Raw genomic sequence first — 72089 nt, 5'->3', positions numbered from 1 at the left:
GGGGGGGGGTGTCCATTCTGCCTTCTGCCCGGCGTTATGTGCGGTACCTCTGTGCGGTACTTACGTGCTGCCCGGTGGGGGGGGGGGTGTCCATTCTGCCTTCTTCCCGGCATTCTATTCTGTTCTATACGCGGCACCTATAGAAGAGCCACGGTGACAGTCAGGAACGTGCTTTTTGCCTATATGAAAGCACGCCCCTGTCACTGAGGCAGCGCCACTGGGACCAATCACATCTGCCTCAGTGACAGGGGTGTGCTTTCATATAGGCAGAATGCACGTCCCTGTCACCGAGGCACCGCTATAGGTGCCGCCTATACACCTTTTTTTAGTGGGCTTTTACAGCCCAGTGCTCAGCCCTGCCCCCTGCCCGCCCCCTGTTTCTGTTACTGCACTGTAGACAGTAAGAGGCACCGCACTTAATGCCTCCTAAATTAATAAAAAAAAGGTAAAATGATTATAATAATACAAAACATATACTTATGACACATAATATGTGTCATAAGTATTTTCTTTGTATTTTTTAATGATATTAATCATTAATGACAGGGGAGGCTCTGCCTCCCCTGCCTCCCCTGACTGCACGTCCCTGCTGTATTGCATTGAGTTAGTGTACAGAGTCCAGAGTGAGCAGTGAATTGGTTTGGCTCCAGCTATGCTGAATGACAACAGCTGCGGGGTCTGGGGTCAGACTCACAAGATTTGGCAGCATGCAGAATCAGCAATCATCATTGGGTCCCATCTCACAGTCCAGCAGCAGTGGTGGGTGCACCATCGCTGCTGCAGTGGAGACAGGAGCTGTCCTATCCTCTATTGCAGGGATCATCAAATTATTTAGCTTTTTCAGACAATAAAAATAATTACAGGACCCCAGCAAGTTGATGCCGAAGGTTATCACATCACATGTGTAGTCAACAGATAGCACATATATGGCACAAAATGATGGGAGGAGTCTAAAATAATAGACCAGTCAACAGATATTTCAGACAGTACTTGTATATTATCACGGCGCCCACTAAGCAAATTGCTTAGCGGGCGATTCTGCTTTAGAAAATCGCATCGCATGTGGTTTTTGCGTTACATGTATTCTGCGTACGCTCGCCGTGCTTCGGGCTTGGTGGCTCGCTATACTATAGATAATCAACTCCACGTCGACATGGATAGTGGGGGTATGAAAAAGGCGGGAGGACGTGTTCAGCTGACCCTCGCAGGGCTCGCTACGCTCGTCATGCTTCGGGCTCGGTGGCTCACTGCGCTCGCCACACTATGGAAAAACAACTCCACGCCGACGTGGATAGTGGGGGTATGAAAAAGGTTGGGAGGTCGCGTTCAGCCGCCCCTCGTAGGGCTCGCTACACTTGCCATGCTTCGGGGTGGTGTGGATAGTGGGGGGGTGCCTAAATCTCTTTGCAATGTCATATAAGTGTATAGTAAAGTAAATTGCATCGCATCCTATAAAATCGCATGCGATTTTGTGGTGCGATACGATCGTACCGCCCGGGGTTAAAAAAAAGCAGTGAATACATTACATAGGAAAGTCGGATCGCATTGCATCGCACGCAAAAACGGCATGCGATGCGATTTGCCTACGGTGCCGTACGTGTGCTAATTGAGCGCTGTGATAATACACAAGTACCTTTCAGACTCTTTGAATCACTGACTGAGATTAGAAAAGTCCTCAGCGTGATGGTCTGCAACATGGAGTCGCGACCCCATGCGGAGAAGGTCAGGGCCCACTTTGGGGTCATGACCCACATTTTGATAACCAGTGCCCTATTGCAAGTGTTAGCAGGGTTCCTGGGTAGTGCCAATTAACTGTCCCAGGAACACACGCCATTGGAAGAGCAGAGGTCACAATTGGGATCCACTGTGAACCACAAAGGAGCTGTTGCTGCAGGTGCCCCCTCAGGGCTTGCAGCCAGGAGGAAGGTGTATCCATTGCTTCTGGAAGCTATGCCCCTGACTACCACTGTGCCCTTCCAGCAGAACAATGGCAAACTGTTTATCATTCGTTCTGTTACTATCCAGTTCCCACCTGATTAAAGAATCTACAAAATGTGCCAGCTTCTCATATCATGGATGAATGAGTATCTTACAATGATTCAGACAACAGAGCTCATCATCAGCAAAGCAATTTTATGTTCTTTGGTTCATGAATGGCTCTTTTCATTGTCTGCCAGAGTTCAGGATGAATGGAAAAGGCACCGATGTTCACATCGGTCAGTGATCAGTATGAGGACAACCTGTTCCTCATTATTCCTTTTCATTGTATCATAGGAGTTGACAATATTTAAGTAATTAAAAACCAGCTTTATCCTACATGTACTACAAGTCATGATCACGCTCTCTGAGGGTAGAGCACATGCCGGAAAGAGAACATGGCCATAATGTATAACATTGTACGTATACTGGATATTTATCAAATAAAAAAAAAAATGAATTCACAATGAGAGATGTGTGTGTGTGTGTGTGTGTAAAGTGATTTGTTGGGCTAGATTCTAAAGGATAGTGCAGACCATAAATATACGAAAAAAAAGAGGGGTATGCAGCGCTCATTTAATGATGACACAAATATATTGTGTAATACAAATTTATTAATGATAAAATATATATAAAAAGGGGGAAAATGGACGTTTAAAAAACACTTAGGGTGACATTCTATGGTTTGAGATAAATGCGCATTTTTTTTATTGCACCACTTCGCCCTTTTTAAAAACGCAAGATTGGCCCGTTTTTCGCATATTTAATGAGATGCGAAAAACGTGCAAAAATATTGCGAATTCATGTGAAAGCGCAAATTAAAATAAAAAAAAAACCAGCGCGGGTTCCCCCCGCCAGAGCATAACCAGCCCCGGGCTCATTGAGCCGGTGCTGGTGACATAAAATCAGGGTCCCCGACAAATAGGGGTCCCCTTGATTTAATGAAACCAGCACCAGGCTCAAGGTCCGGCGCTGGTTCCCAAAATACGGGGGACAAAATGACTAGGGGTCCCCCGTATTTTAAGAACCAGCACCAGACCCAACCAGCCAGCAGGGTAATGCCACAGCCGGGGGACACTTATTATATAAGGTCCCGCGGCCAAAGCATTAACCTCCTGGCTGGTCAGCATGGGCAGGGGTCCTGGGGAAGTGGGGACCCCCCAAAGAAGGGGTCCCCCCGAAAGAAGGGGTCCCCCCCTCCAGGACTTACCAGCCCATGCTGAAAGTCCGGGGCTGTCCCCGATGCCCCTGGGCGGTGGGCATCGGGCTGATGTAAAGTGTAAAAAAAAGAATATAAACTATTGTTTTCTACTGTAGAACTATGAGTCCCAGCAAGCCTACCCTGCATGCTGGGACTTGGAGAACCACAAGTCCCAGCATGCGGGGCATTAAAGGGCCCGCTGGCACTCGTAGTTCTTCAGTACAAAAAATAGTTAAATAAAACACACTGACACCCTGAAAAATAAAAGTTTAATACACACATAACACACACACTGATACTTACCTACCTTGAGCCCGTAGGTCGGTCCCTGGATCCTGGGTCCGGGCTCCAGGGCAGAAGAGTCCGGTTCCGGGGCCTTGGTCCTGGTTCCGGGGCTGGTCCGGGGTTCCGGGGCTCCTGGGCTGAAGAATCCGGACCCAGGATCCAAAGTAGTCCACAGGGGTACCTGAGGAAGGAAATCCTACTCACCTGGTCCCCGGCGACGACATCGGCATCCTCTCCGGCAGATTTTCATCTTCCGCGCCTTTCCTCCGGACGATTCTTTTGGCCGGCTAGCGGCCAATCAGGAGCCGACTTTCTCGGCTCCTGATTGGCCGCTAGGCGGCCAATGGAATCATTCTGAGAAGAGGCGCGGAAGGTGAAACATCTCTGCGCCTCTTCAGTCCGAGAGCGGGTACCAGCCGGGAGCAGCGCGTCTGCCGGGGAGGATGCCGATGTCGTCGCCGGGGACCAGGTGAGTAGGATTTCCTTCCTCAGGTACCCCTGTGGACTACTTCGGATCCTGGACCCCGGATTCTTCAGCCCAGGAGTCCCGGAACCCCAGACCAGCCCCGGAACCAGGACCAAGGCCCCGGAACCGGACTCTTCTGCCCTGGAGCCCCGGAGCCCGGATCCAGGATCCAGGGACCGACCTACGGGCTCAAGGTAGGTAAGTATCAGTGTGTGTGTTATGTGTGTATTAAACTTTTATTTTTCAGGGTGTCAGTGTGTTTTATTTAACTATTTTTTGTACTGTAGAACTACAAGTGCCAGCGGGCCCTTTAATGACCCGCATGCTGGGACTTGTGGTTCTCCAAGTCCCAGCATGCAGGGTAGGCTTGCTGGGACTCATAGTTCTACAGTAGAAAACAATAGTTTATATTCTTTTTTTTACACTTTACATCAGCCCAATGCCCACCGCCCACCGCCCAGGGGCATCGGGGACAGCCCCGGACTTTCAGTATGGGCTGGTAAGTCCTGGAGGGGGGGGACCCCTTCTTTGGGGGGGTCCCCACTTCCCCAGGACCCCTGCCCATGCTGACCAGCCAGGGGGTTAATGCTTTGGCCGCGGGACCATATATAATAAGTGTCCCCCGGCTGTGGCATTACCCTGCTGGCTGGTTGGGTCTGGTGCTGGTTCTTAAAATACGGGGGACCCCTAGTCATTTTGTCCCCCGTATTTTGGGAACCAGCGCCGGACCTTGAGCCTGGTGCTGGTTTCATTAAATCAAGGGGACCCCTATTTGTCGGGGACCCTGATTTTATGTCACCAGCACCGGCTCAATGAGCCTGAGGCTGGTTATGCTCTGGCGGGGGACCCTGCGCTGGTTTTTTATTTTATTTTAACTGTTTAATTTTTTTTTTACACCAGTTCCCTGCACAGCACATTCCGATCTGTGCAGGGTTCTGGCTAATTCGCCCATCAGAACCTGGTCTGATTTTTGGGCGAATTATAGACACACTTTATACAAATCGCATACCATTAAATATGCGATTTGTATACTTTTTCATGTGAAAACATCTGGATGCGATGTGCTGCGAAAAGCAGCCATCGCATTTCCAGTGTGTCCAACTTGTTGGCAAAAATCGCACTTTTTTCACATTTTCGCAGCTCATTAAATATGCGAAAATGGAAAAAATGCGATTTCTGCCGTTTTTGCGAAAAAAATCGCAAAAGTCTATTTATCTCATCCCATAGAATGTCACCCTCTATGTTAATTGTGAGAAATAAAACCAATGATTGGATCTGCCAAGAAAGGGGTAATTGATATAACCTGCTCTGGTCTCTCAGATTAGTCCCAGCATGATTGGAGAGAGATAAGATGTAGGAGTCCAATGGTATTGATCCTTAAGCGCTGCTGGAGGTGTCCCTATCATTTTACTACAGGCTAATGCAGGGTTCTTAAACTATTTTGATCTGGGACCCCATCAGGCACTAAAAATGCTAAAAGGACCATAGGAAGTTCAAGCTGAATGGCTGTCACATGTGTAGTCAGCAGGAGGATTGCAGAGTTACAAAACAAGTGAAGTGACTGCTAATGCGACATGGATATTGGGGAATGGAAGAGCAAGGGAGTTAGGGGTGATTCCCCCGAAAATTTGCTACTTAGCGAGCCTTTAAATGCCGCCCTATTCGCACAACCCCCTTCAGACATCCCTGTCACTTTGTAAATGGATGTTTTGCATATACATCCATTCACAGGGTAGCGTACTGGCCGGAAATCATTTGATGGCAGCTGCCCGGGAGAGCTCACTACACTTTGGCACTTGATGTGCCATATTTACATGGGATAAAGCTCATGCGGTCAGCGTTGAGGCAGCAAGCAAGGCAGAGAGAGAGAGCGCACTCTCAGCCAATCAGTGGCAGGCCTTTTTTTTCTTTTCTTTTTTAAATTCTGCACAGGACCGCGCTTCAGGTCGGATGGCATGTCAAATACATCTGATTTGGGTAGATTTCTCAGTCTGATCTGTCGGAATCGGCCCAAATCTGATAAGTGTATGGGCACCTTAACTGCCACATTTTCAAACCTGCTGCATTCATTCGTACAATAGATCCACTGGTTGCCTGAGAAACATGAACTGTTGGTCGATCTTGAGGACAGGTTTGGTCACCCCTGCCATACACATAAGTCCCAATACCTCCCTAAATACACTGTTCAAAAAATAAAGGGAACACTAACATACCACATCCTAGATTTATTTATTTATTAACAGTTTCTTATATTACGCAGCGCTTTACAGAGAATATTTGAACATTCACATCAGTCCCTGCCCCAGTGGAGCTTACAATCTATATTCCCTACCACATGTACACACAGACATTCTAGGGTTAATTTCTGTTGGAAGCCAATTAACCTATCTGTATATTTTTGGATTGTGGGAGGAAACCAGAGTACCCGGAGGAAACCCACACAAGCACAGGGAGAATATACAAACTCGGCACAGTTAGAGCCATGGTGGGGTTCGAACCCATGACCTCAGTGCTGTGAGGCAGTAATGCTAACAATTACACCATCCGTGCTGCCCCCATCTGAATGAATGAAATATTCTTATTAAATACTTTGTTCTTTACAAAGTTGAATGTGCTGGCAACAAAATCACACAAAAATTCTGAATGGAATTAAAATTTATTAACCCATGGAGGTCTGGATTTGGAGTCACTCAAAATTAAAGTGGAAAAACACACTACATCCAACTTTGATGTAATGTCCTTAAAACAAGTCAAAATGAAGCTCTGTAGTGTGTGTGGCCTCCACATGCCTGTATGACCTCCCTACAATGCTCAATTGGATTCAGGTCTAGGGATCGGACGGGCCAGTCCATAGCATCAATGCATTCGTCTTGCAGGAACTGCTGACACACTCCAGCCACATGAGGTCTAGCATTGTCTTGCATTAGGAAGAACCCAGGGCCAACCACACCAGCATATGATCTCACAAGGGGTCTGAGGATCTCATCTCGGTACCTAATGGCAGTCAGGCTACCTCTGGTGAGCACATGGAGGGCTATGCGGCCCCCCAAAGAAATGCCCCCCCCCCCCCCCACACCCCCACACCATTACTGACCCACTGCCAAACCGGTCATGCTGGAGGATGTTGCAGGCAGCAAAACATTCTCCTTGGTGTCTCCAGACTCCATGTCACGTGCTCAGTGTGAACCTATTTTCATCTGTGAAAAGCACAGGGCACCAGTGGCGAATTTGCCAATCTTGGTGTTCTCTGGCAAATGCCAAACGTCCTGCAAGGTGTTGGGCTATTTGCACAACCCCCACCTGTGGACGTTGGGCCCTCATACCACCCTCATGGAGTCTGTTTCTGACCGTTTGAGTAGACACATGCACATTCATGGCCTGCTAGAGGTCATTTTGCAGGGCTCTGGCAGTGCTCCTCCTGTTCCTCCTTGCACAAAGGCGGAGGTAGCGGTCCTGCTGCTGGGTTGTTGCGAGTGCTTAAAGTGGTCCAGGAGAGGTGGTGGAACTCCCCCCCCCCCCCCACACATGTCATAGCCAGTGTGGGTATTCCGCGCACCCTTGCAAGCTTTAAATTTATGGCGGATCCCACATAACCTACCACAGTGCGAAGCAATCTAACATCTTTAAAAAAACAGAACACCCGCAAAAATTTTAGGGCATGGCTTTGTGGGAGAGGGGATTATGCACATCGTAATGCCCATTGCACATTATGCCACACATCGTAATGCCCATTACACAATATGCCACATAAGTGCCACTTACCTACATGCTAATTGCTAGGTTTTTTTTTGCTCGATGCCAGTGGCATGTAACATGCTCTTTGCCAGGGGTTTCATGCTCGATGCCAGGGGTTTCATGCTCTTTGCCAGGGGTTTTAGGACCGCCAACGACAATGCGAATGCGTTGGACTTGGTAACCTGATTAGGCCTCCGGGGGCTGCTGCAAAGGCAGCCTATGGAGGCTTGGGCAAGCACATGCGCAGTATGAATGAAGATACTGCGCATGCACTGACCCCCATGCAGGGGACTGGCGGCTGGGACCGGCAGCAGTGGAGAGCACAGCGGCGGCAGCTGCGGCGGCAGTGGAGGGGGGGCCGCATCGCAGCAGCGCCCTCCTCTGCAAGGGTAAGAGCTGCCACTGTGTGCGAGGATAATAGTGAGCTAGAAATGGCAGCCACAAGGGGCCCTATAACACACATCACTATCAGTACAGAGAAATAGCTCAGATCTCCTCATTTCATTTTTTATCCTAATGCTAGGGACAAACAGTGGGCATGAGGGAGAGCAGGGTGATGTGGAAGGTTAAGATGATGCTAGGGCACACAGGGCATAAATGGGAGCAGGGTGATGGGAAAGGTTAGGGAGATGTTGGGGCACACAGAGGGCAGGAGGGGGAGCAGGATGATGGGGAATGTTAGGGAGATACAAAAAGTGGTGTTTGTGGATGGCGCTGCAGTCCCCTCTTAGCGGGGTGATGAAGTCCTATCACCAATGGGAAATAAGTCCACAATTCTTCCGTCCAGTCGTTTAAGAGGAATATTAGACTGACCTGGGAGAATTTCCCTATGTGCGTGTAACGGTTTCTTTAAACTTCTCTTGACCTCTGCATACACAATCAATAGCCAGACAGAATCCCACCAATCTGGCTATTGATTGTGTATGCAGAGGTCAAGAGAAGTTTAAAGAAACCGTTACACGCACATAGGGAAATTCTCCCAGGTCAGTCTAATATTCCTCTTTAACGACTGGACGGAAAAATTGTGGACTTAATTCCCATTGGTGATAGGACTTCATCACCCCGCTAAGAGGGGACTGCAGCGCCATCCACAAACACCACTTTTTGTATTTGTTGTATGGGTAAAGATTCAGGAATCTTTAGGTGTTTTGTCAGGCTGCAGCAGTTCAGGCGCTGTCATTATTTTCTTTTTGTGTTCAAATGTTAGGAAGATGTTGGGGCACACAGAGGGCAGGAGGGGGGAGCAGGATGATGGGGAATGTTAGGGAGATGTTGGGGCACACAGAGGGCAGTAGGGGGGAGCAGGATGATGGGGAATGTTAGGGAGATGTTGGGGCACACAGAGGGCAGGAGGGGGTAGCAGGATGATTGGGAATGTTAGGGAGATGTTGGGGCACACAGAGGGCAGGAGGGGGGAGCAGGATGATGGGGAATGTTAGGGAGATGTTGGGGCACACAGAGGGCAGGAGGGGGAGCAGGATGATGGGGAATGTTAGGGAGATATTGGGGCACACAGAGGGCAGGAAGGGGTAGCAGGATGATGGGGAATGTTAGGGAGATGTTGGGGCACACAGAGGGCAGGAGGGGGGAGCAGGATGATGGGGAATGTTAGGGAGATGTTGGGGCACACAGAGGGCAGGAGGGGGTAGCAGGATGATGGGGAATGTTAGGGAGATGCTGGGGCACACAGAGGGCAGGAGGGGGGAGCAGGATGATGGGGAATGTTAGGGAGATGCTGGGGCACACAGGGTCTATAGGGAAAGCAGAGTGATGTGGATTGTCAGGGAGATTTTAGGTGCACACAGGGGGAGAATGAAAGGTGCTGGGAGAGAGAGATAAATGGGCTGACAGGAGCACTGGGTGAAATTTGTAGTGACAGGCTCAGGGCTTATATACTAGCAGGGAGAGGGAGATGCACACAGAAGACACCATGGGAGCTGTTATCACCTTGTACGAGCTCCAGTAAAGGGGAGGGGGGCCTGCCTATTTTGTGTGTCCCAGCAGCCGGGCCATACAGCAGACGGGAGCCGCAGTTTTATCTCAGCAGCAAGGGCTGACACGCAGCCGCCCGCCTCCTCCTTCCGCACATTGCACACCTTCTCTTACCTCCCCCGGACTCCAGGGAGCTCAACTACCGCAATCCCATGTGCAGCGCATCAGCCTCCTGAAGCTCAGCCGGGACTCACCCATTGCAGTGCTTCACCCTGCATCTGCCGCCAACACAAGCACAGTGCAGGCTGCTCCCAGCGCCTTACTTGGCCGCGTAAGGTACACGGCATAATGGTCGGGCCAGCCCTGAGGCAGGGACAGGCAGGGTTCCAAAATGGAACTGACGGAACACAGTTCCGCCCCGTTCCGTCTCACTTTAACCCCTGGTTGTTGCCCTCCTCCGACCTCCTCCATGTCTCCTGATGTACTGGCCTGTCTTCAGGTAGTGCCTCCATGCTCTGGACACTATGCGGACGGACACAGCAAACCTTCTCAGCTCGCATTGATGTGCCATCCTGGATGAGCTGCACTATCTGAGCCCACTTGTGTCGGTTGTAGACTCCGTCTCATGCTACCACTAGAGTGAAAGCACCGCCAGCTTTCAAAAGTGACCAAAACCATCAGCCAGAAAGCATAGGAGCTGAGAAGTGGTCTGTGGTCACCACCTGCAGAACAACTCCTTTATTGGGGGTGTCTATTCCATTTGCACAACAGCATGTGAAATTGATTGTCAATCAGCGTTGCTTCCTAAGTGGACAGTTTGATTTCACAGAAGTGTGATTGACTTGGAGTTACATTGTGTTGTTTAAGTGTTTTTTAGCAGTGTATATAAAAGTACAAAAGCTGTATAAATGTATAAAATGGGAATGCAATTTTAATACTTTTGATTTACGGCCAATCGTGTGGCTAGCTGGTGTCTGTCTGGTAATCATCATATTGTCATGATGGGCCTATTTTTATGTTGGGGCCTGGAGCTGCAGCTTCATCAGCCCAATTGTTAATCTGCCCCTGCCCCCTGTGGAGTGCAGGCTGCTTGGGGCAGCATGATAGGAGAGGCAGAGCACTGTAGTGGGAGCTGAGATTCCTGATGACTCATCTCTAAACCAGCCATCCAAGGAGTCTGGAGTAACAGACAATTCCACTTTTTTTTCTAACTCCTTGGATCAATAACTGACAGATCACACGAGTCATTAGACTGATGGTGAGCAACATGGAATCAGAGCTTGCCTAAAGAGGTGCAGCCGAATACAGACTAAGGAGGCACATGACACAGGTTACTGGTTCAGGTCATTGCCCTATATCTGTTGGAAATTTTTAAATCTTTCCTGCGCTATATTAGAACTGTGTGTTTCCTGCTGGAAAATGTTTTATTTAGTATGCATTAAAGATCATCACTAAATAGAGATACCATTTAAAGTTCAACCTTAAACCTGTATTTTGTGGTTTGGAATGTTTTCCCCTGATGAAGTCGTTTATGACGAAACGCGTTGGTCCCATTCCATCTTGAAAGAACTAAAGAATCCTATGTTGGGGGGGCGTGACCTAGACTGTAAGGAAGCAGGACGCTTCTTTGAAGGGCTCCTGCTTCTGCACTCCAAAAGTGCTAATATACAGAAAATCCCTACACCTGCTGCTTCTCATAGTGTCCCCCTGTCCGGCGGGGACCCTCCGGTACCAGCGGGAGCGAGCTGCGGAGCCGGGGGACTGAGAAATCAGTCCCTGCAGGTTGCGGCCTAGCTCCGGCCTCAAGCCGCGGCCTCAATTAATAGCCGCACCCGGCGGCGGAGCTCCAGGGCGGACTCGCGGCCGCGAAACTACCGCAAATCCGCGGTTTTCACCCACAAATCGACCCAGCCCTGCCGCTCTGCCCACCCAGCCTGCCCCCATTACCCTCTGCTGCCTTGGAGCTGTATTAACAGCGTTGGAGCCCAGCAATCGCCCTCTCACTGCACAGACGGCGGCCATCTTGGAGGTGGCATCTGACGCTGGGGCTGCTCTGCCTCTGAACAGCATTGAAAGCATCAGTGAGAAAGGTCAGTCTCCTGCAGCTGGGCACTAGGGAATTGGGGGACCCCCACCTGGTCTGCTGATCAGCCCTTTGCCCCCCTAGATTCTCATGGGGAGAGGAGAGACTAGCTCCCCTGCTGCACATGGCCAGGCCTCCAACCCAAAGCTTCATTCCGGAGGGTCTCTCCTGTTTCAGGACAAAATACACGGTTGCCATATGCAGTAATTACCTTCTCTACACCCCTCGGCCCAAGTGATTACTCGGATGGACTGATTCCAATATATATGGATCCATACTGACAGTACTGTTGATGTAATATCTTTATTGACTCCTCACGCTTCTATTGCTTTATTTCCTGGAGGGCGATCTAAAATCTCGCCGCTATGCGACCTCGAAAGAGCAAAGTCTCTAAATCGGTGTCACAAGTAACCTTCTTCAAGCCTTCACCTAGATCCTCTACCTCCGGAGGCAATCCACCCTCTACTTCAGCTTCGACCCCTCCCCCGCGGATGTCTGCTCCTGATCCTGTCTCTGCCCCCACTTCGGGGACCCCAGCCCGGAGGGAGATTCCTGACGATGAGGCTCTAACAGTGGGCACTCTGAAAATCCTGCTGACGCAGATGAAAGACGAGGTTTCTGCAGAGATTCGTGCCTCCCTCCAATCGTGCCAGCGATCCATAGATGATTTGGGAGAACGTACAGACGCGCTGGAGACGAAGATGGGGGAGGTGGTTGCCTCCCACAATGACCTGATAGATTCGCATGCTACCTTGGAAGGAGAGGTCGCATTGATGCGGGATAAACTGGCAGATTTGGAGGATCGGTCCCGCAGGAACAACCTCAAGCTAAGGGGTATCCCCTACAATGTCTCTAACAGCAGCCTTCATGACGTTGCAATGGACATCTTCAAAAAACTCCTACCTTCGGCCTCGTCCTCAGACTTACTCCTGGACCGGATCCACAGACTGCCGAAGGCTAGGAACGCTCCTGAAGGTGTACCTCGAGATGTCCTTATGAGGGTACACTTTTACCACATTAAAGAAGCGCTATTGAAGGCTGCTAGACCTTCTTCTGAGACTGCCGATGCTCTGGGATCATATCAGTTGTTTGGTGACCTGTCACAAGCGACTCTTGCCAAACGGCGTTCCCTACAACCTATCACCGCAGCTCTAGGGAAAGCTAATATCCTTTATCGCTGGGGTTTCCCGACCCGCTTGCTGATCGTGCGTGAGGGGTCCTCCATCGCTATCTCCTCAGTTGATGAGGGCTTGAGAATCCTCCAAAAAAGGAACATTTCGAACACTCTCCCGGAGGCATCTCTGACCCGCCGGCTCCAGCAGGACTGGTCGACGGCGGAGTAGTGCCCCGACGGCGAGGGCCCATATACATGTTATTGTCTATCTAACCCTGTTGGGATTATATCTCCTTCTTATTTTTTACTGCTCTGAGATATTACACATACCAGTAAGGTTTCTTTATATTTTGGTATACAGGTTTCTTAGAAATTAGGATAGTTTATCTCTCGATTGTTTGACACATTTTTGCTCCCACTGCATCATATATGTGTGCTGTGTGTTCCCCCTGGGTGCACCCTGGGGCACCTATCGGTGCTGCGGGATGATTGGTTTCTGGGTGCCGGTGGTGCGCCGGGGTGCATGCGGCGGGTTCGCTGTTAATGGTGGGATTTGGAGAATAGATGCATGTTTTTGTAGACGCTCACGATATAAGTTACAGAGTTGTTAATGTCTTCATACAGTGTCTTCTCCCTATTTTATGGGTTTTTTTTTGTATTCCTCTTTTCTCTTCTATGCTTCTATCATTGGTCCTGTGTAATTGCATGTTCTAGACTACAGTCCACCTGATGCTCAATACTGTCACTGCTCTTGGGCGGCTGGGGGGTGGACGGTCGCTACCCCCTCCTAGAACCCTGGGTGAGGTGCTCCGTCTATGGCGCCTCTCTACGACTCTCTTCAGAGTCGCTTTCTTTCTGCTTCTTTTTTCCTTGCTTCCCCCTACTATATCCTGTCTGTCTCTCCCGCCCAACCCCTGGATCCCAGTGTGTGAGCGTGTCTCCAGTGCGGAGCACCATTCAAGTAGAGTAGCACCCCTCCTTGACCTAGATTATGGTTAATATTATCTCACTGAATGTGAAAGGGCTGAATTCCCCCCAGAAACGTAAAGTAGCTTTAGCCTCTTTCCACAAATTGAAAGCACACATAGTTGCGATCCAGGAAACACACTTTAAGAAAACGTCCCCTCCCAAATGAAAACGTCCCCTCCCAAATTTTTTGATAACAGATTCCCCCAGTGTTACACCGCTAATGGGCCCCTTAAAAAAGCAGGTGTGGCAATATTATTCTCGGCTAACTGCTCTTTTACAGTTACCTCCCAGCACGCGGACCCAGAAGGAAGATTTATTATTTTAGTGGGCCTACTGGATAGTGTTGAGGTCACCCTGGTCTCATGCTATGCTCCAAATACAAGACAGGTAGCGTTTTTTAGCAAACTTTGCGCATCAGTACAGAGACATGCTAGGGGAGCTCTCTTGATCATGGGGGATTTCAACATGGTTTTGGATCCTGCCGTAGACAGGTCTCGACTTGGTTCAAGTAGAGGCCCTCAAGCAATAGATCACTCCCATAGATTTAGACGGATTATTAGTGAATACGACCTTCACGATGCATGGCGCGTTAGACACCCAGGGGTCCGCGATTATACATTCTTTTCACATCCACATCAGACGTACTCTAGGATAGACATGGTGCTAACCGACAAATGGACATTAGCCTCTCTACATAAAATTGCCATTTTGTCCATTACATGGTCAGACCACTCCCCTATACTGTTCTCTTGGGATCAGAGTTCCTATAGGATGCCTCCGGGTCCATGGAAATTGGGCAAACTGGCTTTATCTCACCCCGAATCCCGTAAATTCATTAAAGATTCCCTTTCTTTATATGTCTCCACCAACCTACCAGAGGACACTAATGTGTTCAACCACTGGTGCTCGCTTAAGGCGGTTGTACGTGGCTCCGCAATACAAGCAGCATCCAGGTTGAAAAAGGCCCAGGCAAGAGATCTCCTATTGGCCGAAGAGGAATTAGCTAGATTGGAGTCTGCCCACAAGGCAGACCCCCTAGACAGAGCTTTGTTTAAATTACTTGTTCAAGCTAGGGACAAGGTTAACATGTTCTCCCTTCAGGAAGTGCAAAGGAATATAGCTAAAATGAATCAGCGCTTCTATACTTTTGGGAATAAGCAGGCCGCCTTTTGGCTAGAAAACTGAGGGGACAAAGAGCTAGGGCAAGAGTCAGTCTTTTATATAATTCTCATGGGGCTAGGGTAGTTGATCCTTTCAGTATTGCGGACACCTTTGCGGAGTACTACTCGCAGCTATATAATCTTAACTCTGACACGCTCACTCCTCAACCATCGACAGCAGACATAGACGCTTTTCTGAATAGCATTAACCTCCCGAAGCTGGATTCCGAGACCTGTCTGTCCTTGTGCTCTCCCTGGTCCATCTCTGAAATAGAGGCTGCCATTGATACATTGCCAAGCGATAAAGCCCCTGGCCCTGACGGCTATCCTTCTAATTTTTATAAATGCTTCAAGTTGGATCTGGCCCCCCTATTAGTTAACGTCTTCAATGAAGCCTCAGAATCCACAGGATTCCCGAAGGAAATGCTTGAAGCATGAATTGTGGCGATCCCTAAGCCCGGTAAACCCTCTACATCGGTTCAGAATTTCCGCCCTATTGCCTTATTAAACACCGACCTTAAATTGTACGCAAAGCTAGTGGCTAATCGTTTAGCACCTTTACTCCCCTCCCTTGTTGCGGCAGACCAGATGGGATTCGTTCCGGGCAGACAGGCTCCGGATAACACGAGAAGGGTTTTCAACATTTTGGAGTACTGTGACTTTAAACAGGACTCCCTATTACTGCTTTCTCTTGACGCTGAGAAAGCGTTTGATAGGCTCCACTGGGGTTACCTTAGGGCCGTTCTGTTACGTTTTGGTATTAGTAGTAGATTCCTGGATGCTATATTTGCTTTATACTTATGCCCTTCCGCGAGCGTGTTTGTACACGGTTGCCTTTCCTCTACTTTCCAAATTTCCAATGGTACCAGGCAGGGCTGCCCCCTGTCCCCGCTCATCCTTGTACTGGCCATAGAACCCCTTGCTGAAAAACTTAGGTCAAATAATCAGATTAAAGAACCGATTATTAGTGGGATTCCCCATAAAATTTGTATGTTCGCAGACGACATACTCCTATGTTTATTGGATCCTGAAAATTCCCTCCCCGCACTCCATAGGATCCTCAAGGAATATTCCAGGGTTTCCTTTTATAAATTGAACACTTCTAAGACGGAAGCCCTCCCATTAAATATCCCCCCAGCAGCAGTTGCACTATTAAAAGATAAATACCGCTATGCCTGGCAAACAAAGTCTATCAAATATTTGGGGGTACATGTGACTAGAGACATCAATATAGCCGACTGTAATTTTATACCATTACTGAACTGAAAATTAATTCTAGAATGGTCCATCCATGAGATCTCTTGGCTGGGCAGGATTGCAGCCTCTAAGATGATCTTATTGCCTAAACTTATGTATCTTTACAGGGCTATCCCTAGACTTCCTTCCAAGTCTCTGATATGTAAATTCAACACCTTGTTTTCTAGGTATATCTGGAAGGGTTCTAGGCCCCGAATATCCAGGGGGGTTCTCTCGCTGCCTAAAGACTTGGGCGGTACCGCCTACCCAGATATTGAGAGATATCAAATGGCGTGTATACTTAGCCAGGCCAGAGATTGGTTTGAGCTCCACTCCCCTAAGCCTTGGGTGGTGATGGAACGCTCCTTCTCCCCAAAAATTCCTCTACCTGATTTACTTTGGGTCCCTCCACATGCATCCCCATCATGGTCTGGTCCAGGCGTGGCTATCAGAGCCACTCTATCGGTCTGGTATAGAACTATATCGGATGATACTAATGTCTCCCTGCCGGGCCCCGACCTATCAAAAAAATCTATAGCCAGGCTCATTCCCAACTTACAGTTGGACTCTTGGATTGAGGCAGGAATTTTATACCTGAGACAGTTGTACCTCGATAGCACCCTTTTACAATTCTCCGCTCTGCAGGCGCAGTTTGGGCTGCCCAAACAGGATTTCTACAAATACCTCCAAGTCTGCCATTGGTTATCCGCTACCTTTAAAAATGCTACAATGGGCCCATCCTTCCCTAAATACTTATTATCTTATCTGTCTTCTCAGACGCATAGAGGGGGGATATCAAAATGGTACTATTATTTACTTACAAAATTGAAAAAAGGAAAACTGCCGGCGCAGCTAAAATGGGAGGCGGATCTCTCCGTCACTTTCACTGAGGAGGACTGGGACTCCATTGTCTACTCTGGCTTTAAAATGTCCAAATGTCTACACCATTCTGAGATGTTTTATAAATTATGCCAGAGGGCATACTTCACCCCTCAGCGGCTACATGGGATCTGGCCCGCCGTCTCCAGGCTCTGTTGGAGAGGTTGTGGTGATGTTGGTTCAATCTACCACATTTTCTGGGATTGTGTAATGATACGTCCGCTGTGGTCTGAAGTATTCTCTCTCATCAGTGACGTCCTGAGACTACGCGTCCCTCCGGATCCGATAGTGGCGTTACTGCACATGTTACTTTCTGGGGGGGATCTATATATACTTAGGCATATCTTGATTTCAACTAAGGCAGCCATAGGCCAACATTGGAAATCTCCAGTTGTACCTTCAATCTTGCAGATTGCTAATACTACTCATAAACATTTCTTATTTGAGACAGCTAACGTTAAATACTCATCCTCAGCCTCGTCGATCCATATCAAATGGCTCAAATGGAGCGAACACAGAGAAACACGAGGCCTATCACTCTCCTATACTGAACCCCTAGATTTATCAGCCCTCTCCTCACCTCCACATTCCTCGGCTGAGTAGTTCCATAATGGGTGCATGACCCCTCCTGGGGGTCAACGCAGTGTCCTTATTCACACTACAGCACACATTGGGATCCACCCCCTACCTTCCCCCATCCCTTTTGGGCCTTTCCTATTCCTTCTCTCCTTCTTCTCACCTCTTCTTTTATAAATATTAGTCTTGCTTATTTAACTGAAATTTAGCCAATTTTTCCATAGTGTATACTTTGATGTTAAGAGTTCTCCTTTTATCTGATTACTCGTATTTGTACATTAAGTTTCTACGCAAAATGTTTTCCTTTATTTTGTACTTGTGCAGGACTTAATAAAAATCTATTATTGAAAAAAAAAAAAGAATCCTATGTCGGATGAATACAATTTTTTAAATTGTATTCAGTCTACCGTTGAATTGTGTAAAAGGTGGTGGACACTATCGAGTGCACTCCATATCTATCCTTTATCTATCTTTCTTTATTTAGCGCAAACAAAAGTCTATTTTTTATGTTCTCTCTCTCTCTCTGTATATATATATATATGACCCCTCTTGATGAAGGCGCTGTGTGCGCCGAAACGGCCGTCGAGGAGACGTGTAAAGTATTGCCTTGTTGTATCTGCCTGATGGGTGTCCATGATTATCTCACTGTACTGAGCCTGGATATTTTTCATTAAATGAATTTACATTGAATTTCATTCCTATGACTGGTGCCGGTTTTTCTGTGTGCTCTGCAGCATCTTAACAGGACTTTTCTCTATATATATATATATATATATATATATATGTACTTTAAAGAAAGTTGGCACTCATGAGTCTTCATAAATGATGCAAAAAGGTTTCTTTTGCATCATTTATGAAGACTCGTGAGTGCCAACTTTCTTTAAAGTACATATCTGGGGCTTCAGGGTCTAAAGCTAGCACCGGAGCAGTTCACGACCATTAAACTACAGAGGAGTGCCGGGTCTTTCCCTAATATATATATATATATGTGTGTGTGTGTGTAAAACAGCAACTTGATGGTGGCACTCCAGTTGAATAAAACATAAGGAAGCATTGTGAAGTCAACGTTTCAGCACCTTTGATGCACTTTTGTCATAATCCGCAACAATTTAATGACAAAAGCGCATGAAGGACACCTGAACATTGAATACACAGTGCTGCCTCTTACTGGTTTATTCGTCCGCTCTGATGTTGTTGTAGTTTGCCACTATATGCAGGATTTGATTGCAGAGGGCATCTGGCCAGTATCCATTTGATTTCCTAAATGCCGGGCTTACTTATATAATAGTCAGCCCGCTCTAAGCAAAAGCTTTGAAAGCTAGTCTACTACCGTCTGTGTTTGTGCATGTGTGAAAAAGAGATGTAGTTTCACTCTCTTCCACCAGAAGGCACTGTTTCAGAGACTCATGAACACTAGATATATATATGTATCCAATTAGCCCGAGGGCCCTGGCCAGCACTTATGGAGACTTGACCGAAAATATTAGAAACGACACTATATGTGTCGCTTCTAATATTTTCGGTTAAATCTCCACGAGTGCCGGCCAGGACCCTCGGGCTAATTGGATACTACTTATGAAGGCAGGGTCACCGAGAGCAGTTGTCATTGATTATCATTGGATCCAAGATAATATTTCTGGTGTATTTGTTGTTCAGTCTGGTTTTATAATTAAGATCATTTTGGTACTTCCTGTACATGATGGAATGTAACAAGACATATGCAAAAAACCGAATGGATCAAAAAAGACTCCAGAGTTTGGCATTGCCATTTCTATAATGGCATGAACTTATTTCCTTTTGTACATGGGCCAATAAACATCTGACTTAACTCCTTGTTCTTTAGATCCAAGATCTGCCATTTCATCATGCTCTAGGACACTATGTTATAGTTATATTTAGAGTGACATTCCCAGAATAATATAGCGAGAGAAACAAATATGATTGGAAGGGTGTGGTTAGAACAAGTGTGGGCTTCCACTACACCTTACAATATTTCATGCATAGGAAGAAGGGGGTGGGGGTTAATAGGCTGAGACAAAGGTATATATTAAGATTAACACAAAAAAACAAAGAGAGATTAAATCTGTGTTTCAAGAAGCTGTATGTCTCAGTGGCTACACAACTATCTACAGGACTTTTTCCCCAAGAGCTTTCTCTCTAGTTGGGTAACATTCGGACAGAAGAGACCATCACTTATCATAGCATAACTGTGAAAGGGCTTTTTTGCTATATAAAAACATGGCATTCAATGATGTTCTAGAATCTCTAGGTGGAGTCGGCTATTTTCAGTTACTGCATAGCATCCTCCTCTTAATACCTGTATCTTTGTTGTCATGCCACAATCTTCTACAGAACTTTACTGGAGCAGAACCTGAACACCACTGCAAGCTCCCAGCATCCCCTTCCTTGGATAATCAAGATCAAACACAGCTCATTAAGCTTTTCATACCTCTGGACCAGGATCAAAAACCTCAGAGGTGCGTCCAGTACCAAAAGGTCATAGAGTTTTTCTCGATAAAAAAACCACAGGAAACAAGCAATACAGAGGATTGCAAAGGATGGACCTATGATCAAAGTGTCTTCTCCTCAACCATTGTTACTGAGGTAGGAGTCTTAGAATGTCATTGATAACGCAATTCTAAATCAGATATTATGGGGGAAAATTACTAAGATGGGTTTTCTATTTCACATGGGATGTTGCTATGGGCAACCAATCAGAATCTACTTCCTATTTATTTAGCACCTTCTAGAAGATGAAAGATAGTATCTAAAAGGTTTCCCATAGCAACATCCCATGTAAAATAGAACTCCCATCTTAGTAAATTTCCCGGTACTTGTTTCCTAGCACGGCCACAATTGCGGGCATCGGGTGTCATTTTTAGTGGTATACGACGCGACCGACGCGATGCCCCCGATTTTCCCATTGAAATGCATTGAAAACAGTCAAAATCGGGTCGGTCGCGTCGTATGCGGCTAAAAAAGGCTTAAATGGTCCAGACGCGATGCCCCCGATTTCCCATAGGGAACAATGTTAAATGCCTCAATTTCACCAAATCATCATAGGGAACAATGGTAAATGGGCCAGAAAGCCCCCAAAACACCCCAGAACAGTGAAATGTCCCCCCAAAAGTAGTTTATGCCACCCCACGATCAACGCGAACCCGAAGCGTGGAGAGCGCAGCGCGCCCGCGAGGGGCGGCGGTACGCGTCCTCCGACCTTTTCATACCCCCACTATCCACGTCGGCGTGGAGTTGAGAATAGAATAGTGTGGCGAGCGCAGCGAGCCACCGAGCCCGAAGCGTGGCGAGCGGCCGCGGATACCTTCACAGGTAAACGCGTCCCTTCGCAGGCTTCACAGGTACCCGCGTCCCCTCGCCACGCTTCGGGCTCGGTGGCTCGCTGCGCTCGCCACACTATTCTATTCTCAACTCCAAGCCGACGTGGATAGTGGGGGTATGAAAAGGTCGCAAGCGCTCGCCGCGCTTCGGGTTCGCGTTGATCGTGGGGTGGCGTAAAATACTTTTGGGGGGACATTTCACTGTTCAGGGGTGTTTTGGGGGGTTTCTGGCCCATTTACCATTGTTCCCTATGATGATTTGGTTAAATTGACCCATTTAACATTGTTTCCTATGGGAAATCGGGGGCATCGCAGCTAAATTGAGGCATTTAACATTGTACCCTATGGGGAAATCGCGGGCATCGCGTCGCGACCATCACACCCGATTTTTTAGTGCATGCGATGGCCGCGATGCCCCCGATTTTTCCTCACAATGCCCACGATCATGATCATTGTGGCCGTGCTAGGAAACAAGTACCAATTTCCCCCTATGTGTCTAGTTAATATGGGGATCTAATTAACAGCTGGTTATATGGTCCCTGCTAAACTTTAATACTATGTTGGCTTATCTATGGCAAGCCAATGGGTCACCTCATTATAGACCAGCACAGGAGTTCTTAACATTTACTCTCATTACCAGTGGTGGCTTCAGAGGAGGAGCTGCAGCACAGTTCAAAAATCAAATAGGGGATCCACACCAAATACCAGTGAGTCAGTTTGGAATGGCAGTTGGTGGCAGTTGGTGTAGCTCCCCTATTTGAAATTTGAACCATGCTGCAGAACTTCCTCTGGAGCCGCCACTGTTCACTACCTATGCCTTGTTTGTGATTCAGTTTTGCCACGCTATCTGATTTGTCACAGTCAACCTAAATGTACTTTTGATAATACGTTTACGGGGTTATTCTGGTTGGTTCGCTCTGATGCGAATATGCATCCTTGTGAGTCAACCAGATCCTGCCTTGCAAATGGTGGTACGCAGTCCCACCAATCGCACGGTGCGTACGTTCACACGGCATGCAAATGGACCATCGAATGATGTGGAACATAGACGCATATCTAAGGTTACTCAGAGCAACCTTAGATGTGCGTGCACATTCTGAATGAAGATGGCGGGCAGCTGACATCCGGTGATGTCAGACGCCCGCCTCCCGCGTCATCGGCTATTAGCATGAGAACTCCCAGCGTTCTCATGGGAACACCAATGAAACATTAGGCTTTTCATATGCTAATGAGCCGGCCCACCACCCCTGCCTCCGTCCGCAAGGATAGGTTACGTGCACCCAGCGAACAATTTGTTTGCCATGGGCGTACGCACCCAGTGCATGGACACGCGCAGAAATAACAAACATTGGCCCTGTGAGAACGAATGCTGCCCTGCGAATGGACCTGAATAAAGTCCTTAGTGAATAGGAACTGGGAATGGTTACAAATAATAAAATAATGGAATTTCATAACATCGTATAAATTTGCTTGTGGAATGGAATATTATGATCATACATCATAGATACAGGTACATTTGGAACATTTTCTTAATAAATTAGGTGTCCAACAAGGTCAACTTTCGAGAGAGCATAAAATGGATCAAAGTCATCAAAGTTTCAGTAATACGATTACATTTTTTTTTAAATAAATGATAAATGCTCTTAGCCTACAGATGCTGCACAAGGCTGCGCAGTGCGCATATCAACATCTGTATATGAGTAATCCATATACAGAATTTCTCAGTGGTGCATCTCTATATGAATAAGCCATACAAAACACAGAATGTATCCCTTGATTATTATTAAAGCCACACTGCATATTTTTCACTTAGAAGAACAACTGTCATGTGATTTGGGATATCCAATAAGATCCTGCTTTGAAATCAGAGTAAATCAGAACCTGCACATCTCTAATTTAGATACAATCTCAACTGACTGTATGTACTGTAAATTTGGCATTTTTGGGCCATTTCCAGGCTGATTCCGATCCGATGTGCGGCCTGGCGGGTCGTTTGGTCATTTTTCAGTTCCTACCGGCAGCAGGATTTGAAAACGACCCCTTCAACTGGGTACCAATCGGGATCGGATCAGGAGCAGATTGTATTCAGATTGTGTGCTTCAACAGATCGCAAGACAATCGTACGATCTGCTTCCGATCTCAATCATTCTGGTGTGTACCAAGCATAAGATTTAAATATTGTATTTACTTGTTATTTGTAAACACTAAGTAATTGAGTCAGCCAATGGGGTCTCCTGCTGAATATGCCTGCATAATGAATAAACCATATTCCCATCTGTCTTGCAGTGGAATCTGGTCTGTAACCAAAGCTCTTGGAAGCAGGTAGCACGTTCCATTTACATGACTGGTGTGCTAGTGGGGGCACTGGTGTTCGGCAGCCTATCTGACAAGTGAGTACTGTGAGCCTCTAATACTAAATCTGTATGTGGAGGTTATAGCGTTATATTTTTAGGGGTACATTTACTGGAAGTTCTATTGAAGATGGGATGTTCCCTATAGCAACCAATCAGATTCTGGGCCAGATGCACTAAGCTTCAAAAGTGATAAAATGGAGAGTGATAAACAGCCAGCCAATCAGCTCCTGCCTGCCATGTCACAGGCTGTGTTTGAAAATTTCAGGCTGGAGCTAATTGGCTGGCTGTTTATCACTCTTCGTTTTATAACTTTTGAAGCTTAGTGCATCTGGCCCTCTATTATCTTCTAGAACAGGCATGTCCAAGCTGCGGCCCTCCAACTGTTATGAAACTACAAGTCCCATCATGACTTGCCACCGTTTTGCTATAAGGGAATTTTAAAACTATGGCAAGGCATGCTGAGATGTGTGGTTTCACAACAGCTGGAGGGCCGCAGGTTGGACATGCCTGTTGTAGAAGGAGATAAAATAAATAAGGCTAATCTGATTGGTTGCTATGGGCAACTTCTCATCTTCAATAGAACTCCCCCTTAGTGTTTAATTTCTTTCACTAAAACTTTCTTATGGGGCCTACACACAAGGCGATTTCAGGGCATTTTCTAAGCGATTTCACTAAATCGCTTACAAAATGCCCCAACATCGCTCCGTGTAGGGGCCATAGCGATGCACTGTCGCCTGGTGATTAATATCCAGCATGCTGGATAAATCTAGTTAATCGCTGGTCAGGGCCAGTGTTCTCAGCACACAACACTGGCCCTGACAGATCGCTCAGCACACAGAATAGACAAAGAGTATACCAATATATCCCTTGGCGCGTGATTTTCCTTACTCTCATATGGTTACCCAAAAAGGAAAAGAGAGAAAGCACAATAGTGTAGAACAATTTTCCATATGTCACATACAATAACCATTTGTATAAGGTATTTATGTAGGTGAGACTCTTACCCAATCGATTGGTCCACTTATATGGTAGACAATATGCGCCTTTGGGGGAGCGGTAATAAAAGAGAAACTGAATATGGTGCAATACAGTTTTTAATAGGAAAAGATATATACAATAGTAAAAGACATGTGACAAGGTGGACTCTCACCAGGCATCAAGGTCCACAAAAAATTGCAGACAAATGAGCAGTTGTTTATGAGATCACAGGCGTCCCTGGTAGCTCCTTAGATCCAGTCACACAAAATCCCTGATGTCACCTCCAGACGCTGACACATCACTGTTCAGTGCTGTGCGCTAAGGTGATCTTGCTGAGAGTTCTAAACGATCTAGCATCACTCAAAACGCTCAGCAAGATCTTCAAAAGTGTAGGCCCCTTTTTGTCAGGTTGTATAGTTTTGCTGCTTCTATAGCCACTTGAACCTGATACAAGTCTGTCTTAAAGAGACAGTAAACACGTTAGATAAAATAAAATTGATAATACATATCAATAAATACTGTAGTTTTCTGAAGTGATAAAAATGATAAATACACTATTCATTGGGGGGGATGGTCTCAAACAGGCCATTAGTGTGGGTTCCCATTAATGGGGTCACCTTGTAGTGGAAGATGGGTATTCACAGAACAATCCTCATGAAAGAAGAATCTCATCTTCGGCCAGCATACTCTATGTTGTACGGTTGTTATGCATTTATTTGTAATGTTCTTAGGTCTGCTATTGTATTTTTTGGTTGCTAAAATATTCATTATTATAGCAAAGTTACAGGAGGAAGTCTAAACCATTATAGCCCGCTACCTCAGCGCTCCCTCAGATTATTACCTTATACTGTAAACATGCAGGTGGTGCTGCAGTGCCATGGCCGGCTTCTGTTATCCCTCCCATGTATGTAATGCCGGCTGTTAGGACTACCCATTTGGAATCGAAATACTGAATGTAATTACATACTGAGAGTTGGCTGGTATTATCCATATACACATTGGTGAACCATCTTTCTGTTTCCTAGGTTGGGTCGAATGGAGATCCTTACCTGGTCTTACCTTCAGATGGGTATCGCTGGCAGCTGTGCCGCATTTCTGCCCACCTTTGATGCCTATTGTGCTTTCCGCTTCCTCTGTGGTGTGGCATCCTCTGCCATTTCTGTCAACAGCATCTCCCTAAGTGAGTAACTCAGAGGTTATGGCGTACAATACATCTCATTATATATAAATGACTGTATATAGATTCTTATTAAATTGTGGATTTATCATCTGTGGGACTAAAGCTAGGTACACACTATGTAATAATCGGTCCTATATGCTGATAGCTCAGATCTACAGAGTGTAAGCTCGTGAGCAGAGGCCTCTGATAAAGTGACAGGTAAGCAGCAAAACCAAGTTGGTGCTGCAGGCTCCCACTTTCCAGGACTCCCTCATCTATCCAATGGACTTTTATTGCCTCAAGTGACCTCAGCCATTGTGGACATTCTTCATTGGTACCATTATCCAACACCGCAAAGACTAGAGAAGATTCCATCATTCCGGATCCACTGGTTCGTTGTTCCAGTTACCTTCCTCCAGCAGCCCCAATCCATCAGCCGTCTTCATTAAAGAGGATTCACTGGATCCATTAGGTACAGCTCCAGACTTCTCTTCCAGCAGTGGTACCTTTTGGTAAGGTGCACTTACCCATATGAACCCATTTTCAAACCCATTCCCCATTGCTGAGAGTCCTATTTCATCCCTGGATTGTGGAACCTGGATACTTTATTTTATGTCTGTTTATGTTTTTTTATATAATTTGTTGATGTCAGTAAAATATTGCCTTTTAACAGTCACGTGATTTTTATTGTTGTTTATTATTATCAAGCGCTTCTATTGTTTTTTCTTCCTTGGCTATTGTTGTGGGGGCTGACTACCCTCTTGTTTCTAGCACTTGATAAACAGCTCTGTTACAACTGCCAACTAGATTGGTATTTATATTTTGTGTTTCTGATCAAAACTATGAAGTATACATTTAATTATGGTCAACACCACTCTATATATTGGTTGCATAGCGTGCAATTGTACTTACAGTATCTCCTGTGTTCCTCAGTCTTGGAGTGGATGCCCAAGCGTGGCCGGACACTGGCTGGGAATTTTTTTGGATTCTCCTACTCATTGGGGCAGCTACTTTTGGCTGCAGTTGCGTACAAGATCCGAGATTGGCGGTGGCTTCAGTTTGCTGTCTCAGCTCCATTCTGCATCTTCTTCATCTACTCTTGGTGAGGCCTAACTCCATCAATAGCTTGTATCAGGATGAAAAAGACTCATTGCAAGGGCAAGGGGATGAGAAATGATGAAGCAATTTTTCAAACATTATTCTTTTTCTTGTTCCCATTATTGATAAAGGTGGCTGCCAGAATCTGCACGCTGGCTTATTCTTCGGGGTGACCCTCATAAGGCTCTGAAAAACCTGCGGAAAGCTGCCCGTGTCAATGGGAAGCACAAGGAAGGAGAGAAGCTGACTGCAGAGGTAAAGCTGTGGATTGTTCAATTCATTGGGGGCATAAATACCAGACATAAACTGCATCCTGAAGACCAAGAAGACTATTGGAACATTAAGCTGGCATCCTTACTAGGGTTTTATTCTAATCTCTAAGTCATGAGGGAAATGTGTATACTACACAGGGTAATTGAAAAGCCCAGCAATGAGAGGTTGCTTTTGTCTCTTAGATGAACTTCCACAATCATCGTCTCTAGACGAGGAGCACGGGCTGGCCAGTGACTTTATCCATAGTATGCAATTCATTCAATTACTACATTTGTTTATTTATTCCCTTGTTTAATCCTTCATCTATTATTACCACCTATCATGCTCTACCCACAGGTGCTGTGTTTGGAGATGCAGAAAGACATCCTACTAATCAGATGTTCACACTCATTCTTTGACCTTGTCCGCACCCCGGCCATGAGGCGCATGTCCATATGTCTCGTCTTGGTTTGGTAGGTTCTTACTCAGGTTCATTCCTCTTTCTAACACTTAATAATATATTATTAGAACTGAGACATTGGATGCTGTGTCGGACTGGGGCATGGAAGGTCCATCGGGGAATGCATAAATGCATACATAGGGGGCCTTTTTTAGGGGTGTGGTCAGCTTCAGAGGAGGTGTGGCTAGCTGCCACAGAGGCTTGGCTAACCCTTAGAGATTGCATGGTCTGGGCCCCTTGATAAATATATAAATATATAGTAAATACTGGAAGTGCATAAATGGTAATGTACTACATTAACAATGACAATGCACTGTAGAAAATACACCCTAGTCCCAAAAGGAGATGGGCCCCTAGGGGCCCACCAGGGGTTTCCCTTGTACCACTGTGGGCCAGACCTACCCAAAAGACCAAAAAGCAAAACAAATGAAAGACATTAAAAGGAAAAACATATATAAATAGAACATTAGACAGGATCAGTGTTGAGCCTACAACAAGTGCTACATTAGGCATAGATGCAATAAGTAGTACAAAGGGTACTTGTTTCCTAGCACGGCGCACCAGCGATAAAAGTTGTATCGATCGGGTGTTAAAAAATTGCATTGATCGCATCGCATGCAACCAAATCGCATGCGATGCGATCAACGCGATTTTGACATTGGAACCAATGTAAAATGGTCCCTGAGACCCGATTTTACATTGGCCCCAATGTTAAATGCCCCCCAGACCCCAATTTTAATTGTATCCCCACCCTGATGGGTCAAATGCCCCCCATTGTTAACGCCACCCCACGATCAACGCCAACCCGAAGCGTGGCGAGTGTGGAGTTGATTTTATATAGTGGAAGCGTGGCGAGCGCAGTGAGCCCCACGAGGGGACACGCATTACTTCACAGGTATTACGCGGCCCCTCGCGGGGCTCGCTGCACTCGCCACGCTTCGGGCGCGGTGGCTCGCTGCGCTCGCCACACTATATAAAGTCAACTCCACGCCGACGTGGATAGTGGGGGTATGAAAAGGTCGGAGGACGCGTACCGCCGCCGCTCGCCACGCTTCGGGTTGGCATTCATCGTGGGGTGGCGTTAACAATGGGGGGGCATTTGACATACAAATTACCCATCAGGGTGGGTATACAATGAAAAATCGGGTCCATTGGCCCATTTAACATTGTTCCCTATGTAAAATCGGGTCCATCGCATCGGTCGCATTGTATGCCATTATAATAGCATAAAATGGACCTGATTTTACATAGCCATTTAACATTGAATACAATGCATTCAATGTTAAATCGCGTCTGTTGCGTGGGTTGCATCGCATACCTTAAGTTAAGGCATGCGATAGATGCGATGGATGCGATTTCTTAATTGTCGGGGAAAAGGCTAAAAATAGCCCTAAAATCGCGTCGGTCGCGTCCATCGCATACCTTAAGTTAAGGTATGCGATCACCCACGACGGGCGCCGTGCTAAGTACCGTACAAACACCCAATTTAAAAGTGATCACAGCAAGGCATGGCTTACTTTACTCCTTGGACATGGTGGCATGCTTTCTGTTTCTCTTCTGGGTTCATTTGTTATGTACCGTTTCATATGCGTCCTGTTTCTGAAGCCATCAATTTATAATAAAAAGTAAAGATATCATTTTCTGGGAAAATAATATTTTTATTATAAAAATGATTGTAGACCTATTTTTATTCATGTATTTATTTACTTACCTGGTTCTGCTTAAAAGGTTCTCTAGTAACTTTGCCTACTATGGTGTGAGCATGGATCTTCAGATCTTCGGGATCAGCATTTTCCTGGCTCAGGCGCTGTTTGGAGGGGTAGAAATGATAGCTAAACTGCTGATGATGTCACTGATGACCTTTATGGGAAGAAGAGTCATTCAGTTTGTGTCCCTGGTCCTGGCTGGGATAATGGTCATGGCTTATGGCTTCACACCTCAAGGTGAGAAACCTAGATTATTTGTTTTCCAATTGTTGTGTTTCCTCAATGGCAGTAGAGTAACTATAAAAGTCCCAGCCACAATAACTATCCAGTACCTCCAAGCCCTTGCAGGATCTCTGGAGGCTACTGTTATGCCACTGAACAATGGCTATTATATAGATTTCTCTTACATTTCATAGAAATTATATACTACATAGACACCCATACTGATGGTAGGGAAATATGAGAAAGGTTGGGTGTGTGATGATTTAAAGAAAGACTCCACTAAAATTTGGCTCATACAGACTATTGTTGTTTAGTAGAGCTGCCTGACTACTTCTACAGCTCCATCATGTGGAACAAAGTACAGTCAGGGATTGCCAGCTATGACTGCTGGGCATGCTGTTTCTTAGCTATGTAAAATAATGAAATACCAGTTTCATTGCAGTGGAGCGTGCGCCTCCACCTTATGTTGCTTACTGATAATTTTTTTGCTCTCAGATTCATTATGAAGTCACATCTACCGAATTCCTCATACTCAGTACTGTTGGCTACTGACAGACCTTCTAAACTCCCAGATAAATCCTCATTAGCCTCAGAAATGCACTCTCTGTTCTCCCAATAAAATCTTATTTCTAAACTCAATATTTATCTGGCCCACTCCAAAGAGCCACCAACTCTTCCCTCCTATTGTCAAAGCCCTCTTCTCTTCACATATCAATCACAGCTCTCCCATACTCAAACACTCAGCGACCATTTTCGTCCACATTCTCATCTCCATCTTTGGCCACCAGACTCTAGTAGTTGATCAAGTCCTCACTACTTACAGTTAAGCTGTAATGTGTATTGAACTGTGGTGCTCTTTACCTGTACTCTATTTTTGTTAATTATTTTCTGTAAAGTTTTGTCTCCCTGTACTGTTCCTTTGTACGGCGCTGCGAAACACGTGTAGCGCCTTATAAATAAAATAATAATAACTAAATTATTTCAATTGTTTCTTATAGCTTACAGTATATTATCATATTTTTACTTGCAGATATGCCAATGTTATGTACAGTCTTAGCTGTGACCGGGAAGGCGTTTCTGGCATGTTCTATTACATGCATGTACCTCTATACCGGAGAGCTGTACCCCACAGAAGTAAGGTGAGTTCTCTCTGAGATGCATAATGAGTTTTATCTCTACGTACTAACTTTAAAACTGACAATGTTCTTTGTACACATCGTAGGAAAGATAAATGTAGGTGCCATAATGATGTTAGTGAACAAGGATATTGTAACAATACTGGTCAATGTCAATGTACACTGTAAACACTGTAAACTGTACACTATTTATACAAATATATTTATTAATAATAATAATAATAATAATAATAATAAAAATTACAAAGATAATGGGGGAAATTTACTAATATGAATTTGTAAACAATAGTTGTATTCGTAGGCAGAAATACACCTATTTTTTACACATTTGTATTTTCGGGATTTACTATCCCAAAAATACAGCAATTCGTATTCTTTTTTTTTTCCATCAATAAATTTTTATTGGTGCAGAAAATTTATATGGGGTACAAAAAGAAAAAGGGGGACATTCAAGGGGAGGAGGGGGGGGAGGGGGGAGGGGGGGACATGGATAGCAAACATAGTGGGGGTTACAAATTAGAAATAAGTTATAACTTATCACTTCGCAGAGTGATCCATGATAATGGCATAAATACAAACAATACAACACCTGCAATAGTTTTTATTATACAATACTGCCCTAAAGCCTAGAGATGGTGGACTAACAGTCATACGAGGTGGAGGGGGCAGAGCTGTGTGGTTGGACTTGAGCTGGGGAGGCATCAGGAGGTTCAATCATACTGAATTGCGGCGAGCTCGGGATAGTATCAGGGGGGAGGTGGCCAGCACCCTCTCCTTCCGAGATGTATATGGACCAAGGCTGCCAGCGGGGGTGTGGGGGGGAGGGTCTGGCTGAGAGGGGTAGGGCATTGGTTTCCATAAGGTAATGGTGGTTAGTCTTCAGAATAACTTTAAGGAGGGATGGGGGGGAGGGTTGTTTCCATTGCTGTGCCAGATTAGCTCGAGCAGCGATGAGGATGTGCCCTAGGACATATGTTTTCTGTGTCGGGACATCCTGGGGATAGATGTGGAAAAGGGCGATATGTGGAGAGGGAGTGATAGACATCTGGAGGACTGTGGAAGCTAAATCAAAAACCTCCTCCCAGTACTCCCGGAGTTTTGGGCAGGACCAAAAGATGTGGTATATGTTCCCTACACAGCCACACCGCCTCCAACACTTATTAGAACAGGAAGGCCAAAAGGTATGGATGCGGTCAGGAGTTAGGTAGAGTCTATTGACAAGTTTGATATGCATCTCGGTGTGGTTTAGGCAGCGGGACATTGTGTAGGAAGATAAAAATATATGTCGCCACTGGGCTGGCGACAGTGGTCCGCCAAGGTCTACCTCCCACTTCCTGTGGGCTGAGGTTTTGGAGAATTCAGGAGGGGTCACCAAAACCTTGTACCAAAACGATATATCCCCCTTAGAGTGCACCATGTTGGGCCTATCAAGAGCTACTTGCGAGAGTGCATTTGGGGGGGAATAATTATGGAAGTTGGTTTTCCACCAGTGAGCAAGTTGCAGATAGTGGTAGTATTCCGACTTGGGGAGAGAGAATTGGCGTTCGAGGGAGGTGAAGGGGGTTATAGAGTGGGCCTCCAGGATGTCGCTAAGGGATTTAATCCCACAGGCTCTCCAGATCGTCAGTCGGAGATTGGGTATCAATTTCGCTACCGTGGTGATAGGTAAAGTGGCAATGAGAGAGTTCGGATGGGGGAGCGAAGCCGTGAGTTGGTCCCACATGTGGAGGGAAGCTTTTGTGGATGGGAGCAGGTTCAGAAGGGAGGGTCTAACATGTTTCGGAATCTTGAGGAGGTCTGATAGAGGAATCAGGGGGGAGCGAGTTTGTTCGATAGTCACCCATGCCCTGGGGTGGGTTGGGTCGGTGTAGTGTTTAATTGGGGCTAATAGGCATGCTGCTTGATATTGGAACAGGTCGGGGAGGTCAAGTCCCCCGAAGGCTCTTGGAATTGACATCTTGGTGCGAGCCATAGCCGGAGGTTTCGCTGCCCAGACATATTTTGTCAGGATGGAGGTGGCAAGTTGTAAAAACTTTTTAGGGAATACATAGGGGATGGTACGGAACAGATACATTAATTTGGGGAGTAACGACATCTTAAAAGCTGCCATGCGTCCCAACCAGGAGATCTCAAATGAGAGCCAGGATTTGGATAGGGCGGTAAGGGAGGTGAGGAGGGGGGATAGGTTGGCGTCGAAGACGTTTGCCATAAGGGGTGTGATGTGAATGCCAAGGTATTTTATTGATTTGGTTTGCCAATTGTATTTGTATGTGGCTTTCAGTTCAGGTAGCGAGTTGATGATGTTTATCGGGAGGGCATCAGTTTTAGTAGTGTTGAGCTTATAGTATGAAGCTTCGCTATATGAGGCTAGTGTTGAGTGAAGAAACGAAAGAGAGGAAGTAGGATTGGTCACAAAAAGGAGTACGTCGTCTGCGAATAGACTAAGTTTATGGTTGGTGGATCCTATTTGCAGACCTGGGAGGTTTGGGTTATTGCGAATGGAAATGGCCAATGGTTCTATGGAAAGAACAAAGATTAACGGGGAGAGGGGGCAGCCCTGTCTGGTACCATTTGAGATCTTAAACGGGTCCGAAACAAAACCGTTGGTGAACACCCGGGCCGATGGGGAGCCATATAAAGACAGAATTGATGTAAGAATCCGACCTCTGAAACCAAAGCGTGTCAACACCTCCTCCATATATTTCCAATTTAGTCTATCAAATGCTTTTTCAGCATCCAAAGACAGGAGGAGGAGGTGCTGCTCCGCCGAAAGAGAGTCAACCAGGTCAAATACTCTTCTGGTGTTGTCCGAGGCCTGTCGACCTGGGACGAACCCCGCTTGGTCCGGGTGCACCAGCAAGGGCAGGATTTGATTAATACGAAGCGCCATAAGTTTAGCAAATAACTTAATGTCAGTATTTAATAATGCAATAGGGCGATAATTCTGGCAGAAGGCCGAGTTTTTGACTGGTTTCGGGATCGTTACTATACGGGCCTCTAGGAGCTCTGGGGCAGCGTGACCTGTGGAAGACAGTTCATTGAAAAGGTTTGTCAAGTATGGGGATAGAAGGTCGCTAAAGGTGATATAGAAGTCTGTGATAAACCCATCGGGTCCAGGGGCTTTGTTGCGAGGAAGGGATTTGATGGCCGATTGGACCTCAGGTTGTGTCCAGGGGGCATTTAGGGATTCTAATTGTTCCGGGGTAATGGAGGGGAATTGTAAGTCATGCAGGAAGTTTGAGATGGTGTCGCTGGTGGGCTGGGGTGTGGAAGGGTCTGAAGACAGGTTGTACAGTTTGGAGTAATAGTCTGCAAATTGGTTGGCTATATCTTTGGGGTTGCTAAATTTCTCTTTGGACGGGGAGATTATGCATTTGATTCTATTCCTGGCTTGTTGGGCACGTAGTTTGCGAGCAAGCATTCTGCCGGACCTGTTGCTGGAGAGATAAAATTTATGTCTAATTCTATTCAGGGCGGATTGGGTACGAGCCAGGAGGAGTTTTTGGAGCTGACCCCGTATGTTGGCAAGCTCCTTCTTCAGGAGGTTCGATGGGGCCGATTTATTTTGTAATTCCAATGCAGCCAGCTTAGTCTCCAAGGCTTTCTGTGTTGCAATGGCCCTTCTTTTTAGGGTAGCTCCTGCTTGTATGGCCGCCCCCCTGGTGACCGCTTTAAAGGCGCACCAGTGGGTGGTCACAGAGGTGTCCTGCGGTGTATTATTAGACATATAAGAGTTGATAGATGTTAAGATAGAGGATTTAGCGGTGGGGTCTGTCAGCAAATGTGGGAAAAGCCGCCACGGTCTGGGGGGGATTTTAGATGGCTGGAAGTCCCACTGCCACACAACTGGAGCGTGGTCAGACCAAGTGATTGGAAGGATGTCCACCATCTTGGTGTGTTGCAGAGCCCATTTATCACACAGGATGAAATCGATCCTGGAATATGTGTTATGTACAGGGGAATAAAACGTATATTCACGCCCAGTAGGGTAAGAGGTTCTCCAGGTGTCGTAGAGGTCAAACTCTAATAAGAGGTTGCGAAATGCTAAGGACATGTTATTGGAGGAGGAATGGCCGGTGGAGGGCCGTCGGGATTTGTCCAGTGTGGGATCTAGGGTCAGATTAAAATCGCCTAACATTATGAGGGAGCCTTTGGCGGAATTCCTAACTAGGGAGAATAGTTTGCGCAGGAAGGGGAGTTGGTTAGAATTGGGAGCGTAGATGCAGACAATGGTCGTCAGCCTGTCCTCGAGGAGACCCGTCAAAACTAGATATCTGCCGTTCTTGTCTGTTATTTGGGAATGATGGACAAAGGAGGTGTGTTTGCTAAACAGAACTGCTACTCCATTTCGTTTGGATGGGCCGTTGGCATAGTAGGCTACGGGGTAATTTGAGTCCTTGAAGGTAGGGGGATTGGGAGAGGCAAAATGTGTCTCTTGAAGTGCAACCACTTCCGCTCTTTGCTTATGAAAATATGTAAGGGCAAGTCTTCGCTTATTGGGGGAGTTCAGACCTTTAACATTTAGCGATAAAAATTTAGGCATTTAGGGGCTTAAGGAGGTGCGGTAAGGAACCATGGGTATCGACATGGAGGGCATTTGGTCCGGTGGGAGCTGGGGCACCAGTCATTGCTATCCAGTGCTGAAGGGGGGTGGGTGTGGGGGAGGGTGAGGACAGAGCGAGGTGTAGAGGAGGAGAAAGGGAAAGGCAAAACAAAAGGGTCCAGTAATTGGGCCCGCATGACTACTGCAGGGGAGAGAGAAAAGAGGGGAAACTCATGCAGTAGTAACTAGGAGTTAGGGGGGGTGGCCTGATTCTTGAACGGGGAGAGAAATCAAGGCCGCCACTCACAAATGTACAAACAGGCATAAACATACAGTGAAGGAGTCTAGCATATTGTAATGTAATAGAACCTGAGAATGCTGCGAACATACAATTTAACACATTTAACCAACCATTGGTAGATTGAATGAAATTATGTTAAACTGACTAAGGTGCTATCAAATACCGTAACAGATAACTAACTAAGAATAGAAAAGTTAGAATAACAACTATGGGACTAGGCGTCTGACGCCCTACTTTTCTAAACAAACAGAGAGAATATACTCATCACTAAGTCCTCTTCCCAGCGGAGGAGGAAGTAGGGGGAACGACTGTAGAGTCCACGGGTCTGCAGATATGAACAATCGTGAAGTCTTACAGTTTTTCAGGTGTCGGACCATTCCTGGCGCATGGACTGCGGGCGTCTCGGATCTTGAGGTCTGGTGACCGAGATGTCCCATTCAAGTAGTAGCTTGATCCCCGCATCCAAGGAGGATATGGTGTACGTGGTGTCGTCATGGTATATTATCAGCTTGACTGGGAACCCCCAGCGGTACCGGATGTCTTGGGATCTTAGTGCCGAAGTGATGGGGGCAAATGCTCTCCTGTTAGCCAGGGTAGCGGGGGAAAAGTCTTGAAACAGCTGGAGGCCGCCCAGGACGTCGGTGTTCTTCTGCTCACGTGCTGCTCTCAGCAGCTGCTCTTTTATCGTGAAGAAATGAACTCTGAGGAGGGTATCCCTAGGTAAGTCGGCGGAGACCGTCTTCGGTCTGGGGAGGCGGTGTATGCGGTCGATCAGCAGCTCTTTGAGATCAGTGGAGGGGAGAAGTTTGCGAAACAGGGAGACGGCATATCCTTCAAGCTCAGAGTTAGCCACAGAATCGGGTATGCCTCTGATTTTCACGTTATTACGTCTGGACCTGTCCTCTAAGTCCGCAAGTTTGGACTTAAACTGGGTAATCTCCTGTTGTTGTTGATCATAAGAGGATATAAGGTCGTTGTGGGACGCAACCAGTTCTTCCATTTTCCGCTCTAGGTGGTCTGTTCTATCGCCTATTGCCACTAGCTCAGTTTTGACCTCCCGAATGGCTAGTTTGAGATCTTTGGCTATCTCAGCTTGGAACACCGAGAAAACCTGACATAGGGATTTTACCGTCACTGGTTCATCCGAGTTTGCATCTATCCCCGCCACACCACCTGTAGGGACAGGCTCCTCTATTACTCCCAGGGGGGAGGGTGTATGCTTTGGGGGGCTGGTGTGGGGGACAGGATTTTGAGAGGATCTCCGCGAGGACATGGAAATTTTTGCCGGGACAGCGTCTCTGGCTCTCTTGGAGGGCATGCTGGTAATGGCGGCACAGTAAGATAGGTGAAAGTTATAGTGTGGTACCGTGGGGGTGTTTGACTCAGGCTACGATGGCATGGAGGTTGCTAGAGTCCAGGTGTTAAGTAGTGGCCGCCATGAGATCAGGGTGCTCACATTTGTGCAGATAGGGGTGGGGACAAAAGGTGCAGCATAGATACTTATATAGACGGGATCTTGTGTGGTTATGTTCAAATAGCGACGTCTTCAGTGACCATAAAGTATAGTGTGTTCCACAGGCTGGCCAGCAGGCCTATGTACACAGCTACAATATACCAAGATCTGAAGAATAATAGGATCACAGAGATCTGTTGGGGGGATGGTGGAGGGTGGCAATTTCCACCTGCAGCTGCAGACCAGGGCGAGGAGGGAGACAGAGCTTCTGGCTATGCTGAGAGAGATTCCCCTGTCTGCCAAACCCCTTCAGTATATATATCTGCCTGCCGGACGGGGGTACTGCTATGAAGTTTGCAGCTGCCCTCAGAGAGCAGCTTGTTAGTGTGATCCTGGTGGGGTATAGTGACAGGGAGCTTGCTTGAATAGAGAGATGTGAGGCAAAAACCAAGATGGCCGCCAATCTGTGTAGTCCAGGGCTGTAGGGCTGTGTCTCCTATCCTCCCAACGTGGGGGACCTAACACCAAGCTTCCTGGGGGCCCCTCCAGAGGTAGGAGGCTTAATGGAGGGTGGGAGGCAGGGTGGGGGTACCTTTTGCGGGTTTTTAGGTCCGCGATCGATGCCGCGATGTCCGCGGTCCGGCTGGCTGTAAAATTTAGTCCCCGGCTTCACCGGCCTCTCCGGCGGGGTAGGCCGCAACCCGCAGAGACGTTTCCCAGCGTCTCCCGGCTCCGCAGCGCGCCCCGACAGGCGTCCCCGGTGTCTGGCCGCAGTGTAGGCACAAGAGGTAGCGGAGGGGGGCACAGGATATAGGGTAAAGCCGCAGTTAGTTCGCTGGAAGCCGGAGCTCAGTGAAAGTGCTGCTGCTCCTGGTCCCGGTCAGGCCACGCCCCTCTTCTCCAGCAATTCGTATTCTTAAAGATGGGACATTCGTATTTGTATTTACAAATATGAATGTCTACACCATCGATAGGATACGACAGGAATCACCATTCAAAAGAATGGTGGTTCCTTATTTACTAAGCAGCCGTATTGATAATACGGCTGCTAATTGGTGTAAAACAGGCACGAAAATCTGACAGGAAAATTCACCTTGCTTGTTCTGTCGTATTTGGCTTTAGCCTGCACGGATCAGTCTGATCCGTGCAGGCTTTAGTGTAAAAAAAAATAGAAAAATAGGGGCGGCCAATAGAAGGCCGCCTAGCGGCCAATCAGGAGCCAAGAAAGTTGGTTTCTGATTGGCCAGAATTCATTCTGAGTAGAGGCGCAGAGGAGGAAGGATCTCTGCGCCTCTGACAGTCTGCAGCGGGGAGCTTGCCGGAGTCGCCGGCAGCTCTAAGAAGATGCAAGCAAACCTGGACTTCTTCGGATCAAGCCTGAAGAACTTCCATGGAGGACCTGGGTGAGTTGGATTTCCTTCCACAGGTCCACCATGGATTTCTTCGGACCCCGGACCGGACGCCGACATGGAAATCGACATGCTGAAGAATGGCGACATGGATCTGGAACCAGGACAAGGCACCGGATCAAGACTCTGGGACCTACCCACGGGATCAAGATAGGTAAGTATCAGTATGTGTGTAATGTATGTATTAAACTTTTATTTTTCATGTGTCAGTGTGTATTTATTGAACTATTTTTTTTACTGTGGAACTACAAGACCCTTTAATGCCCCGCAGGCTGGGACTTATGGTTCTCCAAGTCCCAGCTTGCGGGGGAGGCTTGCTGGGACTCATAGTTCCACAGTTTAAAACAATAGTTTATTCATCTATTTTTTTACACCAGTATCAGCCCTGTCACCGGGGACAGCACCAGGCTTCAGCCTGGTCAGGTAAGTCCTGGAGGGGGGGACCCTTTATTGGGGGGGTCCCCACTCCCCCAGGGCCCCTGGCCAGGCTGACCGGTCAGGGGGTTAATGCTTTGGCCGGGGGGACTTGTATAAAAAGTCTCCCCCCGGCTGTGGCATTACCCTGCTGGCTGGTCTGGCCTGGGGCTGGTTCTTAAAATACGGGGGACCCCTAGTCATTTTGTCCCCTGCATTTGGGAACCAGCCCCGGACCTGGAGCCTGGGGCTGGTTCTTAAAAATCGGGGAACCCCTATTTGTCGGGTCCCCTGATTTTGAATTACCGGCCCCGGGTCTTTCAGCCTGGTGCTGGTTACAGCTGTGGGGGGGGACCCTACGCTGTTTTTAAAAAATATATATTTATTCTAACTTTTTTACACCTTGCAGCCTGCACGGATCTGACTGATCCGTGCAGACTGCCTCTACTAATTCGTATTAGCGGCCGTATATATGGCCAGCTAATACGAATTACTACGACATCGGAGGGTTACAAAGCAGTCGTATATGACTGCTTTGTAAATCCCCCTCCAGAACACGACTTTGCATACTACTGAAACAATCGTATGCAGTCGTAGGGAAAATACTAATACGAAAAGGTACTTGTGAGTTATCCGGACGCCCGATTTCTAAATCGGGTCGGATCGGGCACATCGCATCGCATCGCATGCGACCATCGGATGCGATGCGATGCGATGCGATGCGATGACCCGATTTTTCCATAGGAATCAATGTTAAAATGGACTGAGTCCATTTTAACATGGAATTCAATGGGAAAAAGGGGTCCTTTTCATACCCCTACTATCCAAGTGGGCATGGAGTTGGATATAAACCTGTGGCGAGCGTAGCGAGCCACCGAGCCCGAAGCGTGGCGAGCGTAGCGAGCCCCGCGAGGGGACACGGAATACCGTCCCCTCGCGGGGCTCGCTTCGCTCGCCACGCTTCGGGCTCGGTGGCTCGCTACGCTCGCCACAGGTTTATATCCAACTCCATGCCCACTTGGATAGTAGGGGTATGAAAAGGACCCCTTTTTCCATAGGAATCATTTTAACATTGATTCCTATGGAAAAATCGGGTCATCGCATCCGATGGTCGCATGCGATGCGATGCGATATCGCATCGCATCGCATCTGATTGTATGCCTTAACTTAAGGCATACAATCAAAAAATCGGGCGTCCAGATAACTCACAAGTACCCGAAAAACTAGGTTTTTCATATTAGTAAATTTCCCCCAATGTGACTGGCCAGTCAAAATAAAATACAATAATTATCATCACATATAATAAAAAATTATGACCATTGCTCGTGTTAAACTAATGATATCGAAGCCAGTTAATAAGGTTAGTTTGATGGATTATAATATTCTGACTCTAAAGGTCAAACATGAATAATGTCCCATACATTAAAGTATGAACTGAGGGTTAGTGAAGATGAAGAGACGGTTCTGTTTGCAATAATAGATTGCTTGACAGTAGTGTTAAATGAAGCACATCATCAATTAGTGCTGGTATAGTTACCACTTTTGCTGCATTCAGTGATTGTTGCTGGAATTAAACCAGATATAGAATCTCATATATTGACATAAAGCAGTCAGCCCGGTACAGCTGTCATTTGTACATACTGTAGTAAAAGGAGTAGAACTTTAAAACGTACGACGTGCAAAGAGAACAATAGAAATGATAATTAAATAAGGACTTCTGTGCGAACACCTTCGGCAACTATCATAGTCGCTGAGGCATTAGCACAGAGGGCTGCTGGCAGTGCGTGGACAGGAGGCTGGCGCATGAGGACGCCCAGCGTTTCCAGGGGAGTCCCCATGCAAATACAGGCACATTGAAGCCTGCATGGGACTGGGGGCTGACTTCACATGACATCAGCGCCCACCCGTTCTCGGCCATAGTGACCATTGAATGTTATTTCCCCCATACGCTCACATGCGGAATGGATATGTTAGCATAGACATCCATTTGCGTGCTTCTGACGGAAGTCACTGTGAATGATTGCTGCTTAGTGAGCAGACCTGAATCAGACCAATAGTCACACACAGAGAATTCATTTGCAGTGAGTGATAGGTAGTCAGCATTTGGCAGAGGTAATGGGCGGTGGTTAGAAAAGCACCGGTGAGTCAGGGAATGTTTCTGAGAGTTCTGTAGTCAGCCATTGCCAATTCCTCTGCAGCTGGAGAGGCCCCGGCGTCTTAGGAAAGCCGCTCTGCCTGAGACAGCATGTGGATGCTCAGAGTTCCGATGATGTGACCGATGTGTGCATGCTTATGTACGTAAGTGGCAGATACGTTAGTATATATTTTTGCAAGTTCCCAGCAATAGTCCATTCTGATAACAACTGGATAGAGTTGTAGAAGGCAATCTACAGTATTACTGGGATTTGTTTGTGCTCTATTAGCCGACTACTAAGTAGCTGATTACTAAGTAGCAACATTTAAACTTTCTTACAGTTTGTCCTTGAGTTGTGAATACATGTCCAAGGATACCAAGACTTTTATATACAATCTTGGAAAACACTTAAATATATTTAGTGTACATTCTACATATGATCAATCTCTCCTTGTCCCCCACAGACAAACTGGACTGGGCTTTAGTGCTACACATGCTCGCCTGGGATCCGCTGTAGCCTCAGTTTTGCATTTAACAGGCGATTTCTCATCTACTTTATTACCCATGATTTTTGGAGTCACCCCTATTGTAGCAGGTTTCCTTTCCTGCCTACTGCTGGAAACCAAAGACTCCTCACTACCTGATACCATCAGTGAAGTGGAAGACAGGTAAGTGATGCATTATTCTGTTCTACAATTCTGTAGGCCCTGGTCCAGTCCAAAGTGCACACAGGGTTTTGAATATCACCATGACTTTCCTTGTGCAGACGGTGGTAGAAGTGTAGTGACAGCTAGAGTGGACAAGGTACAGGGGGGGAGAGAAGACTTCATCTACCCTCAATGTATCTATTTGCCCAATGTCCACTTGATTTAAGGTTGCAAATGTCAGAGCCTGCATACGGAGCTGCTGATACTCCACTGGCATCTTATTGGGCGTAACTGGTCAGTAACGGTTTGCTCGCACATAGGATGAGTGTTCCATGGGAATGTGGAAGGAATTGCAGGTTAATCAGTGGGAAGCATAGGCCATCATGTGCCTGATTTCAGACTGGAATCTCAAATTGGATATTTGCCCATACCCTTCGGCGACTTTTCCCCTCAGAGATGTCACCAGCAATTCCCCCTTGAGCCGCCCTGGACCTTTGATATATCGCTTGGGGTTCTTTTGCATGCACTTGCGGTCCTTTTGCATGGGTGGGGTGAGGGCTTGATATTGCATCATTAAGCCCTCACCCCACCCACTCCCCAAAATTCAAGAGTCTCCTGCACATTACAGATAGTAGGCAGGCATGCTGTATACACACTCTGTAGAGTAGATAGAGAATAATCATGCTTGATCCTTTATGTTTTACGAAGACCTCCATGTACAGAACAACTCTTTTGTCCTCTTGCCACAACCATACAAGAGGTTGAGTTTCCTGTAGGACATGCCCATTAATATATGATACAGGTTTCAGGTGTCATTCTCTAATGGGAGTTTTTCCATCCACAGATATAAAGTAAGTTCCCTGTCTATGTCTGAGGAATCAGAGAATGAAGACTGGAGTCAAACGATTCATCTAAAGGAGGTCCCCTAATGATATGGTCATTGTAGGCAACCAAAAATATAGATGGAACAGACTCCATTATTTTGTATACTTCACAATAACCCTGCATGGGAAAGTTATGACGTTGTCATGAAGATTGTCCATCCAAGGGAATACTGTCCCGCCAGAGGATGATTGCTTTTAAGTACAGAGCATAGGAAGAGAATCTCCGAGCTGGCACTGGAGAAAGTATGGCTGGCTATTAATGGCTACCTCTATTGCGTCTGTCGGAACTGTAGTATGTTAATTAAATAACTTGCGGATTATTCTAAAGTGAAAATTACTAATTTATTGGTTAAATGTTACAATACTTGAACTATGTTCTATGTCATGGCAGCTTGCTCATTGAGAGCTTGATTTTCAGTTGGATTTAAGTCCATTTGTGGAACATAAATATTAGCATTGTCACACTGCATGTATAATAAAATGCATCTGTAATCAAGTTCCAGTGAAATATTAACTTGTATGCCTGCCTGGAGACAAGGAAAGTGGGCAACACGTGTTTCGTAGATGTACACAAACGTGTTGTACACTGTCTGGAGAAGAGACCCACAGAGACTGGTGCACATGTGCACATACTTCTTAGGAGGTGTATCTTTCAGGTACACAGCATGGTGTAAAGTTCTGTGATGAGAATAATTGTGGAACTGCTGCAATAAAAATGCTTCCTGTACAATTTATAAAATGAAAAATGATGGATGTGAGCTTCTTTGCACTGAATTAAACTTTATATGACTTCCTTATTTATTGTAATAGTGCTAGAGGGTGCACACGGTGAGATATGCATTATTTTTCTATTCGATTCTGCTTATAGAAGCGGAAAATCGAATCGAAATCAAATCCACATTGAATGCTTTTAGCAGCATTCGATGCAGATTCAATCCCAATGCGCTTTCACGTTAAGTGGAAATCGAAAAGAAAAATAGTCTTGCCAGGCAAGACTATATAGTCGATATCGAATCAAAATCGAATGCCAGATCAATCCAAACGGCATATTGAATTGAAATCGAATGCTAGATCTAATACTGTGCACACATGGTATGATTTGACATTAGATTTTGACTATATAGTAAAAATTGAAGCGGGATCGCATAGACATCGAATGGAGATCGAACATGGTTTTATGCTTTTGATCCCGATTCGATGCCGATGCGCGCTCCAGTTCAGCTGGGAGGGGAGGGTGCGGGAAACAGAGGAACAGACTGGGAGGAGGGGGGGGGCAGATAAACAGAAAAGAGAGACAATGAAGGGGAAACAGAAAAGAGCAACTGTTAGGAGAGAGAGGTGAAAACTGAGAGACTAGGGCAAGAGGGGGAGAGAAATATTGGGAGAACATGGGCAAATAGAGAGGGAGAGAATGAAAGAAGGAATTTGGAGATGCAAGAAGAAACAAGATAAGACAGGTGCACAAAGAGAGAGAGGGAGATTAGGGATTCATGGGCGTTCCTAGTACATGTGAACTCCAAAGTTGCTGGGAGAGTAAATGTAAACTCCACGGGTAAGTGTGCTAGACAGGGCATCTGGATTATCAGAGAGTTGTACCCATAATATATGTGGTCTTAATCTGGAGGTGGTCAGAAAGAATATGGAAAAATGACATGGGAGAGTATGTATAAACCTGCTGATATTAGGGGGGAAATTTACTAAAGGAAATTTGTAAAAAATAGATGTATTTGTATCCAGAAATACACTTATTTTTGACATTTACTATCCCAAAAATACGGCAATTCGTATTCGTATTGATAGCACATCAATACGACTACGAATTGCCGTATTTTCGGTACAGTAAATGTCAAAAATAAGTGTATTTCTGGATACAAATACACCTATTTTTTTTACAAATTTCCTTTAGTAAATTTCCCCATAGATGTCTTGCAGGATATAGAATGTACAACAGGCTGATAATCTGAAAGCTCTAATGGGGAAGTGCTCATAAAGGTCTCAGGTTAAAGGATCAACGATCAATGGTTACCTGTTGGGGGGGTGGGGATATATATACAGTATATGTGTGTGTGTGTGTGTGTGTGTGTGTATATATATATATATATAGAGAGAGAGAGAGAGAGAGAGAGAGAGACCGGTGGAGAGACAACAGCGGCACTCTGGGAATTTTTTTTGAAAAAAGTATATTTCAGCAAAAAATAGCTTCCAACGTTTCGGGGTATATGACACCCCTTTTTCAAGGTTATTGTGCACAAAACTATACTCAAAAAAAAATTCCCAGAGTGCCGCTGTTGTCTCTCCAACGATCTGTACTCTCCTGTTCCGGAAGGCACCTGGGTTACTTATGCTGCTGGAGGAGTGCCAGGCCTACACCTCTACCTCTATATATATATATATATATATATATATATATATATATATATATATATATATATATATATACACACACACACATACATACCACACAAAAAGCCTGTGTTTGGCCCTCTGTACCTTACTCTGTAGGATACCTCACAGGCTCAGCACTGCCTTTGATAAAAACCCTCCCATGATGAGGCTGCTGCTGCCCCTCCATGGGCCTAAGAAGCATGTGATGAGCTCCACCAATCAGAGCTCAGCACAAGCCTCTCAGCCTATGACCTCTTGTGCAAAGTCTCATGGGACTTAGCCAACTCCCAGTAATGCAGTGCACACTTGTGCAGTCAGTGTGCCTCAGCTCCTGATGCACAGCAACATTAATCATTGTCACATTGGCAGATAGATGAGGCTGCAGCACTACCCCACTCCCATGCACAAAACCTTTAGCAAAAAAATAAATAAATACATGCAGACCACAAGAGGGCCCATACAGTAGATAGACTTACACTGGTGCTTGGGCAGCCACCTGATATGTATTAACATGGCTGGGAACAGATGCTGATGATGGTGGGGCAATGCTTGGGGAAGCCAGCAGGTATGTTGGGAACCTTCTTTTTATGCTCACTTCCATCCCTTCTGTGTCACCCCAGCCTGTCTGCCCCTTTCCTTTAGAATGTAAGCTCTCACAAGCAGGGCTTTTCTCAGAATATATCTATCAACCATGATAAGTGCATCAGTGTCCTTTCCCCTGATGGAACTGTCTTTACCAAATACTTGTCCTAAATTGCATTGTACTGTCATTCATTATTTTCTTGTTTTTCGCTACTGTCAGGCGCTGTGGAACCCTTGTGGTGCCATATAAATTAACATTAATATTAGAGCCATCAATGTGGTAGGAAAGCCAAGCTGAGAAGTAGGAGTTCTACCAGGGTGCCAGAGCATAGATTGGGGAAGTATGTAATTGAATTGCCAACTGCATAGAATAGCATGATTTGTGACACTTATCTATGAACATAGGCATAACTAATGGACTACTGTACAATTGATATCTTCCCCTACCGGTGCCTCTAATCTAACTAAAAACCTTGTAGGTCTCTTCACAAACACCCCTATTCACATTATTTTAGTAAACATAATGTTAATAAATAGATCCCTTAGCACTCATAGATTTGTTTATGTTCTTCTGGTAATGTATCTAGAATTACAGGGTCTATACATTATTGCCGTTGGATCGTAAGAACTTCACATTCTATACAAACATGTTAAGAAGTCACTGCAGGTCACTTGGGCAAATAAAGCTACAGTGAATAAAATAATGAGGCACATTTTTTATTCTGGCACCGCAAAAAAAATCAGTCAGAATTATGTCTATAAATGATATTACTGCTATCGGTGCTGATTCACCATATTTATCTGAGGTCTGTGTTGTCGTAAATTGGTTCAATTTCAATCTCTTGGTTCATTTCCCAGGCAGAGGATTATTAGACGGTATCTACCAAGAGTCTTATTGGAGATTGAGCTTGAGGCTGGTTCTGTGTAAGCGGCACTTCATCTTTTGGAATAATTCTTTGTACATCTTTACCTTTGGCCCAGAAAATAGGAATAGTATATATAAGGAAGACAGCTGCAGTACAGAAAGGTCACAGTTGCCGACTTTTTGGCTGCCCTCTCCAGGAGAGGGCAGCCAGCTCAGTAAAGCAGAGGGGCAGGGCCATCGCCGGGAGGGGAAAGGGGGCGGTTTGGGGCAGAGCCACGGATGGGCTGCACTATTTCTTTTTGTACTGCCCGCGGATCGATTTGCAACGCACGCAAATCGCATGCGATGTGATCTGCCCGATAACACGTCGCATTGCACACTGTTATCGCAACATGTATGGACACCTTGAGGTACCCAGATCATGTCTATGCAACAACGCCTACCGATCCTATAGTGAATTTGGCAAACGTGGGACTAGCCAGCATGTTGCGCTACTTTGAATTAATAACATATAAATCACAGGCCATTGATTAATGCACAGGCCCATGATCTTTACATGCTCTCCCACTACAAAGCCTCATCCTCTCGCTCACTCCAATACACAGACCCCCCTCCCACCTACACACTTTCTCCCATACTCAGCAACCTCACGTTCTACCACACTTTGCTCTGGCTCTGGCTACAGGGTTTATATAGACAGTCATTAGGTCAACACCAAAAGGTCGACATGCACTAGATTGACATTAACAAAAAGTCAACATGCAATAGGATGACATGGTCAAAAGGTCGACACAGACACAATGTCAACATGAAAACTTCAACATGATTTTTTTCCATTGTTTTCAGACTTTACCATCCACGTAGACTACTTTTCAGTACGATAAAGTGTGCAATGAGAAGATGTTGACATTGACACAAAAGAAATTGATAAATACTCATGTCAAACTTTCCATGTGTTGACCTTTTTCATGTCAACAGAACCCCATCACTCACTCACTCCAGTGCACACATCACCCTCCATCACTCACTCTCCATAGTACACACACACACCTCACCATGACCTACCCCAGTACACATAACCCAACCGCTATCACCCCAATACACACAGCACCCCCATAACTCATTCTCCATCACCCACTACTGCAAAGGTTCCCAATTTCGGTCCTCAAGTACCCCTAACAGTTCAGGTTTTCCAAGTCTGGAAAACCTGACCTTTTGGGGGTACTTGAGAACCGAGGTTGGGAACTACTGCACTGCTGAGTCCCTTCTCTTCCTGATCAGTAGTAGTAGTAGTCACTTCGACCTTCCGGTTGTGGTACTCTGGATGCCTCCATCCCAGTGGCCATTGCTGGTCACAAGTTCCACTCCTTTCCTGGAGAGCTTATGGCTCTGACCACACAATCATGTCCGCATACTGGCCCTTATTCATATCTGATTGCAGTACAAATTTTATCTCAAAATGGGTAAAACCATGTGCACTGCAGGTGGGGCAGATGTAACATGTGTAGAGAGAATTAGATTTGGGTGATTATTTTGTTTCTGTGCAGGGTAAATACTGGCTGCATTATTTTTACACTGCAATTTAGATTTCACTTTCAACACACCCCACCCAAATGTCACTCTCACGGCACATGTTACATCTGCCCCACCTGCAGTGCACATGGGTTTGCCTATTTTGAGAACAAATTTGTACTGTGATCAGATCTGAATAAGGGCCACTGAGGCACATAGTAGGTTATTCTAATGTGTTCAGTCCCCTGCGCGTTCGCATAGGAAACCAATGCATACCTCCCAACTGTCACGATTTTAGAGGGACAGTCCCGATTTTCGGGTCCTGTCCCGCTGTCCCACCCGCGGCAGGCATTGTCCCGCTGCGGGGGGGTGACAGTTGGGAGACCCCCAATCTAGTAGAATAGACGCTGTGCGCATGCGCACAGCGTCTATTCTCGTATGAAAATGAGGTTGCGGCTAATTAGCATAAGCCGTGCCCTCATTTGCATACGCCCCACCCCCTTTTCGGGCTTCGCCGCGCGAGTGTCCCTATTTCATACGGACAGAAGTTGGGAGGTATGCCAATGTTTTACTACAGCGTATGCGCATTTCTGCCTATGTGCATGTGCTGGGTAAGAACTGCTAGTCCGCCATCCCCTTCGCACCCACCAGTGTGAGGGGGGGGCAGCAGCGAGGGGACGCTCCCATATGAACACCCAGTGTTTCATGGGTGATCCCATGTAAACTCTGGGTGTTCCCATGAAAATCAGGCAGTGACGCGGCTGCTGGGGGTGGGCAGCTGAAATCACCAGATGTCAGCTGCCCGCCCTGTTCCCATACAGGGAACACAAAAAACGAAGGCACCTGAGATTGACTTAGTTTTGCGCGCTCATTCCAAATCATTTGATGGTCAGCGACCATCGAATGATTTGGTCCCTGCACCCAAGGCTGCGAATGGATGTTTATGCAAAAAATCCATTTGCAGCCGTGTGGTCGACATTGGCAAACAGGGGGGGGGGGGGCTGGTGTGTGAGTGGTGGGTGGCTTTAAAACCACACACATCGCTGAGAAATTTGCAGTGTTGCCTGTGTACCAGAATAAGGTCCATAGTGTGAGGTCATGTGATGTGTGTTGTTCTAGTGTGATGACATCACACACACAAATTCCTCATGGTATCGGCGGACAGGCCCCTTTTGGTCCTCGACAAAGCAGCCCCCCCATGGCAGTGGCCTGCCACAGCGTGCTGGGGGAACTTTTATGTTTTTTTTTTTTTATAAATGAACCCATCCCTAACAGGCACCAGGAAAAGCTTAGAAATTGATTAAGCAACTTGCCTTTTGTATATGACTGTTCAGTTATATACGTAACGTGTGGTTTTCCCATGAACAATTGAATAGCTCTTGGCAGCAGCTTTTGTTAATTTTGTAAACTGTTTTGGAACCCTGGAGACAGCTACACAATAGAGAATGAGGTCTCTGTTTTTACACAGAACCTCACTGGAAGGTCTGTTCATTCAATAAAGCGCAAGCAGAAGGAACAGGCAACACAGAGTAATAAATCAGGAGCCATTACTTAGTTTCTTGCTGTTCATTTAGGAGAGCATCTTGCAAGCACACAATGCTACTGCTCAGCTGCTCAGTGTGTCCAAGTTGGCAGGTGCCTTGTAGCCTGTGCGGCTGCCTGGAGCATCTTTAAGAGGCTCCAAGCAGAGTTCTTCTTCCCATGGCCTGTGGCCCTTCCTCTAGGCATGACATCATGACAATACAGGGTTAGGGTTGGGTGAGGCGAAGTACACACTACCTCCTAGTTTTGATGCTGTACTGTTGTTTCAGGTCACAAATAAAAGCACCACAACCTTGAAAACAGTCTACTTAAATCTAGTATCTATACTTCCCATACACACTAGCTTTATTCTATATGAAACTTGTGGCCCTCTGTGCCTGGGAAGTAATTAGTTAGGAACATTACAGGCATGTTCTTACAGTACATGAGTAGCATGCCCACTGCATAGGGATCATACATAAATACAATGTTGTATCTATAAAGACACATATCTCCTGCAGGTACGGCATGGCAGCATAGAGCACTGCTTGGATGCTTCTGATTGGCTCTTTTTGTAACAAATTCTCCATCAGTATGACAGCTAATTGTATTATTGCATACTTGCCTATCCCAGAAAGATAGGTGGTTCTCCCGCATCCTGCCGCATCCTAGTGAAGTGGTAGGATGAAGATAAATGCACCCCAAATGCAACAATAATGTGAAGGGGTGGGGCACCATTTTGTTCTACCCATACTTGCAGACCGCGGGCATTTCCTCATGTTGGGGGTGGGGCCTAATGACAAGACAATCTGGCCCCACCCACAACATTTCCTGCGGCGTCTCATTTCTGGGCTAATAAAGTAGGTTATTATGTATTATAGTGACTCTTTACTATTATCAACATCAAGTCTGCTATCATTAGCCAAACGTATACTCATTTGGTCACATAAACTCTGGCTAGATGTATCTGGAGCCTTCTAATGCGCTTTTACACTAATCTTGATGCAATTAATATTTACAGACTAGCCCCTGAAGTAATGGTGTTACCTGGCCTCCACTTCTTCTACAGTATCTGCCAATTGTCGATTAGAGGTTTCACTTAGAAATAGTGCTGCTGTCCCAGATATTATCCCTGCCACTCCATATATCGCAGGGGCAATGATAGGAGATATGTCTGACAACATCAGTACCAATGGGGCAACCATGGAACCCATCCGAGCTTTCATTACAACGACTCCCATTCCACTCTGTCTGTACGACATACGAGAGACATCTCATTAGTTATGCATAAATAGTACATAGCTTTCATTATCAAAGACTGCCAGATGTCTAATAAAGTCAGCCATTGTGTTGGTTAACAAATTACCTGATAACTGTGGGAAAAAGCTCACTAGAATACAGGTAAGCACAGCAAAACGATGATGACAGACAGCCCTTCCCAAGCACAGCCATCACTATTCGCACCATCTTCAGCTCTGAAAGGGATCAAGGAGACAGTTTATCAAAGATCATCTCGTTTTTATGTAAAACCCAGTGGACCGGCTGGGTGACTTGGAAAACCTGAACTGTTAGAGGTACTTGAGGGCCGAGGTTGGGAACCACTGAGCTACTATAAGTAAATATTAGCTTTATTTGTATAACCACACCAGCTAGATAAAACATGCCCAAAGAAAAAGAAGGCACCCAGGGTATATTTAACCAACTAGCAGTGCAGTAAGCAAACTGATGTATTGATATATACTGTATATCTATCTATCTATCTATCTATCTATCTATATCTCTCTCACTATATATATATGTGTATATATATATATATATCCTCCACTACAGAGGCAATATGGTGGTGTAAAAAGAATAACAGACACTACTATGTGAGAAACATGAATAAGTGGCACTGCTATGAGATGAAATGTGTATACGGTAAGGGGTACTACTTTGTGGGATAACGTGAATAAGGGACACTACTGTGTGAAGTGATGTTAATAAAGTTATGTGCTGAGTGGCATCATTTGAATTGGTGCTACTAATGCCAGCAAGACCCTCTTGGGGGTGGGCGCTGTCCCTATTACAAATATTGGGCAGGGAGTGCCAATGCCCTTGCTGGCACAGGACACCAAAGTGTCTAGTTACAGCTCTGGCATGTACTTTGTCTCTCTACAAGGATCTCCCTAGAGACTGTAACCTAAAAACTATAACTGGCTTATTGGAATGGATGAGTGACCATTGTGATGCATTTTATCCAGGGAACCTGTAAACCAGCTTTTGCATGAGCTAAATGTTATTATATACAACCATATTAAAATCCAATGATGTTTGAGAAAAAATTTGTCAGAAATTTAGGAACACATAGATGATATCAGTTGAACTATGGTGAACCTACCTTGAGGTATAAAGGCATTACATAGCAATGCTACTCCGGCCAGCATCAGAGAGGCAGACTGCGTCAATCGGCGCCCAATATAGCTCATTAGAATAGCACTTGCCAGCTTAGCAGGTATATCTATGGCTCCAAAGACAAACTGCAGCAGGAAAATACTGACTTCAAACTTCTGCAGGTCCATTACAAGGCCATAAAATGCAAAACTGGTGGAGAACCTTGAGGAGAAACAATACAATCAGCAGACAGAAAACTAATGTAATACAAGTGCTGATAAACTATTACTACATGAATTGTAAGCCTGCAAAACAAGTTAGTACTCTGCCTAATATACTGGGAGAACTTGCTCTCTACAACTTAGTTAAATTTAAACTTGATTACAGCATCTTTTCTAGACAACATATTTAGGTTAGAGGAGAGGAAGTTCCACACTCTGCACGGGAAGGGATTCTTTACAGTAAGGGCAGTTAAAATATGGAATGCTCTGCCAGAAAAGGTTGTGATGGCAGGCTCAATTGTAATATTTAAGAAAGGGTTAAAACCATTGATTATATTGTATAATATAGGTTGATCTTGATGGACTAACATCTTTTCTCAACCTTATTAGCTATGCTACTATGTTACTTTGATACTATATATTATTCACCAGTAAAAGTTACAAAAACTACGAATGACAAATTGCCCCTTCCCTGATGTTTGGGGCCATTTGCTATGGACAGGGAGGTCAGATTTTCAGATTTTTTAGTGCTGGCAGACGTTTGTGAGGGGATGTGTTAGCGTACACATCCCCTCGCATGCTAGTGAGAGGATTTGGGCAGCACGCGGGGGAGGGGGGCAGGTGTTCAGCGGGGCAGCGCTTACCTGTTTACAGGGCTGCGGATATACGCAGCCTAGCAAACAGGGCTGAATCAGGCCAAAATGTACCTACCAGACCAGCATAAGACAAACTGTAATCCTGCGCATTTCTGGAGTGCGGAACAGGTCCAGCGGGGAAGAATGGGAATGCTTTATGCTGTTCAGCTCCAACTGCATGTGAGAGATAAGTATTTAGTATTCATATTTTTTAAACAATTTTTATCAAAGCATTGTACATTAGTTGGATATTAACATTGTGTCAAGAATACATTGAATTCAGCCCCTTCCCTGATGTTTGGGGTCTGCGCATGTGCATGCACCAATATGCGAAAACCCGACAGCGAACGGCTTCGTCCAGATTCAAACTCTCTGCTCCGGACATGGAGGTCCCGGGGCGGGCAGGGGAACGCCCAGCCTTTTGTGGTCATCCCCAAAAAACCTCTGGGCATTCCCATGGGAATGCAGGAGTGTTGATGCCTGCTTGGAACAAGAGGGTGACGTCACATGATGTCAGCACCGCCCCCTTTTCGGAAATCTCCGTCTTGGATAAAAGTAACTGAGAACTGAGAAAAAATTAATTCGATGGTCAGCAGAATTCACTGGCATAAGGGCCACTAACGCTGGCAGAGAGGAGGGGGCCCGGACGGAGGAGGCTGCCTTCTCTTTTCTTCAACCTCCCCAGATCTCCTTACATGTAACCAGATCTCCCTATTCATGCCTTTTTATATTACCATCAGATCTTTCCAACTGTTTTTAGCTTTCAGTGTTCTAATTAAATAACCTTCAGATCTCCCCACATGCCATAAGACCATCTTACATGCCACTTAAATGCCCTTAGACCACCCTAGATGTCTTTGAAATTCCCCTCTGAAATCCGCACATGGCCCTTATTTAGTATCAAGCCTCCTGCATGGCTGATTAGCCTCCATTATTTAACACATTTGCCCCTGGACCCTGCTGGATGTTTTAGAAACATACGTAAATTACATGATTTCCTAGAAGTAAAAGTTGCATAATACTTTATGCTTTACAAAATATGCATTATTTTGGAATGAAGTATGTGCATTAATAAAACAAAGAATACAACTTTAATATCTCTATACAGGCAAATGCATAATACTTTTGACTAAGCTTTATTAATAAATAATATATTAACAGTAAAACACTGGTAAGAGAGCACTACCTAGGACCACATCCAAATGCTCGCATGATAAAGTGTAAACACAGCCAAATACAGATATATACTACAATAACAGGGGGAAGAGATTAGTTCCCATGTACAGCCTATGCAGTGTGCAGCCCAGCCCAGGGGTCATATACCCTCTCTTCCAAGAAAGCCTCTTTAAAGAAACACCTGAATTTGTCCGGCATCCGGCACCGTGGTAAACTAGGACCCTTTTACATATGCCCCCACATCTGAATTAGACCCAATATTAACACACAGCTATTCATTCACATTATGGATCTGATGAGAAGTTGAATGTAAGTCAGTTTTGTGGATCATTTGGTAAAAAATATTGATAATGTCACATTAAAAGAAATCATTTGGTACTTGTTTCCTAGCACGGCCACAATCGCGTCCATCGTGTACCTTAAAGTTAAGGTACACGATGGACGCGATGGACCCGATTTCCTTTGCAATCAGGTCCATTTTGCCGGCAAAGGCAAAATCGGGGGCATTAACATGGCCCCCGACGCGACCGACGCGATTTTGCCATAGGCTTCAATGTTAAAATATTTTTAACATTGAAATCGGGAGCATCGCGTCGGTCTTGTGCCATTATAATGGCACAAGATGAGATGGACTTGATTAAGTCCATTTTACATAGGAAACAATGTGAAATGGGCCAATATGACCCATTTCACATTGTATATGGCCCCGTCATGGTCAAAAAGTTACGCAACCCCATTGTGAGCGTCACCCAACGATTGACGCGTCCCCTCGCGAGGCTCGCTGCGCTCGCCACACTTTATATTCTCAATGTGTCTCCCCCCTGCCCTTGTCCCTGCATCACCCCGCCACCTCTGTCCCTGCATTGCGCCGTTGCCTCTGTCCCTGCGTCACCCCGTCGCCTCTGTCCCTGCGTCACCCCGTCGCCTCTGTCCCTGTGTCTCCCTGCCATCTCTGTCCCTGCGTCTCCCCCCACCCTTGTCCCTGCATCGCCCGCCACCTCTGTCCCTGCGTCTCCCGTCCGTCTCTGACCCTGCGTCTCACCGATGTCTCTGCCCGTGCGTCACCCCGACATCTCTTTCCCTGCGTCACCCCGACATCTCTCTCCCTGCGTCATCCCGACATCTCTCTCCCTTCGTCACCCCACCGTCTCTGTCGCTGCCGTCTAAATTCACGGTTTGCTACACGTACATTTTGGCTCAATCAGTGTGGCATAACTTGAATTTTGGCTCAATCCATGTGGCATAACATAAATATTTGCTAAATCTGGGTGGCGTAATGTCAATTTTGTGTTATTCCAGGTGGCATAATGTAAATGTCGGTACTTATGTACTAACTGGGCTGCCGATTTTGAAATCGGGTCCATCGCATCGCATCCTACCATATCGCATGCGATGCGATGGACCCGATTTTTCCATAGGATTCAATGTTAAAATGGACTGAGTCCATTTTAACATGGAATTCAATGGGAAAAGGGGTCCTTTTCATACCCCTACTATCCAAGTGGGCATGGAGTTGGATATAAACCTGTGGCGAGCGTAGCGAGCCCCGCGAGGGGACACAGAATACCGGCTTAAGTTAAGGCATACAATCAAAAAATCGGCAGCCCAGATAATACATAAGTACCTAAATGTCTAATTCAGGGTGGTATAATGTAAATTTTTGGCTCAATCTGTGTGCCATAACATAAACTTTGTCTCAATCCGGATAGGTATATTGTGAATTTTGGCTCAATCTGTGTGACACAACGTGATTTATGGCTCAATCCATGGGGCATAACATGAATTTTTGCTCAATCTGTGTGGCATAATGTAAATATTGGCTCAGTCTGGGTAGCATAATGTAAATGTCTTACTCCGGGTGGCATAATGTAAATTTTGCCTTATTCCGTGTAGAATAATGGGTACTTATATGTTAGTTGGGCACCCGTTACGTAGTTTGCGTAGTGGTGTTTTGAGAATACCAATACACCACTATGCTGGCTACGTAAAGTACGTAATTTACGCAAATTACGTAACTGGAGCCCTTCTAACACATAAAGGATCATATGCCCACTATCCACGTCATACCCCCAGTGTCCACGTGGGCGTGGAGACAATTTTAGAAAGTGTGGCGAGCACAGCGAGCCACCGAGCCCGAAGCGTGGCGAGCGCAGCGAGCCCCACGAGGGGACACAGATACGCGGGCCCTCGCCACGCTTCGGTCTCGGTGGCTCGCTGCGCTCGCCACACTTTCTAAAGTTAATTCCACGTCCACGTGGACACTGGGGGTATGACGTGGATAGTGGGCATAGTGGGTGTTGTGTGTGTACTGTGTGTAGTGTGTATGTGTGTGTGTGTGTGTGTGTGTGTGTGTAGTGTGTGTGTGATTATACTTACCAGCCAGCTGGCCCCGCCGCCTCTGGGACTCGATCCCCGCATTGCGGCCACCATGACAGCTGTAGTTTCCTACGCTATTAGCGTAGTGCCGCTGAAGAAGCTGGGAAACCATGTGATGCTCCCCCAGCGGCTGCCGGGATCTCCTCCCTCCGCCGCCATTAGGACGCCAGCCCCCGCCGTGCAGGACCTCACATCAGCACACACAACGACCGCCCTGTAATTAACAGCAGGGCGGCTGCCATCTCCCCGCTTCGCCTTGCCACACCTACCCTAGCCCGGCCGCACCTACCCTACGCCCCCCCCCTGCACCTACTAGCCGGTCGCCCGGCAATGGCTGTGCTGCCAACGTAGCCAAAGCTACGCTGGCAGCGGAGCCGGGTGCCCGGCTAACATATAAGTACCGAATAATGTGAATTTTGGCTCATTCCATGTGGCATAATGTATTTATTGGGGTGAACCGGGATGTGCGTGTGGGGGTATATATTGGGGTGCGTGACCCGGGATTTGTGTGCGGGGGTATATACTGGGGTGTGTGACCTTGGATGTGCATGCGGGGGTATATACTGGGATGTGAGAGGGGCGCGCAAAACATTGCTCCGGTCACCGTGGCGCCTAGCTATGCCATTGACCAGAGGCGCTGCTGATGGCTGCCTATGCGCTGGGCTGCCCAACAATTATATGTTCCCTGCGTCTATAATCCCCAGGGTACATCTAGCGTATTCCTGTATGTGCTATGTATATCTGTACTGTCACTGCTGAATTGTTACCTAACCGGCTGTTGCACAGCAATCCAATCTAATTCCTAGTATACACAAGTATACCTGGCCAATAAAGCTGATTTTGATTCATGTAAACATCACAGGCTGTCATTTATAGACTCTTCCACATTACCATGAGGCCAGGAAGAAGATGTAGTACGGTGCAGACACAGAGAACTGCAGCCATCGCCATTCTCTAATCCCATATGCAAATCCTGCTAGCAGAAGCTGTCCGAAGGTAAAACCATAAGAAAAAAATGTGCCAACCACGGTGCGCCCATTGGTTGGCATCCATTCTAGCGCTACAAGAGAAACAAAATAAATTTGGTATTTACAGTATAAAAAAACTCAAACATTTCTGATTAAAGATAAAGAGCGCAGGTCACTATACTGTACACATTAATGCAGGGCTATTTTTCAGTAGGCTCCAGCAGGAACTGAGGCCCTTATTCTAGTTCACTCTTTCTGACAAAATCTTTCTTATGCTGTGTACACACGGGGGCGATAGGGGCTATAATCGCTGGGAATATGGTCGCAGGCGACCATATTGCCAGTGATGGAAGTGTGCCCCGGCGATAAATCGCCGGGTGCGCGCTCCCGTTTTCTGCCCCATTGTAATCGCTGGTCGCAGGAGTTTGCTCCTGCGACCAGCTAATTACCTCTGCAGCTCCCCCAGCAGAGGTTCCATTTCATCAGCGACCATCTCTGGTCGCTGATGAAAAGGAGACACTGAGCAATATATTGCTCAGCAATATATTGCAAGCAATATATTGCTAGCAATATATCTCCCCGTGTGTACGGGGCTTTAGATGGACAAAACCATGTGCACTGCAGGTGAGGCAGGTGTTACTTGTGCAGAGATAATTAGATTTGGGTGGGGTTTTACTTCAAAGTGAGATCTATATTGCAGTGTAAAAATAAAGCAGCCAGTATTTACCCTGCACAGCAACAAAATGACTCACCCAAATCTAATTCTTTCTGCACATTTTAAATCTGCCCAGTGGCGCCGGAACGGGGGGGGGGGCGAGGGGGCAGCTTGCCCCCCCAAAATTACTGAGGCGCTAAAGCAGCTGTGCGGGCGGGCGGCTGATTAATCAGTAATATAGGCGGGCGGGCGGTGGGCTGATTAAGCTTGATCCAGCCTCCCGCCCGTCCGCCTAGATTACTGATTAATCGCAGCCGCCCGCCCGCACAGCTGCTTTAGCGCCTCAGCAAGAATCCGATTCCTATTCGCAGCCGTCCGCCCACATGGATGACTGCTGCGGGGAGATGTTGAGAACCAGCGCCCGCCAATCACAGTGGCTGTGGATGTGATGCGTCCACAGTGATTGGCGGGCGTGATGCGGGCCGTAGGGAGGGAGACTGGTCGCGTGGATCAGTGCATGGGCGGGAGCCGCGGGAGCATCCTACAACAGCCGCAGCAGCAGCCATCACGCTGTGCTGCCACAACTAAAACTTAAAGGTAAATGCTGCTCCTCTCACCCTCCCTTCCCCAGTGACTGACAGATCCAGGGGTTGTCATTTACCCCTGGATTCACACCCAAACAGGTTTATGTAATTATGTCTGATTATCATAATCAGACATAATCACATAAATCTGTTTGGGGGTGACACTGCCACTTTTTCCACTTTTTACGAGTAAATGACAACCCCTGGATTAATGTCAGTCCTGGTGTCTCTGGCCACATGTATATGCCGCTGCCCGGTGTATAATGCTCACGTGTATATGCCGCTGCCCTGTGTATAATGCCCATGCGTAAATGCCGCTGCCTTGTGTATAATGCCCACGCATATATGCCGCTGCCCTGTGTATAATGTCCATGCATATATGCCGCTGCCCTGTGTATAATGCCCACGTGTATATGCCGCTGCCAGTGTGTATAGTGCCCGGGGGTAACATATAGCAATTTAGGGGGCACCAAAATGAGATTATATCTTGCCCCCCCCCCCCAACCTAAAAACGTTCCAGCGCCCCTGAATCTGCCCCCTGCAGTGCACATGGTTTTGTGTCTGGTTTTTATCACCGGCCAACCAGCTCCTACCTGTGAAGTTACAGGCTTGGTTTGAAGAATGACAGGTAGGAGCTGATTGGCCGGTGATAAAAACCAGACACTTTATCACTTCACCGAGCTTAATAAATCTACCCCTCAGTTCCTGCTGGAGCCTGCTGAAAAATAGCCCTGCATTAATGTAAGCATTCTGAGACAAATACATAGATCTGAGCATAGTGATCTATATTTACTCTCTGATCTGACCCTGCTTATTATCATTGGCATAAAAACAAAATAATAATAATAATAATAATAATAATAATAATAATAATAATAATGTATCTGGCATTAAGGATTTTATATTTAAATTATTTTAGATTTGCAGTGCATAGTGTACCACCCATGCCATGTGAGGCTCAACAACAGTGTACAAATCCAAAGGCATATTAAAGCCTGTGGGACGTATGCCGGCCTATCATTAGCAGTAGTCTCATGCAGATAATGTTGTTTAATACTCAGTAAGATGGTGTTCAGAGTAATCCCGGAGAATGCCATCCCGCAGAGACACCGTAAGGTACAGTAAGCCACAAAGCTTGGTAGGAAAGCAACACATGTTCCAGAAACTGCCATCAGGAGATACGAGCCAATCAGGATGGCCTTTCTACCAATTGCATCAAATTAAAATAGCAAAGAAAAAAGTATCTGCTATATCTCTACCAATCTATTGTGTAACCAACCTTATCTTATGTATATTATTTTATTATCATCATCATTATAATTATTACTGAATTTTTTGTTTTATCCAGTGGTGCAAGGGGCCCGGGTATGAAGTAGTAAGGCGTACCTTTAAGAAATATGTTGCCACTCTCTCTATTACTTTACTGATGCCCTGTGTTGTTTACCTATTTAATATGGATTGGTTGGAAATGAATAAAGAAGCTAAGGTGGAAAAGTTTTTTACAACATGGTTACCTTATATAAAGACTCTTCCCGCTGCTCACAAAGATAACCTTCGGAAGGTGGTGCGCCTCACTTCATGGTATAATTTGGAAGTGTGGTCTTCAAATTGCCCCCCTTTCTGATCTTTCATTTAGCATCAATATTAGTATTCCCAGAGGTCTACTTGGTGCCACAACGGTCTTTCGAATGAAGAACATTTACCGTTGACGTATGTAGTGTTTTGTGGTTAGGGAGTGTGGCGTGCGACCCCCCCCATTTTTCTCTTCCCACTTTATTGATGTATGTGGTTTCTAATTGACATGATGTGCTTTGTACCCTTTTTTTTTTATAGCACTGCATACGATGTGTCCACATACATCTTGGCTTTTTTTCTCAATTTGTCACAACATGTAAAACACGGCTTAGCTGTTTTTCCAAATGTAGCAAGTAAATCTCTGAAGCAGTAGAACTTGTATACAGTAATAGATTAGAGAAGCAATTTTTTAGAAAAATCACAAATCGTGACTTTTGCAGAGTCCAAGGTGTGCCATATTGTGCCATACATGGTGCAGTAAAACCAAGATGTACGTGGACACATCTATACATGTAATTTAGTGTAATGTGTTATTCTGCGACAATTTTATGTTTATCTGCAATGTACATTATCTTTCGAGATTTTCCAACATGCAACTATGTACATGTACTTTATATTACTTGCAGTTTTTTTCCAAATAAAGTATTTTGAAAAAAAAAAAAAAAAAAAAGAAATATATCGCAGGTACGCTGTACCACCCTGTTGTCATTTCAGGTTTTTTTTTCAAATAAACTGATGCCGCTGTCCATGAGGTGCTGAATAGCGGGGTGTGGGTGGTGCAGCCCGCACCTGTGTGTTACCCTTAACAGGGGTAACACCATGCCGGGACCCCCTGCAGCTACTGCACTTTAGCTACAGAGCCTCCAGCAGCCCTTTTCCATTTGAAATGCGTCACCGGCTCATGAGCCATTCAGAGCTCGTGGCCCGGCATCCAATCAGCATGGCTGCCGGGCCGCAAGCTCTGATTGGCTTAAGAGCCGGCACCACAATTTCAAAGGTTGAGGGCCACCAGAGGCATGGTAGCTAATCAATAGTAGCTGCAGGTGTGCATTAATTGTAAAGGGCACTGGTGTGCGGCATAATATATAATAGGCATCACGGTGTGGCATAATGTGTACTGGGCATGACAGTATGTGCAATAATGTATACTGGGCATTATGGTGTGTGGCATATTGTTTAAAGGGCATTACTGTGTGTAGCAAAATATGTAATGGGCATTATGGTGTGGCCATAATGTGTGAGGGGTATTACAGTGTGTGGCATTATGTGGCCAAGCCTCTATTGTCATGTAGCCACTCCTCTATATTCATATGACCACACCCCCTCATGACATTTGACCATGCCCATTTTTAGCATGCGTCTGCAGCGTGCACTATCGGTACCCGATACAGACCTGATCACTGGGCTGCAAATCTTCACAGCCCAGCAATCAGGTAAACACTGCCCTACCATAATGGCTCCTCCCCGCACCTGTGTGCAACTTAGAATGCATTCACAGCTATCAAATGGATTTGCCCACCGTGCGCAGCTGCAGAGTAAGTCTGGACTGTGAAGAGATCGAGGCTGCAGACCTTCATCCCAACGGCTGGGCACCACCTGCATTTTCTGGGGCACTCCCAGAAAACACTGGGGTGCTGCCCACAAACGCCGGCCACCTCTCTATCCACTTGAGAATGCCCAGCGATGGCATTTGTTCTCAGAGAACCCCGGGCATGTATGGCCGTCCAATAATCCACAGGCAAATAGGTCTGAATTGGACCCTTAATGTATTGCTTTTAAGTAGTGTCTTTATATCAAGTTAGGGTTGATTTTTTTTTTTTTTTGCATATAAATATGATACATATAATACATATAAGCTCAATATATATGTAAAGCAATTTAGTAGTATACATGGGTAACAAAAAATACTTTTCTACAAGGCAAAGAGGAAATAAAGAATAAACTCCCAAATAAAGTAAAGACTTCATAGCCAACATGTATTACCCAAGAGAATCCCTTTAATCTACACATTGTAAAATGTATTGTATTTTCCATCAATACTGGTGGTTAATGCTTTGCGTCGTTATGATCTATGTTATTTATTATTTTAGTCATACATATGATTAAAAATAACTACATGGCCCTGTAGTGTAATTTATTTTCCCACCATGTACATTTACGGGGATACAGTAAGATTTTGAAGCTGAAGTGTCACCATTCTATGGACCAAGTAGAGCATATAACAGCTTTGGACACCCGCCTTCGTCAATGATGTTCCACAGAGTGTGCCAGAAAAAAAACATAATGCTGTTACTGTATGTGTGTGATTACACCTCAGTGTGCTCATTGCCTACACAAACAGTAGGCAGCCACTGCGTGGACTGAGCCAGTATTTATACAATGGTGGGTTCAGTAGGAACTGGTGACATGATATAAATCATCCATGTAATTGGCTGAATTCTCATGAAAATGCGATCAGGTGACATGATTGGATGACTCCCCTGTCTGCAGGCAATGTGTAGATATTAATAGCAGTATTTATGTACAAGTGCAGGAAATGTGCATTATTCTCCTCTTTAATTGGAATATTACCTGCCAGACAAACTTCCAAGCAGGAACGCACCAACCAGAACCCCTGCCATGTAGATTGACTGAGCTACCTGATTCAGTTTGCGGTGGTTACAGACCAAATCCCACTGCAATAGAGACACATAATTATTTCTTATTCCCTATTTTTCAGTCCCCAGAGTAAAAAAAAGGAATTAAACTTAGTTTCTGATATGAAATATATATGAAAATGTGTAGACAATTACATATAAAATGTGCAGTTTTGGGGTTATTTATATATTTATTTATTACTAGTTATTTATATTGTTAAAGTAAAATTTGCATACACACCATTTTAGAATGGTATGGCCGCCATTTTGGTTCGCATAGTTACGCAAATAAAGTATAATACCCAAGTTTTATGTAACAAAGCGAACCTTGAGCGCTGCCATACTAATACACATAAATTTATATCCCACACTTATACAAAATAAAATATAGTTAAATGTAGGTTTAGTTCGCAGCACATAGTTTAACCAATAATACATGACCGTTTCTGTACATATTTCATATCTTTATGTTCCGTGTCCTATGCGCAGCACTCCGGTCCTTGTTAAAAGTTTGCAAGTCCTAACGGCCAACAGTTATGAATCAATTCCATAATCAATGGTCATTTTGCCATGTGCTCAGAGAAATCTAGGAGATCAGGATGCAGCTGGTTTCCGTGTTGATTTACGACCCCTATGACGACATCTGAAGACAAAGGAACCTAAGTGCATTTTCCTGCACCAATCCAAGAGAAGAGACATTTGATCCTTCTCCCAATGATGACCCTTACTGCCTTCCCCTCTCTGGACTCTATAAGAGTGGGAGCACAGCCCAAATTCTGTCTGTTCTTCCCTCCATTTCCCTGGGCTATAATCTGGACAGATTATAGCGAGCTCAGACCAAGGGCAAAGGCCAGCGCTTTAGATGAGACGGTAAACTGTTGCCTTCCTGTATGTATTTTCTATAGTTATGGCTGATTGTGTTTTGTATCTGTTTCTTTTCCCCTTAGTAGTGTAAAACATATTTTGTATTGTTAGACAACTGTATACTGTGTGATACTGTGTTTCTTTTACTGTAACCCCCTGCTGTTTGCTAGGGACTAAATACATTATTTGGAGACTCTATCTACTTATTTCTTGAGTTATACATGAGCCTTGTCTTTTATTCGCATTTAGCGACAAAGGTGTAATACGGACATTGTCCTTAAAAGGTGCACTCAGGTTGGGTACTAAGTACTGCGAAAGATACTGTCTTATAAGTATCAGGTATAACGTGTATAATACACGGACAAGGTTTGCTTTGGTTGTAAATGATAGTAGCGTTGTCCAAGGCTAATCACTCTATTTCGTCATACTCTCTAGTCATACATTTTAAAGTGGTTAATAAATCACTGTTTGACACCTTGCAGGTTCATTGCAAAAATAGTGAAAAGGCCAAATGATTTTTCCATAAGCTATATGGCCAATCCTTTTTTCCTGACATTTATTTTGGCCATTACTTGCAGTAGAGCTTTACTGTTTGGGTTTTTACTGTTCTCATTATACATCACAACTTCTGTGTCACGACTGGGGATTTGGGACCCGGGAGTGACCTTAGTGCAGTGACGTGCGGTAAAGTTAGTGTCAGGTGAGGCAAAAAAAAGATGGTAGGCACATGTGTCAAATGCACACATACATAGTTAATATATTTACTGTTCACTGATATGTGAACAGACCACACATAAGCTAATCAATATGTACTGTATAATCAAAGGGAGTCCCAGTTGTCTTCCCTGTACCTGTGTCGCTCATGTTTTGGAGTGTGGAGAGCCGGGCCATCCATTGGAGTCCAGGGATACAGCCGTCACCCGCTGTCACTGTCCCCACCCATGCCTGGGCACCAGCGGCATAGTGCAAAGCTAGGTCACCCGGCAGAGCAGCAGCGGGAGGAGGAAGGGAGTCCTGAAATGCTGGGGCTCCAGCAGCAAGAGGAGAGAGGGGAGCCGGGCCACAAAACAGCAGGTGTAGGAGGATGATGGTGAGCCTGGCCACCCTGACTTGCCTAAGCCGGGGCTCCAGCAGCAGTGGGAGGAGGAAGGGGAGCCAGGCCACCCAGCAGGTCCATGGCAGCGGGAGGAGGAGGTGAGTCAGGCCTCTCTGAAATGCCGATGCCAGGGCTCCATTGATGATGGGAGGAGGAAGGGGAGCCAGGCCACCCAGCAGGTCCGCGGCAGCGTGAGGCGTAAGCCGAGGCTCCACTGATGGCGGGAGGAGGAAGAGGAGCCAGGCCACCCAGCAGGTCCGTGGCAGCGGGAGGCGTAAGCCGGGGCTCCACTGATGGTGGGAGGAGGAATGGGAGCCAGGCCACCCAGCAGGTCCGTGGCAGCGGGAGGCGTAAGCCGGGGCTCCACTGATGGTGGGAGGAGGAATGGGAGCCAGGCCACCCAGCAGGTCCGCGGCAGCGTGAGGCGTAAGCCGGGGCTCCACTGATGGCTGGAGGAGGAATTGGAGCCAGGCCTCCCAGTGGGGGTCTCCGGAGACAGCGCAGCCACCACAGCTTAGCATGACAGCGGACACAGGCTGTCAGTGTGTGACAGCCTGATCCGCTGTCCTATCACATCTGCCTCAGTGACAGGGTCGTGCGTCCCTGTCACTGAGGCAGATGTGTAGATGCCGCTTTCCCATTGATTTTTAATGGGTTTTTAAGACGCTTTTCTCCCTGCGGCTTAGCCCCGCCCCCCCGCTGCTGACATTTTCTTATTGTCAGCGGGAGGCACAGCTCCCGCTACCTCCTACACTCCCACAGTGTCCCACCTCATAAATAATAAAAAGAATTAATAAGATATTTATAGCGCAGTATATGTGTTCTAAATATTTTTGTAATTTTTTTTATCATTTATGACAGGTGAGGCACTGCCTCCCCTGCCTCCCCTGACTGCACGTCCCTGCCTTGGTGGCTAGCTGACAACCCAATGGAAACAGGACGGAGGCAAGTGGATACAAATGAGTAAAGTTTATTGCATAGAATGAACTGGTACAGGGGACATTTGAAAGTCTGTAAAAGTCTTTGGAAAGATGGGAACTGATAACAGTTACTTGGAGGCACGTAGTAGAGGCACTGGAGCACAGGAGCTGGAAAGCACAGAGTAGGGCCACTGGAGTGCAGGTGCCGGAAGCACGGAGTTGGACCACTGGAGAGCAGGTGCCGGAAACACGGAGTTGGACCACTGGAGAGCAGGTGCCAGAAGCACGGTAGGCAGTGGTGAAGGTGGTTGCGGGTGCAGGTACTGAGGCACGCAGAGGCAGGTGGACACAGGTGCAGATGCTGGAGCGTGCGGGTGCAAGTGGTCACAGGTGCAGGTAACTCGGAAGCACAGGTGCAGGTAACTCGGAAGCACAGGTGCAGGTAACTCGGAAGCACAGGTGCAGGTAACTCGGAAGCACAGGTGCAGGTAACTCGGAAGCACAGGTGCAGGTAACTCGGAAGCACAGGTGCAGGTAACTCGGAAGCACAGGTGCAGGTAACTCGGAAGCACAGGTGCAGGTAACTCGGAAGCACAGGTGCAGGTAACTCGGAAGCACAGGTGCAGGTAACTTCGGAAGGCAGGAACGGATGAACACTGGCACAGATGAACACAGGTGCAGATAACTTGGAAGCACAGGTGCAGGTAACTGGAAGGCAGGAACGGATGAACACTGGCACAGATGAACACAGGTGCAGATAACTTGGAAGCACAGGTGCAGGTAACTGGAAGCACAGGTGCAGGCGACTCGGGAACACAGGTGCTGGGACAGGAAGCAGGTACTGGATACAGGTACAGGGTAACACTGGTGCAGGTACTTGTAATGCAGGAACAGGTGAACACTGGTGCAGGGTTTTGGAGGCACACAGGTGTAGGAACGCTGGTGCAGGGTGTTGGAGGCACACAGGTGTAGGAACGCTGGTGCAGGGTCTTGGAAGCACACAGGTGTAGGAATGCTGGTGCAGGGTCTTGGAAGCTCACAGGAGTAGGAATGCTTGGAAGCAGGATACAAATGCTGGGTAACTGGAATACCACAGAGCTTAAGCAGGAACACAAGCTGAAGCTTCCTTCCAAGTTATTGACAACAATGCAAAAGCAAAGTGTCTATGCAGGGCTGGGAGGATAACCCCTCAGAGCAGCACTGATTGGCCATCCGGGTGATTGGGAATGGCCACACCTGGAACAGTCTCTGGATGAGGCCAACAGGGAACTTGTATCTTTCAAGTGGTAACCACAGAGTTAATGGCTGAATCAGAATCACCCAGGTGCTCATTACAAGCAAATACTCAGATCTTGCTGCAGCAGGCTGAGAAACAAGACTGACAGGCAGGTAAGACAGGACAAACACACTGAGTTCTGGCAGGATTGTGACATTCTGTATACATATTATATAGGGATGAGCATGTTCGGATTTTTAAAAATCCAAATCGGACTCTGCAATCCAAACTCAGATCCGAGTATGTTCGGGTCTTCCTGCCCAAACTCGGAACGAGGCAAAATCCTAGATCCTATATAAGTTCAGGCGGGATTGGCGCCATCTTCACGCCAGTCCTAGAGAGTAGTGAGAGGCCATGTCTCTGTGCTGTGCAGTGCATTAAAGTGGTGTGGCAACCTGCTCTGTGCTGTGTTATTATATATTATCAGTCTGGGGGTGACCTGTTCTGCTGTCTCCAGTCCAGTGGTGCAGTGCTGCCTGTATCAGTCTGGCAGTGACCTGCTTTGCTGAATCAGTACAGTGGTGCAGTATCCAGTCCAGTTCAATGGTGCAGTGCTGTGCTGTATCAGTCTGGGGGTGACCTGCTCTGCTGTATCAGTCCAGTGCAGTGGTGCAGTGCTGTTCTGTATATATATAAGTCCAAATAATTTAGACAGGGGCCATCAAACCAAATAATTTTACAGGGGTGCCCTGTGTGTATGGGATACACTCCCGGTGGCACATCTTTTTTTAAATGCTGTCTGTTGTGTATTGGGTACGCTCCCGGTGGCACATAATTTATTAGGGGCTGCCTGTTGTGTATTGGGTACGCTCCCGGTGGCACATCATTTATTAGGGGCTGCCTGTTGTGTATTAGGTACGCTTTCTGTGACACATAATAATTACAGGGGTGCCCTGTGTGTGTTATGTACACTCTCTGTGAAACAAATATTACAGGGGTGCCCTGTGTGTATGCGGTACACTCTGTGTGACACAATAATTACAGGGGACGCCTGGCGTGTATTGGGTACACTCCAGGTGGCACATCATTTTTAACGGAGAACAAAATCTTGGAGGATAAAATAGCGAAAGATTCAGAGACACTTCCTCCTATTGCTGAAACTGCTGCCATAGATGATGAAATGCCAAGGACGATGCCCAATGTCATAGTAGAGGGCATGTCAAATCCAAAATGCCAAAGTTAAGCAAAATGACCCAAAAAAATAAATGTAAATCATCTGAGAAGAAAAGTAAACTTGGCAATATGCCATTTACGACACGGAGTGGCACGGAACGGCTAAGGCCCTGGTCTATGTTCATGACTAGTGGTTCAGCTTCACATAATGATCTAAGCCAGGGGTCTTCAACCTTTAAGACAGTGTGGGCCACATTAAAAAATTCAACGAAGCCCGGGGGCCACTAAGCTCTACTGTGGTATTTAGCACAGCCCTTCATAGATAGACATCACAGCCCCCATAAAACACAGCTCTTCATAGACATCACAGCCCGCGCATAGATAGTTGGCACAGCTGCCCATACACATAAACCCTGCCCCCAATATATAGTCAGCACCAGGGCTATATCTAGACAATTAGGGTCCCAGTGTGAACAGAATAAAAATGCAGCCCCCCCCCCCCATACATAACTTGATATTGCATAAATAGCGTGCGCCGTAGGTGCGCGCTCCCAAAAAGGGGTGTGGACTAATTATAAGGGGCGTGGTCTAATTTTAAGAGTGTGAACTAGCAGGAAAACAATTACCTGACACCTCACTTTTGCAACCTGCATGATCAGACATTGGTTACCGCAGGAATGGTTGTTGTCCTTCCACGCTTAAGCTGGCTGAAGACTGCACAGTGACATATAAACATGAAGGCCCAATACACCATGATTCCCATTACACAATATGCCACACACCATGATGCCCATTACACATTATGCCACACACCATGATGCCCATTACACATTATGCCACACACCGTGATGCCCATTACACATTATGCCACACACCGTGATGCCCATTACGCCACACACCGTGATGCCCATTACACATTAAGTCACACACTGTGATGCCCATTGCACATTATGCCTCACACCATGATGCACCTTGCACTATAATGCCCCCAATACTCCTGGATGCCCCCAGCAGTGGCTCTCACAAAATGCCACCAGTAGTGTCCCTCACAAAATGCCACCAGTATTGCCCTCCGTAGTCAGCACTGCATTGCACAGCCTGCCAGCCCTCCCATAGTCAGCACCACATTGCACTGCCAGCCCCCCCATAGTCAGCACTGTACAGCCAGACAGCCTCCTCCCCATAGTAAGCACCACATTGCACTGCAAGCCCCCCATAGTCAGCACAGTCAGCCAGCCCCCCCTCATAGTCAGCACCCAGCACCCCCCCCCCATAGTCAGCACTGCATTGCAGCTATCCAGCCAGCCTGCCCCCCATAGTCAGCACCTCATTGCAGCCCCCCAGCGCTGCATTTAGCCAGCTTTCCCTTCTCTAAGAAACCTGCCTGAATCTTCTGCAATGTCCCTGGCAGAGGTCTCAGGAAACACAGCAGCTCCATCAGAGGGCTGGCAGCGGCGTCTGTCTTCGATGAAAGGGCGCAGGCGGGACGAGTGCACGGCATCAGGAAATACACAATGCGCATGTCGCGCACAGTCCCGCCTGCCCCAGCCACTGCAGATCCATCTCCACCGCGTCCTACATGCAAAGGGGATTAGCGCGGAAGGTTTTTTTTTTTTTACATGGCATTGACAGGCGGCAGGAGGCGGGCCACACAAAACAACTCAAAGGGCCACGGGTTGAAGACCCCTGATCTAAGCCCTACTCCCACTTGCAAAATGAAAATGATAAATGAAAATATATTGATGTAGCATTAGGCACCTAGTGAGACAGTTGTTGTCTGTGGGGTGGAAAAAAGGACATCAACATACCTGGGCAGAGGACTAAAAGAGCCACAGTATGTGTCTGGAATTTCTTCTACCCCAATCCGGACAACAAATGTGTCACCATTTGAACCCTATGTGATGGTAGAATTAGTACGGGTAAGGATGTTAACCACTTGGGAACATCATCCCTATTACATCACCTACAAAGCGTTCATCATAAGTCACTATCAAGTTCTGACACTTTGGCTAAGAGCGTTAGCATTCCGATGACAGCTTAATCCATTTGTCCTCCTGTTGAATCCAAGTGCCTTCAATCCAGAGCACCAACTCCCTCCTTGTGAATTACCTCCTCAGTCAGGGTGAGTTCGTAGTACTCCTTCAGGCCATATCACGGTCATGACTGACTCCTCTCCCATCTGGGATACTACAGTGCTATGCCGGTACTTGTGGAGTATCACGGCTCCCACGACCTGCATCGTATGCAGATCGTATGTTAAAAATCGCATCGCATAAAATCGCATGTGGCATACGATGGCATACGATGCGATGCGATGTTTTACCGATTTTTGACCATTTTTGCTCAAAAATCGTATGCCATCGCATGGCATCGTATGCCATATGTAGTGGCATACGATGCGATACGATGTTTTACTGATTTTTGAGCATTTTAGCTCAAAAATCGTATGCGATCGCATCGGATGCCATACGATGGCGATCGCACCCGATTTTGCATTGAAATGCATCAGAATGCATTGAAATGTGTATTAAACTTGTGAAATGCACCCAAATGCCATTTTTCATAGTGCACCACCCCCACTATCAACGTCAAACCGAAGCTTGGCGAGCGCAGCGAGCCCGCGAGGGGCGGCAGTACGTGTCCTACGATCTTTTCATACCCCCACTATCCACGTCGGCGTGGAGTTGAGAATAGAATAGTGTGGCGAGCGCAGCGAGCCTCCGAGCCCGAAGCATGGCGAGCGCAGCGAGCCCCGCGAGGGGACGCAGATACCTTCACAGCTATACGCGTCCCCTCGCGGGCTTCACAGGTATCCGCGTCCCCTTGCGGGGCTCGCTGCGCTCGCCACACTATTCTATTCTCAACTCCACGCCGACGTGGATAGTGGGGGTATGAAAAGGTCGTAGGACGCGTACCGCCGCCCCTCGCGGGCTCGCTGCGCTCGCCACGCTTCGGGTTGACGTTGATAGTGGTGGGGTGGTGCACTATGAAAAATGGCATTTGGGGGCATTTCACTACTTTAATACACATTTTAATGCATTCTGATGCATTTCAGTGCAAAATCGGGTGCCATCGCATCGCATCGGATGCCATCATATGGCATCCGATGCGATCGCATATGATTTTTGAGCTAAAATGCTCAAAAATTGGTAAAACATCGTATCGCATCGTATGCCACTACATATGGCATACGATGCCATGCGGTGGCATACGATTTTTGAGCAAAAATGGTAAAAAATCGGTAAAACATCGCATCGCATCGTATGCCATCGTATGCCACTACATATGGCATACGATGCCATACGATGGGAGCCGTGATACTCCACAAGTACCGCTATGCCTACTGCCGCTGCTGCTGTTTCTTCTGGGAGTCATTCATCAGTGGAAGTAGCAACACCACTACTTTCACTAAGCAATTGACCGTCCAACAGTGCTTTGCCAGGAAGATGAAGTATGAGAGCAGTCATTCTATTGCAGAGAGGATAACTCAGGTCATGACAGCTATGTTGGTGTTAGACGTACATTAATGTAATGGGATTTAGACAATTGATGGAGGTAGTGTGTCCCCGGTACCAAACTCCATCTAGATTCCACTCCACTAGGCAGGTGATACCCAGGATGTACAGAGACATCTGAAAAAGTGTGATCAGTGTCCTGAAAAATGCAGTTGTACCCACTGTCCACTTGGACATGTAGACAAGCGGTACAGGGCAAACTAAGGAGTATATGACTGTGACAGCCCACTGGGTAGATGCATTGCCTTCTTCAGCAACAACAGCAGCAGCACCAGTAGCAGCATCTCCGAGCTCATTTCAAGGCAGGCTACACCGTGTATCACCGGTTTCACTAAGAAGCACAATTCCGACAACCTCTTATGCTGCTTTCACATTGCGAAACCTGCTTTAGACCCTGTATTTAAAATGTTTCCGAAAACGGGTCAGAGCATGTAAAACCCCTTCAGCATGTTGAAAACGGTATATTACAGTTTAATTACCATTTTAGCAGCTTTCACATTGAACCCATTTCACCCGCAGAAAACAAGTGAGGTGTTTGGTGCACCGACACCCCAACACCTCACCACCCCAAACTCCCCCTCAACACCCCCCCCCCCCCCCCCCCAAAAATTTTTTTTTTTTATATATGTAGCATATAATCTATAGGTAATGAGCGGGACCCAACACAGTGCAGTGAATATTTAATGAGCGGATGCCCGTCCCGCTTCTTGCATATGGAATGAGCAGGACCCGCTCTGTGCAGTGAATATTTAATGAGCGGGTCAACCTATTATTCAATCGTTTCTGACTTTCCTGAAGTATACCACCTCTTTGTTGGTGGCCTTGGATAAATTGGGTGAACTCCCTGCATCTTGTTTATTCATTTTCAGTAGATGTTTGTAACCTATATACCTGCATCCCCCACCAGGCGGCTTGCAGGCGGTTAGAAGATTGTTAACAAACAATGCCAATTACCATGGCCCTGACCTTGATTTCTTTATGAAATTGTTGGAGCAAGTTCTCAGCAGAAATTACTTTTTTTGTGACGGGTCCTATTACCTTCAGACAGAGGGCGTGGCGATGGGGTCCAGTGTGGCCCCGTCCCTAGCCAACTCCTTCATTTTCGAGGTAGAGAGGGACCCATTTTTCAGTGATAGGTCA

General features: G+C 46.3%; 2 protein-coding genes across 2 annotated transcripts; one reads left to right on the top strand and one right to left on the bottom strand.

Moving 5' to 3' along the window:
- The first annotated feature begins 19851 nt into the window (after positions 1-19851).
- Positions 19852-42629, top strand: LOC146045912 (solute carrier family 22 member 20-like). Its single transcript, XM_083165033.1, has 10 exons — positions 19852-20217; positions 23238-23341; positions 25309-25463; positions 26376-26544; positions 26672-26795; positions 27150-27265; positions 28981-29195; positions 30211-30319; positions 41035-41238; positions 42062-42629. Exons 1-10 carry the CDS (start codon positions 19852-19854, stop codon positions 42144-42146), a joined length of 1647 nt encoding a protein of 548 aa, XP_083021159.1. The 3' UTR covers positions 42147-42629.
- A 7699-nt stretch (positions 42630-50328) lies between these two features.
- On the bottom strand, positions 50329-68956 carry LOC146045061 (solute carrier family 22 member 6-A-like). The gene is made up of 7 exons (XM_083163753.1): positions 68819-68956; positions 62099-62204; positions 59012-59164; positions 56639-56807; positions 52272-52385; positions 51347-51561; positions 50329-50441 (listed from the first exon to the last, which is right to left on the bottom strand). The coding sequence occupies exons 1-7, from the start codon at positions 68954-68956 to the stop codon at positions 50329-50331; spliced, it is 1008 nt and encodes a 335-aa protein (XP_083019879.1).
- Positions 68957-72089: the final 3133 nt, after the last annotated feature.

The sequence above is a fragment of the Crinia signifera genome, chromosome 11 (assembly GCF_055691185.1).
Source record: "Crinia signifera chromosome 11, ASM5569118v1, whole genome shotgun sequence".
Lineage (NCBI taxonomy): Eukaryota > Metazoa > Chordata > Amphibia > Anura > Myobatrachidae > Crinia > Crinia signifera.
The sequence above is the reverse complement of the archived record's forward strand: the minus strand, read 5'-3'. Positions and strand labels throughout refer to the sequence as shown.

Coding starts and splice junctions, on each gene's coding strand:
- LOC146045912 (XM_083165033.1), top strand. CDS start 19,852: ATGGCATTCAATGATGTTCTAGAATCTCTAGGTGGAGTCGGCTATTTT. Junction 20,218..23,237: donor CCTCAACCATTGTTACTGAG/GTAGGAGTCTTA, acceptor TCTGTCTTGCAG/TGGAATCTGGTCTGTAACCA. Junction 25,464..26,375: donor TGTCAACAGCATCTCCCTAA/GTGAGTAACTCA, acceptor TGTGTTCCTCAG/TCTTGGAGTGGATGCCCAAG.
- LOC146045061 (XM_083163753.1), bottom strand. CDS start 68,956: ATGCGCATTGTGTATTTCCTGATGCCGTGCACTCGTCCCGCCTGCGCC. Junction 59,165..62,098: donor TGGAAGTTTGTCTGGCAGGT/AATATTCCAATT, acceptor AATTTGATGCAA/TTGGTAGAAAGGCCATCCTG. Junction 50,442..51,346: donor TAATGCCTTTATACCTCAAG/GTAGGTTCACCA, acceptor GATCCCTTTCAG/AGCTGAAGATGGTGCGAATA.